The 72,089-nt window shown below is 37.8% G+C and overlaps 1 protein-coding gene across 1 annotated transcript; it reads right to left on the bottom strand.

Annotated features, from left to right (window-relative positions):
* Positions 1 to 10,900: 10,900 nt before the first annotated feature.
* Positions 10,901 to 34,118, bottom strand: LOC128640091 (glutathione S-transferase omega-1). The gene is made up of 6 exons (XM_053692425.1): positions 33,933 to 34,118; positions 32,155 to 32,263; positions 28,113 to 28,335; positions 23,587 to 23,688; positions 22,178 to 22,284; positions 10,901 to 11,461 (listed from the first exon to the last, which is right to left on the bottom strand). The coding sequence occupies exons 1-6, from the start codon at positions 33,961 to 33,963 to the stop codon at positions 11,308 to 11,310; spliced, it is 726 nt and encodes a 241-aa protein (XP_053548400.1). The 5' UTR covers positions 33,964 to 34,118; the 3' UTR covers positions 10,901 to 11,307.
* Between the last annotated feature and the right edge of the window lie 37,971 nt (positions 34,119 to 72,089).

Below are 72,089 nucleotides of genomic sequence, written 5' to 3' on the forward strand. Positions count from 1 at the left end.
ATACTAGCTTTTCGAGGAGCTTTGAGGCAAGAAGGAGTAGGGAAATAGGGCTATAGTTGGATGGGGAGGTTGGATCGAGGGAAGGTTTTTTAAGGATAGGTGTGACCAGTGCATGTTTAAGAGATGAGGGAGAGGTTGAAAATGTGTGTGAGTATGGAGGTGAGGGTAAAAGAGAGGGAGGGGAGTAGCTGTGGGGGGATGGGGTCAAGGGGACAGGTAGTGAGCTGGGAGGACAGTATAAGGGTAGAAACTTCATCCTCATTAACAGGGGCAAAAGAGCTACATATTTGGGTATATGGGTTTTGGATGATTGTGAGCTTTTGAGGGGGTGGGAGATTGGTAGTATGTTGAGAGCTGATTTCACTTCTGATGGAGTCAATTTTGTTATTGAAGTGGCTGGCAAAATCTTGAGCTGAGAGAGAAGTTGTAATAGGAGGTGGGGGTGGACGGAGAAGAGTATTGCACATGGAAAACAAATGTTTTGGGTTAGAGGAAAGAGTAGAGATGAGATTAGAGAAGTATTGTTGCTTATAAAGATTAAGGACGGAATAGTAGGAGTTCAGGATGAACTTGTAGTGAAGAAAGTCAGCTGAACTCCAAGATTTCCTCCAGTGTCACTCAGCAGTACGGGAACATCTGTGTAGGTACCGTGTCAGAGGAGTATGCCAGGGCTGGGGATGAGAATGTGGTTTCTGAGCTATGGTTGGAGGGGACAGATTGTCAATGACCGATGTAAGGGTGGCGTTATAATGGCAGATAGATTGGTCAGGGCAGGAAAAGGAGGTGATGGATGAGAGGAGAGGTTTGGGAGAGCTAGCGAGCTGTTGCAGATCTAATAACTTAGTGCTTCTGTGAAGTTTGGTGTGAGGGGTAGAGGGAGGGGGAGTTGTAGATAGGGAAGTGATGTTGCAAGTTAGGAGATGATGGTCAGAAAGAGGAAAAGGGGAGTTTGTGAAATTTGAGATAGTGCATCGATCGCTGCAAATCAGATCAAGGGAATGGCCATCTTTGTGAGTGGGAGAGTCAGTCCATTGTGACAGACTGAAAGAGGAAGTGAGTTGAAGAAGTTGTTTTGCAGAGGAGGCAGTGGGATTGTCAAAAGGGATGTTGAAGTCACCAAGAATGAGGGCAGGGGTGTCTGAGAAAAGGAAATAAGGAAGCCAGGCAGCAAAGTTATCTAAAAATTGAGATGGGGAGCCAGAGGGACGGTATATGACTCCAACACGTATAGAGAGGGAAGAGAATAAACAAATCATGTGTGCTTCAAATTAAGAAAATGTGATAGGCTAGAAAGTTGTGGGGGACCAGGATTAGGGGAGATGTCGCCAGCAGCTAGTATGAGCAAGAGGGCGAGTGACATAAGATAAGATGCAGATTTGCAGTAGTGAGACTGTTTTTGGGCTGAAGTGCAAGGGGGAGTGAGTGTGTTCAGGAATAGGTAAAGTTCATGAGTACAAAAGTAAGGTGAGTATAAGAGAGATGGGCTAATGAACAGTGCAGGTGGAGAGGGAGAAGGAGCAATTGAGTAATGTAGTTTGTTATGGAGACAAGAGGTAGCAAAAAGAAGTATGAAGATATTGAGCATTATTATAAAAGTGGGAACCAATTAAACACATAAGACACGGTATTACAGCAGCACTTGCAAAAGGATACAATGAGATACATAAAACACAATATTACAAGAGTACTTGCCTTGTGTCTTGCCCCTTGCCCAATCCTTGTTCAATTCTTGTATAATTCTTAAATTAGTGCCTCACTTCTAAAATGTTCACTTAATTCTTGTATAATTCTTAAATTAGTGTCTCACTTCTAAAATGTTCACTTAATTCTTGTATAATTCTTAAATTAGTGCCTCACTTCTAAAATGTTTACTTTAGAAATGTGAACATATGCTATTGTTACAATGTACACTGCCCAGGCAATGCACGCCCTGTGCAATGCACCTCCCAAACTAGTGTGAAATATATACAGGCAGGGCAGTCAGCTGAGTCCACTAAATTTAGTTGATTGCTAATCAAAGACAATTTAAAGGCCAATTGGAATGTTAGATTCTGGTCTGGTAAGGGTGAGATAAGTTAAGTAAACAGACAGTAAAATTTGGAGGAGGTTGAAGCTATGGCATAAGATGACTTATAAATTTAAGAATAATAGCAAGTATTGATAAGGATTGAACATCACATGGCAGTGTTTCATGAGGAAGACGTGATTGACCTATATGCAAATGTACACATTGCATTAAGACTTTTCTTAACATCTCCTGCAACTAATGGTTTTGGTGAAAGGTCGTTTTCTACCTTAAGACGAGTAAAAAATTATCTGCGGGTCCAATGACTCAAGAAAGGTTAAACTAGGCTGACCATATTGCCGCTTTATAAAGGGACACATATGAAAAATACATATGTTAGGGCTGTTTTCAGGGCTGTTTAAAGAAATGTTTTGTATAAGAACCCTGACATGTATTTTTCATATGTGTTCCTTCTTAAAGCGGCAATATGGTCAGCCTAGGTTAAACACACTCTCCCTTTTAGCTATTGAAGGAGAACTTGTGAAAAATCTGGGTTGTGACGATATTATTGATACTTTTGCAGAGCAGAAATCAAGAAGAAAGCATCGGTTGTAACCTTGAACTATTCTCTTCAAAGCTTAAGACTCTGTGCAAGTTTGGGATCTACCTCATTTATTTGACAAATATGAATACTGATCTCCACTATTCTTATTGAAAAGGGGTTTAATCCCTTTAATTTTGGTTCATATGTTTACATTGTATTTTGGTTGATATTTAAAAGGTAGCAGCCAGAGGCGTAACTAGAAACCTCAGGGCCCTGGTGCAAGAGTATATAGTCCTAGTGACAGTTGTACCTCAGTATATAGCCCCAGTGACAGAAATACCTCAGTATATAGCCCAATTAATAGTAATACCTCAGTATATAGCCCCAGTGACAGTTGTACCTTAGTATACAGCCCCAGTGAGAGTAATACCTCAGTATATAGCACCAGTGACAGTTGTACCTCAGTATATAGCCTCAGTGACAGTAATACCTCAGTATATAGCCCCAGTGACAGTTGTACCTCAGTATATAACCCCAGTGACAGTAATACATCAGTATATAGCCCCCGTGACAGTAATACGTCAGTATATAGCCCCAGTGACAGCTATACCTCAGTATATAACCCCAGTGACAGTTATAACTCAGTATATAACCCCAGCAACAGTAATAGCTCAGTATATAACCCCAGTGACAGTAATACATCTTATATAGCCCCAGTGACAGTTATATCTCAGTATATAGCCCCAGTGACAGTTATACCTCAGTATATAACTCCAGTGACAGTAATACCTCTTATATAGCCCCAGTGACAGTTATATCTCAGTATATAGCCCTAGTGAGAGTTATACCTCAGTAAATAGTCCCAGTGACAGTAATACCTCATTATATAAAACCCAGTGACAGTAATACCTCAGTATATAGCCCCAGTGACAGTAATACCTCTGTATATAACCCCAGTGACAAATATACCTCTGTATATAGCCCCAGTGAGAGTTATACCTCAGTAAATAGCCCCAGTGAGAGTTATATCTCAGTATACAGCCCCAGTGACAGTAATACCTCAATATATAACCCCAGTGACAGTAATACCTCAGTATATAGCCCCAGTGATAGTAATACCTCTGTATATAGCCCCAGTGACAGTTATACCTCAGTATATAACCCCCGTGACAGTTATACCTCTGTATATAGCCTCAGTGAGAGTTATATCTCAGTATATAGCCCCAGTGACAATAATACCTCAAAAAATAACCCCAGTGACAATAATACCTCACTATATAACCCCAGTGACAGTAAAAACTCAGTATATAACCCCAATGACAGTAATATCTCTGTATATAGCCCCAGTGATAGTTATACCGTCCTCAGTATATAGCCCCAGTGACAGTTGTGTCAATGCCAGTTATACCTCAGTATATAACCCCGCAGTGACAGTAATACCTCTGTATATATCCCCAAAGTGAGTGACAGTTATACCTTGTATTAGCTTAGCAGCGCAATACCTAGATAATAAATGATACCTTGATGATTGATCATGACGTGTTCTTGTAGATCTGGTCTCCCGGAACTCCCGAGGCGCCTGCTTGTGATCAAAGTTCTACCCCTGCCTGATCCACATCTGCTTCATGAAGACAAGGTGGATTCGCCACTTTCCCCGGCACGAGCAACAGAATGCGGACTGGACGAGCCAGGCCAGCTCACTGCTCTCCTCTCCTGGGCCAGCAGCGCATGCATCTCTTGGCTCCATCTGCAGGCCTCCCGGCCCGCTCCTTGTCTCGGCTCCCTCTGAGGCATAATACCCATAGTGGTATTAATGGTAGGAGGAATTTAAATTATAACGTCACGGTCGTTAGTAAACGGTTAGTGACGGAGGTGGAGCATAACATCATCATTGCTATTCTAATAGAGTAGCAGGCACAGCAATCATATTAAACATCTCCTGCCTGACCTGGAAGTAAAGTTAGGAAACTAAAAAAAAAATTAACAAAACACATCCTGAAGTTGAGCCCCCCTGTAGGAGGGACCTCCTGGGCCCAGTCACAGTCGCGACGGCTGCATCACCGGTAGTTCCACCCCTGGTAGCAGCACTTTAAAGGTTAAATCAAACCATAACCACTAAAATGAGCTGTAGTGATTTTGGTACCAGCTGTCCCACTCCCACCCTGGGAGCTGAACTATAATAATGTGTTCAAATGTTCACAAATTGTTTGACACCTTGCTGTTTTTTGGTAGCCACAGTCCCTTTGTCTGAGTTGCTATGATGAAGTTCATACTTCAAAATGATCATGCCAATTTATACCAGATTTAGGGCTAAATTGAATTCCTTTTGGATATGCTTTTCAACTCATTTAAATCTGTTAGATAAAGTTTTCAAAAGATTTATCTACAAAAACCACCATAAAAGTCTGTGGGGATTTTTGTAACATATTTGAATCAGTTGAAAAGTGTATCCAAAAGAATTAAAATCAAGCCCATATACTGTATTCATTTATGGAGAACTGGACACTTCTGGCATCAAAACCACTACAGCACACTGTAGTGGCAACGCTGCTTAGAATGACCCTTTAATTTATGTTTTAAGTTTACATTTTATTGTAGATGTTTTAAAACTTACAAGACACTGCATTTATTTACTTAGTTCTGTGTTTTATTTGTATTTAAAGGTATTTGATTTAGTTTGATTTTGCACTGATTTCAAAGTATTACAGCACTTTCCTCAGGTGTACTCACTCATACCTCTTTAGCCCATCAGAGCACACTGGAGTGGTTATGTCATTTACAATTACCTGTTAATTTATGTTTGTAAGTTTACATATTTTATTTTCTTTATTGTGATTTTGCACAGATTTAAAAGTAATACTGAACTTACCTCATTACCTTAAGCTTTAATGTTTTACATCTAATATTTATTTTTAATTGTCCAAAAAAAAAAAAAAAAATCCTCAGTTTTTTCACTTGGGGGGGGGGACGCGATTCAAATTTTTGTGCCTACAGGCACCTGAGATGTATATCCGGCCCTGCGTCTGTGTGCCACACTGAGCATGGAGAAGAGAATGAGCAGCAAAGAATTGTCTGAGGATTTTAGAACAAAAATTGTGGAAAGCATGGACGATCTCAAGGTTACAAGTCCATCTCCAGAGATCTTAATGTTCCTGTGTCCACTGTGCATAACATTGTCAAGAAGTCTACAGCCCATGGCACTGTAGCTAATCTCCCTGGACATGGAAGAAAGAGAAAAAAAAAATTGATCTAAGATTGCAATGAAGGATTGTTGGAATGGTGGATAAAGAATCTCGATCAACTTCCAGGCAAATTCAAGCTGGACATCAGGCACAGGGTACAAAATATGTATATATGCTTGCACTATACGTCACCATCTGAATGAAAAGGGATGCTATGGTAGGAGACACAGGAGGACCTCACTGCTGGCACAGAAACATAAAGAAGCCAGATTAGAGTTTGCCAAAACTTACCAAAATCCAAAATCCTTTTGGGAGAATGTGCTGTGGACAAACTAAACAAAAATACAGCTTTTTGGTAAAGCCCGTCATTCTACTGTTTTCAGAAAAAGAAATGTGGCTTTTAAAGAAGAGAATACAGTCCCTACAGTAAAAAATAGGAGGTTCACTGATGTTTTGGGGTTGCTTTGCTGCTTCAAGCACTGGATGTCTTGACTGTGTGCATGGCATTATGAAATCTGAAGACTACCAAGGAATGTTGTGGTGCAATGTAGGGCCCAGTGTCAGAGGTCATGGGTTTTACAGCAGACCAATGACCCAAAGCACATGTCTAAAAGCACCCAGAAATGGTTTAAAGACAAAGCGCTGGAGAGTACTGAACTGGCCAGCAACAAGCCCAGATCTCAGTCCCATAGAGCACCTGTGGAGAGATCTCAAAACAGCAGATTGGAAAAGGGAACCCTTCCAAAATCAGAGACCTGGAGCATATTTGTGTAAAGCCTGAGAGTGCATCATCTTTGCTTCTATTCATCTCAATGCTGTACCCAGGTGGCTGACCCAGGAGGGAGGATTCATTTTTCTACAGAGTGTGTGTGTGTGTGTATATATATACACATATATATATATATATATATACATATACATATATAGAAAGTCAAAGAGGGGTTTGCGCTCGATGAGCCAGAGGAAAGATCAAGGTGAAGAAAGCCCAGGCAGAAGGTTAAATAAAAACCAAACTTTATTAGAAAAATGTTAAAAGGACCAAAGACAAAAGTCCTGTAAAAAAAGCCAGCAGTGACTCAGAGCAGTCAGGTTAGTGAACTGATCCTCCTACAGACATGTTTTGTGCGCTTGTGCACTTGTTCACTGCACACCTGAGGATCAGTTCAGGCTCCTATTTAGAGGCTAAAATTAACACACAATTAGCGATTTCTAAACCTGATTGGCTACCTAAAACCACATGACATAATGGTTATACATCCTGTCTGACATCACATTCGAGAAGAACATTTTCTGCTAGTTCTATGCATAATACATACCAAATAACAGAGGATAATTAAGAGAATAATATGTTACTCTTATATACCAATCTATAAATACAATTAATAGATACCATTTGCAATTACTATAGTTCTATTTAGTGCTATATATTTATCCCTAGACAATGATGGGAAGAAATAGAAGCAACTTATTTGGGACAAGAGACCACATACCTTAGTTATGGCTGTGTATTATATTAGTTGTCTCTACTTTTTTTGAAAAAAGTGAAAGAGACTTCAGGATATTTTTAAAAGCCATAATTAATTAATTTTACTTTCCAATACTTAGACTTAAATCCCCAAAAAATATTTTAGCAATATTTACCAGATATACATCTAAGTTCAAGATTTGCAAAAATATATGATGTCTGTGTATTATCTGTTGCTCATTTAACTAAAGAATCAAGATATTAAAGAAACACTAGGCTAATCAATGTTATAGCCTTTCAATCAAAGATAAAAAAGAGTGAAAGAACACAAACATGTGAAGACTAATAACCTGTTAATATGATCTATAGACTCTAAGCATATGTCCAAATGGCATATTGCTTAGGTAAATACATCAAGATCACGTCTGATGTTTAACCCTTCAGGTTCACTTGTCTGAAGGGTAAACATCAAAAAAATTTCCTTTTTATTGAGTACAGTTTGCCTATTTCCACCTCTCTTCCATTTTGGGATGTGATCAATTCCTTGTATTTTTAGAGATGAAACATCTGACTTATGATTAATTTTAAAATGTCTGGATACAGGGGTATCACTCTCTTCATCATCTATTGACCTCAGATGCTGCAAAAATCTATCTTTCAAAGACCTTTTTGTTTTACCTGTGTATTGTATTTTACAGATATCACAGGTAAGGAGATAAACAACATGAGTTGTTGCACAATTTATGTAGTATCTGATGTCATATTCTTTATCTGTTGTGCTAGAAACAAATTTATTGCCTTCATACACAAAACTACATGTTTTGCAGATAGGGCGTCTACATTTGAAACATCCCTGTCTTTGTTTCAGCCAACATTTGTTAGTTTTAGTTTTAACATCAGATGGAGAAAGATAATTGGCTAGGGTCTTTGCTCTCTTGGGGATAAAATCACATCCTGATTTCAAAATTTCCTTGATGGTAGGGTCAGAGTATAAAATAGGAAGAAATTCTTTAATGATGTCACAGATCTTATTGTATTCAACACTAAAGGTGGTGATAAATTTAATCTTGTCTGATTCTTCACTTTTCATTTTTTTAGGTCTATATTGTAACAATTCTTCTCTCAGAATTAAATCAACACTTGCCTTTGCTTTTAGTAGTAAATTCTCCTTATACCCTCTCTGTTGAAATCTGTCTGTTGCTTCTCTGGCCTGCTTTTGATATTCTTCGTCTATTGTGCAATTTCTTTTAATGCAGGTGTATTCCCCTTTGGGTATACCTCGCAAAACATGCCGTGGATGTCATGAGTCAAACTTTAACAACGTATTGCCTGCTGTTTCTTTCCTATACATTCTGGTTTGGATGAATGATCCTACATCTCCCCCCTGGACAGTTAAGTCCAGAAAGTTAACACTACTAGCACTGTGTGTGCCTGTGAATTCTATGCCTAGTTCATTGCAGTTGAGATATCTACAAAAGCGATCTGCCTGATTTTCATCACATTCCAAGATGAAAAACAGATCATCTATGTAACGGTAATAATGAATTATAATGTCCCTTAGTGGATTCTTATCTCCAAAGACGTGGGACAGCTCCCACCAACCCATAAAAAGGTTGGCGTAGGAGGGGGCAAATTTTGCCCCCATAGCCATCCCACGCCTCTGGAGATAGTAATCCGTCTGAAACATAAAAAAATTGTGATTTAGAAGATACTCAACTGCATTGAGTAAGAAAACTTTGGTTGCTTCCTCGAATATACAGGCAGAGTTAATGAAGAACTCTATGGCATTAAGACCCTTCGAATGGTCTATAGATGTATATAAAGATGTGACATCAACAACCATTAATCTATAATTAGCCTTCCATTCAATTTTGTCAATTTTATTGACAAATGAGGTAGTGTCCTGTATATAGCTTGGCAGCTGGACAACTAAGGGCTGCAAAAAAGTGTCAACAAGCTCGGATAAGCCTTCATTTAGAGACCCTATTCCAGCAATGATAGGTCTGCCGGGAGGAGATTGGGAATTTTTATGCAGTTTTGGAAAATGATGAAAGATAGGTGTAATAGGGTGGGAAACTAACAGTTTTTCCTCAACTGACTGCGAGATGATGTGACGTGCATATTTTATAATGCCGGTAATTTCTCTCTGAAACTTATTAGTTGGATTATCTTTCAACTTAAGATAAACATCTTTTTGATTCAACTGCCTGTATGCCTCAGCAATGTAGTCGCCCTTATTTAGAACGACTACATTGCCGCCCTTGTCTGATGGCCTAACTACAATATTGTCCATTTGAGACAATTCTCGTAGGGCCACTTTTTCCTTTTGTGTTAGGTTAGTGTGTTTTGTTTGTCTTGTTTTGGACACTTGCTGATCTAGATCTCTTAATCTAATTTCTACCGTTTTCTGGAAAATATCTATCACTTTTGATCTTGCTTTATAAGGGTAAAATGTACTTTGTTTTTTATATGTCTTAAAGAGATATCACTTTCTTTTAATCCCTCATTGTAAGTATCATTCCCTTCTTGCAAAAGTTTATTTAGATCCCTTAAGGTGTTTAGTTTGGAGAAATTAAGATCAGATACAGGACCTATATTATGTATTGCTGCGTCATACTCAATACTCAGGTCTGTCTCATTTTCTACCTCACCCTCTTTTCTAAAAAAGTGCTTTTGCAAAGTAATTTTTCTAGTAAACCTATTAATGTCTAGGATAGTCAAAAAAAGACATTAAAATGGTTAGAGGGCACAAAATTAAGACCTTTGGACAATACATTTACTTGACTTGAAGTTAAAATTTCAGAAGACAAATTAACAACACTATTATCTTTTAGGCATATTTCTTTCTGTGATCTCGAGTTAAATAGAAACACTGGCCCAGTACCAGGATATAGATTCATTGTGCTCCTGTCTGTGGAGTTACCTAGGATTCAGCATTGATTGGCTAAGATGCATGTTTGTCAAAATAACTGAAATAAGGGACAAGCAGAGACTTAGATACAAGATAATCAGAGGTAAAAGGTGTATTAATATAACTGTTAATGCAAAACTGGGAAATGGGTAATAAAAGGTATTAGCCCTCTTTTTTAAAGGGACAGTCTACACCAGAAGTTGTATTGTTTTAAAAAGATAGATAATCCCTGTATTACCCATTCCCCAGTTTTGCATAACCAATAGTTATATTAATATACTTTTTATCTCTGATTACCTTGTACCTAAGCATCTTCTGACAGCCCCCTGATCACATGACTATTAGTTATTATCTATTGACTTGCATTTTAGCCAAAATTAGTGCAGTGTCTTCCACAAGCGTGATCACAATGTAATCTATATAGCTCACATGAACTAGCCGTCTCCTGTTGTGAAAATCAAATAAAAAAGCATGTGATAAGAGGCTGTCTTTAATGGCTTAGAAACAGGCAGAAATTAGGTTTCAATGTTATAAAGTATATTATTAATATAACAATGTTGGTTGTGCAAAGCCGGGGAATGGGTAGTAAAGGAGTTACCAATCTTTTTAAACAACAAAAATTTTAGTGTAGACTGTTCCTTTAATGTTGAACATATTCACCTAAAAATCATATTGAAATGTAATTGTGTTCTTTTGCAATACATGGTTTGTATGTCAAAACGTAAACCTCCAAATCTATATTAAAAAAAAAAAAAAAAAAAAAAAAAAACACATCTGCAACCAACTTGGTATATATTGTTCAAATATGAAATTTTAATGGCTCTAATAAAAATAAATCACAATTGTCTGAATATTTTATAGAGAAGCATTACATACACAAGCTAAACATGATTGTTTACTAACCCACACATTTCATACAAACACTAATAATCTTACTATTGTCATTGAAAAGTGTTAGGTTGTAAGACACTGGCATCATGCAATAATTTCAACATCCCTTGGTATTTAGATACACATTGTTCTTTCATAAAGTATTACAGAAAAAATAACCTAAAATTATTTCATAGCTATAAAAATGAGAAAACAAGTGCTCTTTTTCTGATCAGCTTATAAACAACATACCATCAATTACTGCTTTTCACAAGAAAAAAAAAAAAAAAAAAAATTAGTGCAAGACAGGCAAATCGGTGGCTGCTGTGTTTATAGGCCATAATCAGCAGCATCAATATTGTCTTCTGAGTATAATTTGAAGAAACCCAAGAGAACTTCTGGTTCAGTATAAGTTGCTTTGACAGCTGAATCCTTCAGCATGAGTTGATACCATTCGTTGATATGTGGTGTTTTATTTAAAGACCTGTAGAGCAAAAATAAATAAATATATTAAAAAAGGAAGAAAATATAAGTACAGTGAGACTGAAACAAGGATACATATTTTGCTAATAAATTTAAAAGCCATGTAGCTTAAAAAGGACCAGTAAATATATTAGATTTGCATAATCAACAAATGCATAGAGAAAATGCAATAGCACTTATTTATTAAGATGAGGGCAGACATGTCCGCCCAACATCGCTAAATGCTTGTGCAATGCTGACCCCTGCAGATTTGCAGCCAATCGGTCACTAGCAGGGGGTGTCGATCATCCCGATTGGGCTGATTGTTGTCTTAAGACCGCTGCTTCTTAACTTATGTTTCCGGTGAGCCTGACGGTATTCGCAGCATGTTAAATCGGCCCCTGTCTCTGAACTTTAAATTAGTAGATTTTTATTTTTTTTGACGAATTTTAAAGTTATGTCTATTTCCACTGTATCTCCCCCTGTATCATGTGACAGCCAATCACAAATGCATATACGTATATTCTGTGAATTCTTGCACATTCTCTGTAAGACTGTGCATTTTGTTAATTGAAGTAACTTGGAAAGTTGTTTAAAATTGCATGCTATGTCTGAAACATGAAAGTTTAAATTTGACTTGAGTGTCCCTTTAACATGCTAAATTATATCTTACATCAGGGCTCGACAAACCCAGGGAGCCACTGGCTCCTAGAATTCTATGCCTGGCTCCTATGTTTTGGGGTTAATCTCCTTATATCTATATACAAATACCACTACCTGGCTCCTAAAAGTATGTCTGGCTCCTAACTTTTAAACAGATTTGTCGAGCACTGTCTTTACACGTAGGGGCATATTTAACAATGTGCCAGAGAACATAAAATTAAATAACGTATCATGTCCGCTGCACATCGATAAATGCCGACAGCATACGCTGTTGGCTTTTATCATTGCACTAGCAGTTCTTCATAACTTCTGGGCCTAAGTGAAGTATGGTTATACTATGAGAAAGGCTCGCCGGAAACAAGGGGCCTCAAACGCCATACGGAGCTTGATAAATATGCCCCATGGTCTTTTCTCATAGTATAACCATGTATAGAAGTCACTTAGGGCCAGATAACGAGTGGAGCACTAAAAGTTACGTACAAGCGGAACCTCCCCCCCCCAAAAAAAAAAACCCACAAACAAGGGGGGGGGGGTTATCACGGGTGTATTGGGTTTTTCACTCATATTACAAGAAAATACTATTGCTTAAGCGCAACTGAAGTTCATGCTTATCAGCATAGCACATCCTCAGAGCTCTGGTTAATTGTTTTCACAAAAAAAAACAAAAAAAAAAAAAACACACATTAAAGTCCAGCTACACTCATAACATAATAAAAATTTAAAAAAAAAAAAAATTTTTGCACAAAAAAAAAAACTTAAGGATACATAAACACATACAATATCTCGTTAAAGAAAGGCACATCGGAACAACCAGTGGCCCGGCACTTTCAGGAATCCCAAGATAAAGTAACGGACCTCAAATATAAAATCATTGATCATGTCCCTCCCATGAACAGAGGGGGGGGGGAGGGGAAATCGCAACAAAGAGAGGCCAAATGGACTTTTCAGCTTGACACTATTATGCCAAAGGGTCTTAATACCCATTTAGATTGGCAGGTTTTCTTATAATTATATTTACCACCCTTGAGAGCCATGATCCATCTGACACTATCCCATATAGTTTCCAGCTTGGTTAAATATTCCGTTTTGTCTCTTTACATCTATATATTATGTTGATAAATATTCTGATATTTATCAGTTGGAATGCAGATATAACTACGATATACTGTTATCCCCTGGCTTTGTTCAGCATTTATTGCTTTCTTCTCTGATGCCACTATTAACATGATGGTATATTTTCGACAGCAAGTCTGACTCGTAGTTCTCCTCTGTCTCATCTGACTTTAATGACTGGCTGTCTACCCACAGACCTTGACTACTATACTTTGTTTCTGGTAGTTACTAGGGTAATTATATGATAACTACTTTTAAGTATTGTGGCTCCTGTAGGGGGGCTTTAGACCAGCTCAACCAATCTTTGTCAACTTTGTTAATTTAGCTACAATGTCCTCTTGTACGATCACACTTGCTCCACATTCTTAGAATGTATTGTGGTTCTGTTAGTGTTTGTTACTATGGTAACCACTCGTAGTCCGGAAATGGACAGCGTGATCCGACACAAGGGCACTACTTAGCTAACATTTCCACATAATTGTGCTGTCTCACCATGTTCATGCTGTTATTGTATTCAATGTTTTTAATTGTTTTTCACTTAACAGATTATGCTTTGGCAGACGCACGCTGTTTAAGATGACGCCCATGTGGGGGCATGTCTACTAAGGAGAACGTGATGCTCTGCTTTGACACTTATATTCGGGGTGGTGGTAAGTGTAACTGTACACTGTTTGTCTAAGGACGAGTCTGATACTCGAAAACGTTCACAATTAAAGTGACTTTTGGTCTATATTTATTTATGAATAAATAGAACATTCTTCTATGCTAAGAACATTGGAATGTGAAATATTCATATTTTCACGTCGGGATAGCACACTTGAGAATATGCAATAATTTTTGCACAAGACTATGTTTTTTTGTTTCTCCATGGAAGGGAATACGTTATCACATGCACAATATTCTAAGTTTGGCTTTTTACACGTGTTGGGTTAGGGCGAGAGCGAAAACTTTATTTTCAACTTGTAATATGAGCGCTACCCGAGGTGCAAAAAGCTTACTTCTAGCAGAGTTAACACTCGTTAAATACTGCTCCACTTGTAATCTGGCCCTTAAAAAGGGACATTAAACACTAAATAAATGCAAGATAAAATGATGCATTTAAAGAAAAGATTAGTCTGAGAATAACATGTAGATTTTTTTTTTTTAAAGCTTAGTTATTTAAATAGTAACGAAATAAGTGTAAAATGTTAATGTCTATAAAACAATGGGCTGCCATGTTGTAACTTAGGTTACCTTCTCTGCAGTGGCCAATTAGGGACAATAATAAATAGGTCACTAGAGTGCGCAGCCAATGGCTCTTTAGAATATAACAGTGTTCTGCACGTCCATTTCTAACAGGATCTGAAATGTTAACAATTTCAGAATAGAATTACATGAAAGGGAAAAAATAAATAATGAAAGTATATTGCAGTTTGTTGTTTTTTTTTTTATAAATAAGATTTATATTTAATATCTCAAAGTGTTTAATATCCCTTTAATGTTTAAACTGAATAAAAGAGTAAAAGATTTTTGGTATTTCAAAATCAATCTCCCTGGCATTAAAGTGAAGTTAAACTTTCAAAAAGGAGTGCCTGTTTTTTAAAAATACTTTTAAAAAAAGGGGCACTTTCATTCATGAAAGTTTACATTTCACCCGTTTTCTTAAAATATACCTAACTTTTCTTCTTGAAGGTGCTCTAGCGCTTCACCAGCCCGTCGCAAGCCTCTTCATACATCAGAAATGACGATTCCGGGATCCTCCAATCACGGCTTACCCCTCCCGTGATTGGAGGAAGCTGGTTTAGTCATTGCTGGGTAAGTTAACCAGGAAGAAGCAGGAGGGACATTGTTTCAGAATGGCAATCTGGCGTTTCAGAAAAAAAAGGTATTTTTAAAATATGGTGCAATATCAATTTTTATGAATGAAAGTGCCCCTGTTTAATAGTTTTTCTAAAAACCAGGCACTCTCAAATGTAAATTGACCTTCACTTTAAGGGTGGAGTATTTTCAGAAATTCATTGCGGAGTGATTTAAAATTAAAAAAAAGGCAAACTTTGAGCTGTTGCCACACAGGAGGGGGAAGAAAGAGTAGGGGGGGGGCAAGAACTTCCCGTGGCAGCTTTGCCACAGAAATCCACAATCTCCTTGCTCTTTCTTCCCAGTTTCTCCCACCCGAATGTGACAGTAGCATTGCAGCCGACTTCCCCACTGGAGAGCTATTTGACCTGCTGCAACTACCATGTAACTTGCAGGGGACCATGCTATAGTCCACAGGTGGAGAGACGGCACGGCCTTGCTATTCTCCAGCACATATGTGATGGAGACAGGGTAGCAATCTATTCCTAGTCCTGCCTGTGGAGTTGGAAAGAAGGAGAGGCAGCACACATTAACCAAGTAAGTACAGTGCAGCACCTCTGTTCCTGTGAGAGGAGCAGGATGAATCTTGTTACTCTTAATAGTTTATTATAGCATTATAAAGGCTCAGATGGAGAACCTATCAGAGGTGTTTGCCTAATGTGTTAACATAATATATACAGTTAGATTCTCCCTACAGTTGTGTGCTGGATAAATTAAGGGGACCATCTGTAGTGAGAGACTACATAATGTTAACTCATTATGAAGCATTTCATTATTAAAAACTTAAGTGCCACAGTTTACTCAAACCACAGTTTACTCAACCCAAATGCCTTCCTCCTTCTTCTCTCCCATCTTTTTCCTCACTCCCTTCTTTCTTCCCTCGCTCCTTCTCAGGGAGGAAAAGGTATGAGATGCATACAGGTTTAATTTAACCCACCTGAGTGTGTGCAAGTGTTTTGCAAGCCCTGGTTAACATTTACTTGGGAAATGCCATGACGACAAAAAAAAAAAATAAAAAAAAAATGTAATGTTACACACTGACCAAAAAATAATTATGGCCCAAAACCTGGGGGAGGGCATTGTTTGCAGAATATTGAGTAGCTAGTGCAGCATAAAACCTAAATAGCCACAACCAAATAGTTGGCTCCAGGGAGAAAAAAAAAAAAACAAAAAAAAAAAACAAAAAAAAAAAAAACACAAAGTGTTGCTAAGATCAATGCTGGCCATGTTTTGGTCTGGTTCCATGGCCACAAGAATAGAATGGAGCAACATATTTTAGAATTAAAAACGCAGGGTTTTGAAGTATGGAGTTAAAGCAATTTTAAGTGGAATCAGTCTGTAAAAATGTACAGACTCTGACCCGATATAACATCTTAATAAAATACTACTTTATTGAAGTATCTTTACCTTTTTATCTATTTTATGTCCTTATAAAGTATATAAATCTAAAAAGGTAGCCTGAGGATTCTAATGGTGGTGACGAAAATTTCTCATGGTACCATAGAATATTAGTAAGTCTACAATTATTGATATATACACTGAGCATTTACCAAAGCACGGCTAAAATAAACAAAAAAACAAACATAGGTGAAATAACACAAACTGCTACTGAATGCATGACAGTACATAAAGCTGCAATCAGGAATAGGGACATTTCTCAACCTGTCCCAAAACATTTTATAGAATATGGTCATTCTCTGAGTCAACTAAAATTTCAAGTAAAAAAGACCATATACCAAATCTAAAAAAGGAGGGGAAGATAAAGGGCGATAACAAGAGGGGGGTATGGTGAATAAAGAAATTATGAACTATATATCCAAAAGGGTCTCAAGAGATTTTAACTTACATTTGAGATATAGATATAAAAAAAAGCCTTATTTTCATGCTGGCATAAGATGGGGGTTACCAAAGAGGAGTGGGGGAGGCTAATCTCTACAGTAAAGCTAAAATTAACCATTTAAGATACCCAATTAAGTCCTTTCACTGCCGGGAATAGTAGAAGTGTGGTGCGCAGCTGCAATTAGCGGCCTTAGAATTGCAAAAAAGCAATGGCAAAGCTATTTCTGAACATAGGGGATCCCAGAGAAACTTTTACAAACAAACATTTGTGCCATGATTGCACAAGCAGTATGTAAATAATTTCTGTGAGAAACCCAAAGTTTGTGGAAAAAAAAAAAAAAAAATGTTACTTTATTTGATTGCATTTAGCGGTGAAATGGTGGCATGGAATATACTGATAGGCTTAGATCAATACCTTGGGTTGTCTACTTAAAAATATGTGTTTTTTTTTTTTTTTTTTTTTTAAACCTATCAAAACTATAAACAAGGCTCTATTTCTGTTTAAATGGAGTGATCGCAAAAATGCTAAAAATTCTCTATTATTTCAGACAAGTTTTTGTCTGAAAGTACTGGTAGTGAAAGGGTTAAATAGTTTTATTTAACTAAAACTAACATAGGTTTCAATTTCATTTTCAGTTTGCCCCTCTCTCCTCACCCTAAAGTCCTTGTTCAGATCTATTTCACTCCAAGCAATTTTCTGTTCATTGAGCTTGTTGAAACTTAAAAAAGGGACAGTCAACTCAAAATAGGTTTAAACTTAATATGTAGCACTCGGAACCTATTTACCAACGTAGCCCAATTTTCTCCTATAAACAGTTTTAAAGTAAAAAGACTTATGATTTGCTCCGGTGTCATTTTGAAATGTCTGCCTTCCCCCTCCCCTATTTCGTCACCAGTACGTCATCTGCCTGTGATTGCAGTAAACTTTTCTATCCTACACATTCCCATGTTTGGCACATGCGCAATGTGCCGATTTTAGTCAAGGGGTACCTTTGAATCTGGAACTTCATGTAACCGCTCAGTAGCCTAGCGGTTTTCCTATGCGAGATGTGACTAAAATCAGCGCATTGCGCATGCGCCAAACACGGGAATGTGTAGGATAGAAAAGTTTACTGCAATCACAGGCAGATGACGTGCTGGTGACAAAATAGGGCAGGCGGACATTCCAAAATTACACCGGAGCAAATCACAAGTCTTTTTACTTTAAAAATGTTTATAGGAGAAAATTGGGCTACATTGGTAAATAAAAAAAACGGTTTAAACTTAATATGTAGCACTCAGAACCTATTTTGGGTTGACTGTCCCTTTAACTGTAGGGGATCAATAGGATTAAAAGGACAGTAAAGGTTACATTAAACTTTCATGATTCAGATTGAGCATGCAATTTTAAACATTCCAATATGTTAGTATTATCTAATGTGCTTTGCTCTTGGTATCCTTTGTTGAAAAGCATAAATTGGTTGCTTAAGAAGCAGCAATGCACTAATGGTAGCTTGCTTCTGTGCATATCATATGTCTCTTTTCTTTGGCCCACCCAATGTGTTCAGCTTTCTCCCTGTAGCGCCTTCAACAAAGGATATCAAGACAAATTAGCAAATCTAAAAGTGTTTTTTTTAAAAAAAAAAATAAAAAAAAAAAAAAAATTTTTTATATATATATATATATATATATATATATATCTCTATATCTATAAGAAAGAAACAGAGGCGCCACAATGGCCTAGTATCTGTCTATATGGTATTGGGCTATGGTTTTTTGCTTTTTATCCATACACAGATAATGGGACTGTTTGCTCAGATCTACAGACCTGATAAGACTGTCGGTTGGTAACAGTGAGCTGGACTACTGCAAAGTTCCAGTCTGCCTCGCTAGCACCATTGGGTCATCACATTTGTGAGAATATTTCCAACAACGTCATCTGTTTCCGTGGTACTAGGTCATTGTGGCACCTCTTTTTCTTTTAGATTACCAAGTACCAGGATTTGACCATCCTTTGACAGAGAGCTGCCTTCTCCAGGATTATATGGACTTTTTGTTCAGTTTGTATATGCTGTATATATTCAGTTTGTATATGCTGTGTAGTATAGATTTTTGGAGTAAGTGGGAAGCGCCCCCTATGGGATTTTGAGAGAGTTTTGGCACATTTAAATTTTTTTCTTTTATCTGAATCATATAAAAAAAAAAAAAAAGGGGTTATGTCCCTTTAAGGTCTTTTTCTCAACTTTATATGTTTATTTTATAAACTCTTTGCCATGAATTAGAATTTTTATTTTTTTCATTTCTGCAGACACAAATTCACAGTTGTGAAAACTACAAAACCAAGAATTTGTGCCAATATCTTCAACCCCAAAATATCCTAACAGAAACCTCTGGGAGAGCAGTACATTGTAAATGAATTATACAGCTTCCTGCTACACAATTAAAAACTAGCCCTTATTTCAGGGTGAATAACCTTTGGATTAAAAAGTATCTTAAATATAAAATTATCTTTAGATAGAGATGTTGCCTAAAAAAAAAAAAAAAAAAAATCCTAATTTAACCCCTTAAAGACCTGTTCATCACTGGGCATTACGTTTTTTACTGCCTATAATAGCTCAGATCTATTATAGCCTCCCTCCCACAGGCTTCCTAAAACCTTGTGAAACCATGCTATTGAAAAAAGAAGACTCATACAGAGACCAGCAACATACAGGATACATTGCTGGTCTTAAAGCGACACTGAACCCAAAAATTTTCAATTGTGATTCAGAATTTTAAGCAGCTTTCTAATTTACTCCTATTATCACATTTTCTTCATTCTCTTGCTATCTTTATTTGAAATGCAAGAAAGTAAGTTTAGATGCCGGACCATTTTTGGTGAAAAAACCTGGGTTGTTCTTGCTTATTGGTGGATAAATTCATCCACCAATCAGCACAGTTCTGAAAAGCTTAGATACTATCTTTATTTGAAAAAGAAGGCAAGAGAATGAAGAAAATTTGATAATAGGAGTAAATTAGAAAGTTACTTAAAATTGCATGCTCTATCTGAATCACGAAAGAACACATTTGGGTTCAGTGTCCCTTTAAAAAAAAAAATAAAAAAAAAATAATGAAAAACATTGGATATTTATCCATCCGTAACTTAGGACATTTATGAGTAAGAGAGGAAAGGGGGGAGGGCGCAGGTTAGCCATTATAGCAAGTGTGTTTGGTTTATTACTTGAGAAAGGCATATACAAGCACAGTACCAAGTCTCACAGTTGATGCAAGGTGACAGAAGTCAAAGTTATGCAACAAAGGTTCAGGATCAGACAAGTCAGGTGAAGAAACAAGCTTACTCAGGAACAAATGCACAGAAAACAGGAAGTGGGTGGGTTTGAATAGATAACGAATTACAGAATTTAGCACACCTTAGTGAAGAACATGTGCAGAAGAAAAGAGATAGGAGCAAAGACAACACAGGCTAAATCTGACAGAAACCCCAAAGAGCAAATACAGAACAATAGCCCCAGACTTAAACCTGCCCTCAGTCTAAATCTGCCTGTGTCAGACTTCTTTAAGCACCTGGGAGCGACTGACCTACCATAATTACTAAGAAGCATGTTAAAGGGATAGAAAAGTCAAAATTAAACTTGCATGATTCCGAGCATGTAATCTTAAAACACTTTTAAATTCACTTCTCTTTTCAAAAAGGTGCTTTGTTCTCTTGGTATCCCTTGTTGAAAAAGTATATGCACATATCCTACACTAGTAGGAGCTGCTGCTAATTGGTGATGCACACATTTGTCTCTTGTGATTGGCTGACTAGATATGTTCATCTTGCTGCCAATAGTGCAATGTTGTTCCTTCAGCAAAAGGATAACAAGAGAACGAAGCAAATTTGTTAATGAAGTAAATTGGAAAGTTGTTTAAAATTGTACGTTTTATCCAAATTATGAAAGAAAATGTTGGTTTCCTGTCCCTTTAACCCTTTCAGGACAGGGTCATTTTGTCTACATCAGAACAACGTTCCCATGTAGACAAATTGAAATCCCACGATCATGCACGTGATTTCAATGATGGCATCGGGTCAGAGGGGGTGTTCCTATGAATCTAGGCATGCCCTTCAGACCAGGATCCCATCCAGGAAGCGCCATTGGCTTCAGGACAGCCAAACGGCTCAGGCATTCTATTCCATCCTAACGGCACTAAAGCCTGGCGCGGTTAGGACGGAATAGAATGCTGCAACGGTGTTAAAAGGTTAAGATAAGTTGTGATAAATAGGGGAATAAGGACATTGATTTGGGTATTTTGCAGCATGAGGTTTAGGACCACTTAGTTTAGTAATTCCCAGGAGGAGGGGGAAGGCATGCATTTAATTTCAATATGGTGGACAGGTTGAGCGTCAGTTATGGCTAAAGTGAAGTGTAGGCTCAAGGTTAGGTACCAGTGTATCAACGCATTAAACCTATAATATATGTGCCAGGGGTATAGTGACTGGGGTTAGAATCGCCCTGACAGCTGGTCACAGCAATATCCAGTCACTAAAATAGCTACCAGGAAAAATCTTGGTATGTACCTGTAGGTCAGCTCCGTTTTATTGACTTATAGTATAGTATCTAGCCCAATGCATGTGTGAAAGTGGATTAATGGTGCACTGAAAATATGGGTTTTCTAGAGGGGGTTTAGAAAAAATAAATACAAAAACCAAACAGAACAAGAGATGACAGGAGTGCAGGGAAAAGTAAAAAAAAAACAAAAAAAAAAACACACAACTGTATAAAGTGGACGGAAAAGTAAAAGGCCAGTGATCAAACAATATGAAATATTATTAGCAGGAGAGCCAGAGCATTATCAGGTAGAGTGTAACAATTAAACAGTTTACAAGATGCTCAGACTCTTAAAGGGCTATGAAACCAAATTTTCTCTCTCATGATTCAGATACAGCATGCAGTTTTAAACAACTTTCTATTTTACTTCTATTATCAAATGTATTTGTTCTCTTGGTATCTTTGGTTGAAAATCAGGGATATAAGCTTAGGAGCCTACCCCTTTCTGGAGCACTATATGGCAGTAGCTTTGCAAGAATGTTATCCATTTACAAGAGCACTAGAGGGCAGCACTATTTCCTGCCATATAGTGATCCAGACGCCTTCCTAGGTATCTCTTCAACAACGGATATCATTGGAATGAAGCCAATTTGATTATAGAAATACTTTGGATTTTTTAATTTTATGTTCTGTCTGAATCACACAAGAAGAATGTTGTGTTTTTGCATCCCTTTAAGGATATCAGTTGATTCTGCTAAAATAGCCAGGAGGTGACTTACTCTTTCATATCAAAAATTGTGAATCGCTCAAACCAGGGCCAGATCATGTAGTCAACCATCGACACAGAATCTCCTCCAAAGAACAGAGTGTTCAGTTTGCCTAAAAGCTGAAATGCAAAAATATAAATAAGGATTTCATGTTAAACTTTGTTTAAACAACAATGTAATAACCAGTATCGACTAGCTATTAAATAGACAATGGCACTCTATTAAAAAGGGTCATAAAAAAAATAAAATATGTTAGATATAAATGTTGTATTTAACGATTGCAGGTGTGTGTCTGTTTTTTTAATTATATTAGTTATTTGAGGATTGAGTGTAAAAGATTGTTTTTATAAAGTAATGGGTACTGCCATGTTGAAACCCGGGTTTCCCTTTTCAAATCTTTTTTGTGAAGGACAATTAGGGACAAATTAAAAAAAAATTAAAAAAAAAAAAACTAATTTCCAGGGGGGCTGCAGCAGCTGGATACAATTGGGTTGTATAGGGTGCCTATATAACAACAATCTGGCATATAATATAATATATATTAATATAATTCTGAAAAAAATATTAAGGAGTATCCCAGTAATCCCTTTTAGAAAAATGAGGAGTGCGCATTCTACTAACAGAAAAGAGTTAGCCCCTTAAGATGGTGTTGCAGCCTTCTCTGATAAAGTGTTACATTGATAGGCTAGTTAAAAAAAAAAAACAAAAAAAAAAACCACACGCACGATTCGGACAGAGCATGCAATTTTAAGCAACTTTGCTAACTTACTCCTATTATCAATTTCTTTGCTCTCTTGCTATGTTTATTTGAAAAAAAAAAAAAACAGGAATCTAAGCCAGCTCCTAAGCTTATATTCTTGCTTTTCAAATAAAGATAGGAAGAGAATGAAAGAAAATAGGAGTAAATTAGAAAGTTGCATGCTCTATCTAGATTATGATAGACAAAATTTGAGTTTAGTATCCTTTTAAATGGCACCAGTGTTCCAGTGTAAAAGTTCTAGAATCAACAGTTGGTATTTCCTTAAAGGGACACTGAACCTAACTTTTTTTTTTTCTATTGTGATTCACATAGAGCATGCAGTTTTAAGCAACTTTCTAATTTACTCCTATTATCAAATTCTTTTCATTCTCTTGGTATCTTTATTTGAAATGCAAGAATGTAAGTTTAGATGCTGCCCCATTTTTGGTGAAAACACTGTTGTTCTTGCCGATTGGTGGGTAAATTCACCCACCAATAAACAAGCGCTATCCATGGTTCTGAACCAAAAAAATTGCTTTCTTTTTCAAATAAAGAAAGCAAGAGAACGAAGAAAAATTGATAATAGGAGTAAATCATAAAGTTGCATGCTCTATCTGAACCACAAAATAAATTTTGGGTTCAGTGTCCCTTTAATATTATTTAATTATACATAAATTATTACCTCATCAAATTTAATGAACTTCTCCAGACATTCTGCTACTATTGGAGATGCATCTTCTTTATTTTTCTTTGCATTCAGGACTTTATACATCAAAGTAACTAACTGGAAAAAAAAATTAATAATATATTTTGTGACATCAGCTTCTTGACAAGTGTTTCAAGGAGGGTAAAGACCTAGTTTAATAAAAAAAAAAAAAAAAAAAAATTCTCATTGAATATTAAAGCCAAAACTAATATTTCATGATGGTCGGTATATAAATTTATTGAGAAGACATTCAAATATGCTCTCTGGAACATGCAGAAAAAAATAGTTAATGCTCAATTAAGTTGTTCCTTGATTTTCTTTTTAGGGTTTTTATTTCATCATCAAAATTAAAACGTTTATTGATTTGTCCAAGTTTTAAAGTGACGTCGATGTCTAAATAACCCAATAACACTATTAAAAAAACATTTTGGAATCAAAGCACATTAAAAAAGGGATTTGAAACCCAAAAACGTTTCTTTTGCGATTCAGACAGAGCGTATACAATTTTTTTTAAAAAAAGTTTCCAATTTACCGCATCAAATTTGCTTTGTTCCGAATGGTATTTTTTGTTGAAGAGATGCCTAGCTAGGTGTCTGGAGCACTACATGACAGGAACTAGTGCCGTCATCTACTTATCTTGTAAATTGCTAAAATTCTTGCAAAACTGCTGCCATAGTGTGCTCCAGAGCGTACATCCCTGCTTTTCAATGAAAGATACCAAGAGAACAAAGAAAATTTAAGAAGTAAAAATGGGAAAGTTGTTTAAAATTGCATTCTTTGACTCTTTAAAGAAAATTTGGGTTTCACTTTTTAAATTTTCCCTTTTAAAGAATTGAAAATCGGCACATTCATGCATTTTGATTGGCAAGTATGCTCCATGCATACACACAGTGTTCTTCCCAGGACCTTTTTAGTGGGTGCTCCACCCTGGTGATTTTATTTACCACCCAGCTAAAATTGTAGCCAATATTAAAATTTAAATTTTTATTGCACAAATTATCATTAAATACATATATGTGCAATTATGCCATTAATTTGCGCTTTGGATATACAATATTAAAAATTATTACACTGCCTCCACCCAGCTAATTCATAATGCCACCCAGTTGGCAACATTTTCTGTTGAGAACATACACATCTCTCTGAGACAACCATATGTCCTCACCCATGCCCACAAACTGCACACACACACCTATTGACCACCCAGACACACCCATAATCCACTCACTACCACCACATGACCTCGCCCCTCCCAACATGGCTCCACCCAAATACCCGAGTCCCTTACAACCATAAAGTAATTAAATAGATTTTGAAGCATTTATTTTTAATTGAGATACATCTTTTACTTTAACTGAGCCACAACTTGAAGGGACTTAAAAATGCAGAACATACTTATTGGACTATTGCTTGCCTATACCTGTGTGTTCAACACTCATACGTTGAAAGGGACATGAATCAGATTTTTTTTTTTTTTTATTCAGATAGAGTATGCAGTTTTAAACAACTTTCCCAATTTACTTCCATTATCCAAGTTGTTTTGTTCTCTTGGTATTCTTTGTTGAAGAGGACACCTAGGTAGGCCCAGGAGCTGTGGATTGGTGGCTGCACATAAATGCCTCATGTTATTGGTTCAACCAATGCGTTGAGGTAGCTGGTACACTGCTGAGTCTTAAACAAAGGATACCAAGTGAATGAAGCAAATTTGATCAAATTAAATTGAAAAGTTGTTTAAAATTTGTACTCTGAATCATGAAAGAAAAAAAAAAAAAAAAAAAAAAAAAAAAGTGTTTCATGTCCCTTTAAGTATGTGGGTTTTGAACACACCGGTATAGGCAAGCAATAGGGCAATAAGAATGTTCTAATGTATTACAGCAATTTCTTAGTGCATTTTAAATTTGTGACTCAGTTTCATGTCCCTTTAAATTAAGTTCTGGAGCAAAAATTCTGATTACACAAAAACCATGTAAACAAGAATATAATGCCTCCAGTTGGTGTCTGACGGAGAGAATAATGGCAAATCAACATTTTATTTCATCTAAGTATTGACCTTTGAGTAAACTTTAAAAAAAAAAAAAAAAAAAAAAAAAAAAGAGGAGGAGGTTTAATGAGGACAACTGCTCAACAATGAAAAGGTTTCTGACTTGTACTTAGTTTTTCACATGCAGAAATAAATTAGAATAGGACATTTAATTTAAATATGTTAGCTCTAATTTGCAAGCTATAGCCCATTTATGATGATGTAGGGTAAAAGGTGTGGCACTCCTAGCGGCCTAGTAAGGAACCTGGCAAACAAGTACAAGAATTAGGAGTCGCTGTAGGCCTTGTTTTGTTTTTGGTCTCTGTATCGCTTGCATGAAAAGGTGGTTAGTTTTGTTCCTTTCATTGCTTTACGGTAAAAGCCAGGATGCCACCTAAATGTGTTCATGAAGAACTTTTTAAAGGAGATGAACACGATTGAGAAGCGTTTAAGTACCTGAGAGTAAAATTTGCACTGCCGAGTGAGGCTAAAAATTGACCGAAGGAATCTTTGGTCTGCAAATTCGTCATCTTATTACGGATGAATAGTTTGGGCAAGCCCACAAAGTAATGAAAAAGGGCCTTGGGAAACTTTTCAATGTGTTGTGCATGGGTTCTTGGGTAACTGAAAGCTGGAAACTGTTGAGTTTGTGAACTACTTTCTAAAAAGTATCATCAATTAGGCTTCACATGTCACTCAAAATCAATTTTCTTGACTCTCATCTGAACTTCTTCCCTGACAACAGCGGTGCAGTGAGTGAGGAGCACAGTGAGTTGTTTCACCAAGACATTTTAGCAATGGAACAAATATATCAGGGTAGGTGGAACGCTTCTATGCTTGCTGATTAATGTTGGAGTGACAATAGATGCCCCAGAAGAGGAATACAAGCAAAAAACAACAAAAAAAAAAAAGGTGATCTCGTAAATAAGCCACTATTTCAGATAGTATTTTCAATTGTACGTTTTTTGGTTGTGTTATTTGCGATTGATTGAATGAAAATAACTCATTTATGTTGCATCAAGAAAATAGATTGTTGTAATATCGCTTTTCACTATGACTAGATTACTGAAGTGCAAGTAGTGTATCTCAAAAACTAGAGCTAATAAAATAATTCTGAAGTCATTTGTGGGGTTTTTTTTTTACGTAGGATTAGTACATTTTTAGTAAGTGGGAAAAAAAAAAAATGTTGAACAGTGTAATTAGCAGAAAGATAGATAATGAGGTCTGCTTTCCCTGCTAGTTCATCCCACTTCATTGGGTTGTTGCTTTAAGTAGCAGCTATTTCATATACAAAATTATACAGAAAGGTGCAATTCCCATGCATTGTAAAATCTGAAGCTGGTATAGCAAGTCATTGTAAACACATTAATTTTACTGTTCACTGGCCCTTTAAAGTCATCACTGGAGCAGTAATACTCTGCTGTTTTTCACCTCCGGATCAGCAAATAGCAGCTACATACATATTCTGCCCTAATTGGAACAGTGGCCGTGTTCAGCTCCATACTAGTAGTGCATTTCAGCTCCAGAGCTAAGTTTATTAATGTTTTAACTTCTTTGTTGAGGTCACAATATAACAATTAGAAAGTTCTAAAGCATTAGATGATTTTCTTTTAGGTTTCAGATACAGCAGGCAATTTTAAGCAACTTTCTAGTTTACTCCAATTGTCATTTTTAAAGTTGTTCTCTTGGAATCCATTTGAAAATGCATACAGAAAGAAGCGCTCTACCAGGAACGAACAACAGCTCAGTAGCTTGTTCTATAGCAAGTTACCACGCAGGCGCAGACTTTTAGCCACCAATCAGCAAGCTGTACCCAGGTGCTGAACCAAAAATGGGCCAACTTGTAAGCTTACATTTCTGCTTTTATAAATAAAGATAGCAAGAGAATGAAGAAAAATTGATAAGAGAAATAAATTTGTAAGTTGCTTAAAAATTGCATGCTCTATCTGAATCATGAAAGAAAACATTTGGGTTCAGCGTCCCTTGTTATACCAGCTGCAGAGTGTAAAATGTATGAGAAATTGCATTTTCAAATTTGTGTATATGAATAGCTGGTTTTGTGCTTTGAAATCACAACCTATTAAAATGAGTTGAACTTGCAGGACAAAAATGATTTTATCACTGTGTACACACTTCTTTATCAAGAGAGAATATTGAAACATAATAATTTTATATCTCTCTCCAACACCCCACTGGGAGTATAATTTATTTTGTTGGGTGTGTATGCACAGCTTGTCAATAGCCTATACATAAGTACAGAAACGTTTATTATATGTAGGGATACCACAGGCTAAATCAGCTATTTCAAATGCCAAAATAAGAGTAAAGGAGCTACTTGTAAACAATGTAATACACTCCAGCAGTTAAAAATAGATCATTGAGAACAAATTCAAAGATAGATTTTTTTTGGGTAAGCTGTCCGTTTATTTTAAAAGTGAGGGAGAGGAAATACAAAAAAAAAAAAAAAAAATTGGTTTACTACCTTTGAGAAATGTTCTACTATCATCCGCTGTTGTGCTCGTTGAAAGGGATCTTCAGGGTTTAACTTCTTTCCAGGAAAAGCCGCATCCAGGAAGTCACACACTATGGGTGATTCATAAATTAGCTGACCCTTACTTGTCTCCAGAGAAGGTACCAAACCGAGTGGGTTCTTCTCCACATACCACTCAGGCTTGCTCTTTAAGTTGATGTTTACTACTTCATGGCTTAAAAATAAAAAAAAATGGATACACAAAAATATATTAAATTAAACACATACAAAGTCTTGCACTCTAACGGCACAAAGCTAGATTAAAAGTTGCTACAGAAGGAGGGGGGGGGGAAGGGTGGTTTAATACCAGGAATATTCCCAAACTACTGAAATTAAAGCATTAATATATTTGTGATATTTTTTACAATATTCTTTTTGAGCTATACTCAGGGCTCTGGTATTTAGGTCTTTACTAATTAAGTATATATTGCTTTTATTTTTGTTGTTTTGTTTTTTTTATTGAGGGAACAGTGAAAGAAGATAGAAGTCTGTCACTATGTCATTCTGCGCTATCATGCATAAGACAGACAAGCAATTAAAACCGGAAAAAAAACTTGTATGAAAAATGTCCTTTAAAATTAAACTGATTTTGAAACATACAAGTGTGCCTGTTTTTGAGGAGTTCATACCTAGGGACAGATTACTGATTGGCCGGTAAAGACAACACCATCAGCAATATTGGTTCACTGTGACACTCCACAACCACTAAAGTATTTTACCCAGCGAAACATCAGCTTCTTAAAGTTAGAAAAATAAATATCTGATCTAGATCACAGGTGAAATAATCAGCAGAATAATAAAACATGGTTATTTTACCTGCTCTCATCCAAAGTAATCCTGAAAACCTGGCCTGTTGGAGAGGACAGATTTGAAAACCAGGGAGAGAGCATGCAATTTTAAAATTTGACTTAAAAACGTCCCTTTAAAGCAATCACTTTCAACTGCAAATACAGCTCTTACTAATCAACAACAACTCAATCAACATTTACTTTCAGTAAACTGTGAAGGAGAAAACCCAGAAGTAAAAAACAAATACATATTTCATTGTTTTCAAAACAAGAAAAGCAGACAAGATATTATCTAGTATCAGTTTATTGCCAAACATAGTTTTGAGTATATTCAACATTTGTTGTTCTGCAATTTTAGTTAATCACTAAGTTTCTTTGGTAGATACTGAATAGCAAGACTTTGTTAGCTTTATAAAATTATATACATCTATATCCTAAAAACCAAGCAAGATTTGTTAAAGGGCAGTAAACTTAAAATACCAGAGCGGGAGAGCGCTACATTCAGTTCAATAGCGTGATCTGCACTATGTTCTATTTACAGCGTGCCTGAATTATAACATTATCTTAGCAACAGCTTTCAAAATCAAAGGATTTTAGAGATTAAAAAAAAAAAAAAAAAAAAAAAAAAAAAAAAAAAAGTTGACCATACCTGTTCTGCTCTCCATGATCATCTGATTAGGTCTTTTTCAAAAGCGCTTTACGGGTGTGCTGTCTATTTACATTGCACCCGATCACGCTATTGAACCAAATGTAGCGCTCTCCCACTCTGGTAGCGGGAGCTCGCTACATTCAGTTCAATAGCAATATAGAGAAAAAAAAAAAAAAAAAAAAAAAAAAAAAAGAAGACCTAATCAGAAGATCATAGAGTGCAGAACAGAAAAGTTAAACCTTGACAGCTAAAATAATTTGATTGTGAAATCAGTCGCCAAGATAATGTTATATAAAATTCTGCAACATTATAACATTTTTTTTGTAATTTTATTGCCCCTTTAACATTCGTGAACCTGGAATACTATGTGTTTAACTCCCACACAAGGGTTTAAATGATCAGTACTGTTCAGGAACCACATGCAACTGTTAGTCCAGAGAAGACAACCACTGGTCCAATAAGCAGCAAGAGTTGCACAACCCACCTGCAGTAAAGAAAAATTAAACTTTCATGATTCAGATAGAGCAACTTTCCAAATTATGTCTCTCTCATTTGCTTTGTACTCTTGGCATTCTTTTTTGAAAAGCATAAATAGGTAGCCTCAAGAGTGACAATGCACTACTGGAAGCTAGCTGCCGATTGGTGACTGTACATACTGTATATGCCTCTTGTCATTGGCTCACATGTGTTCAGCAAGCTCCCATTAGTACATTGGTGCTCCTTTAACAAAGGATATCAAAAGAAAGAAGCAAATGTTATAATAAGGAAAGTTGCTTACATTTACATGCTCTATCTGAATTATGAAAAAAATAAAAATCTGTGTTTCCTGTCTCTTTAAACACATAGCATTGCAGGCTCACTTAAATTACATGCTGTAATGAAAATTAACGCATTTCAGTCTTCCATTAGAACAGCTATTTAAAGAGAATCTTGTTTGACAAGAAACTATTGACTAATTTATTAAATAGTAATAATTGGATAGTTGTGCTCTCGCCACCAATGGAGCTGTCAACCTTCTCAATAGCCAGTGGACATTAAATAGGAAGTACAGAATTTAAAGAGTGGCATTAGTATAAATTTTAGCTTCAACAGCGGTTAAAAATGTTTAACCAATTAAATAAAGATGTACAATATTTCATAAGTGCTTTAGAGGTACCGTATACTGTAAAATTGGTTTCCCCTTAATGTATTTCTAATGACTGTTATAGCAGCAGTAGAGTGTAAAATGTATGAGTAATCCATGATGTTTATTTTTGTATATGAAATAGCTTGTTAGAGCGCTTGTGATAGGGGCCCTGATTTTTCAATATCTCTCCACTAAAGTGAGATATTCTAAAATGATGCTCCAGCACTGCAAGATCCCTAGTGAAATATTCAAAAGGCAGATTTTGCTTTGCTTCTCCAAGGGGCGTTCCCTGCATTTCTGCATCTTTTGGTATTGAAAAAAAATCAGGGCCCCTATCACAAGTGCTTCGTAACATACAGACGCCAAACGGCGCATTGAAGTTTAACGGTTTTTGCTTCTGGTCAGATTGAATGAGATCCGGTGTGAATCCTATCTAAAAAAAGACTGCCAGTCTGGAATCTAATCTTTAACCAACCCAGAGAGTCGTCAGACACCATCCGGTGTAAGTAATACATTAACACCATATATTTGGAATTGTATTTGCTGGTGACAAGTCCTCTTGTCCCTTTCTCCTATACAGGACATTCAAATTTTAAGAAGATTGAGAGGAGACTTTTGTATAGAGAAAACTCTCCGATATCCGTATTTCTGTAAACGTACAGAGTGGTTTTGTTTGTTTACTACGCTGAACTTATTAACCCTCATTAGGGTACCTACATTGTGTATGCTGCTTTTATGTAATTTCTTTGTGCAAATTTTCTGTGTCAATTGATTTTTATTAAGTTTGGTGTGTAGTGTTTGTTGTGCAAACACCACTACATAGACTGTATATTTATTGTGTAGTATTTTTATACAATCTAGCATGCTTTTTATGTGTATTTCATTTTAGTGCACAATTTGTACTTTAACTAAAAAGACCGATATTAAATTAATTTTAATACCCTTTTATCCCACTTTATAAAATAAATGGAAAATCATCATCTGTAGCCATACTAGTTTATATTAAGCTATCGGAAGCGCCACAGATTTAAGTTGGATTAGCTATGTTAGAACTAATACCCTCTAATTATTTTTATTATCACTTTCTATACACACATATTCTTCCTTATCTCTGTCTGTAGACCAAACCAAATAGCCAGAGATAACTTCTCTCCTACCAACCATTCAAAGTGTAATTAGTATTGCTGGCTATGTTTATATATCTTTTCTATAGCCAACACTTAAGTATAGTTACCAGTATAGGTGGAGATACCACAGACAAAATCAACTTCAAAATGTCAAAATAAAGGTAACAAAGTAATTAATAAACAATGTAATACACTGTCAGGTAAAATGGATAACTGGGAACAAATTAAAGAGTAACATGTTACAGCACTGTCTGTTTAATAATAAATTAAAAACAAACAGACTATCTTATACAACTTTGCTTACTTAATTCCCTTGGCAACTAGAACCAGCCTTGCCCTTTGGGCATAAGGGCAAAATCGCATATTATAAAGGCGAATTGATCCATCAGGCACAGGTCCTGGAGCTGGACTACCTAAATAAAATAAAGATATTAAAGTTTTTAAATAAGTCTATACATAATCATGTTTAACAAATATCTGTGAAACAGATGACTCGTTCATATTTAAAGTGACAAAAGGATATTCAATTTAATAAAACGTGCATAAAAATAGAGCATTGCATAAATATGTTAACCATTAATTCTTGCAAATTATTTAAGCTAAAAGAGAAATTAAAAACCAACTTTTGTTTTATAATTCTAAATGCTGCAGATTGCCTAAATTTGCAGGTTACAGCATATGAGTTTTGAGGTCTTTAAGGAGAGTGGGGCAAGTGTGGTTCGCTTCACAAAAGCAAGGAGGTGTTTAAAATCACATTAAAAATGCGAAAAAAAATTAAAAGCAGCTGTGTGTTTTGTGTTTTAAGTAAAATTAGTTGTTGGTAAAGTAATTCACATTAAAGGGACATGGAACACAAAATGTCTCTTTCGTAATTCAGATAGAGCATGCAATTTTTTAAACAACTTTGTAATTTACTTCTGTTATTAAATTGTCTTCATTCTTTTGGTATCTTTTGATAAAAAGCAGGGCGGCAAGCTCAGAAGCCTGCATGTGTCTTGACACTATAAATTGGAAACTTTTTTTTTTTTAATTGTATGCTCTGTCTGAAATCACAAAACATTTTTTTTTTATTTCATATCCTTTTAAGATTCAACAGCTCTTTCAAACGCAACACTGTGATGCATTAGATGTCCTATAATCTTTACCCCGTTATTTTTTGTGATTATCTTACATATACCAATATACCATCCTTGGTTTCTTAAAAAATACAAAGTATGCACATAATATATTATAATTATGTGGCTCATAATTTAACATAAATTTGTTCTGGCACTCATTCTTACAATGCAATGTTAAACATACAAGATCTGCTCCTCTACAATTAGTCAGATGTTAACCATGTGTATGCTATAAACGGGTTGCAGGTGCATTGCATAACTTTCTTTTACAGCCAATATGACAGCTAAATGTGATATTTATTAACAAGCCAACTAATATTTAAACACTAACAACGGCTAGCTATGCAAATTTGATTTGCTAATAACATAATGCAAATGAAGAAAGCTTTCAACCATCCATGGTATATATAAGCAGCAATTGACAAGTATTTAATTTTGTTTATGTTAAATGCATTATGGAAACAAGCAGATTATTAAACAAAAAATCCAGTGGTCACACCTCCCCTTTTACACAGGATTTGTTAAAAAAAAAAAATGCATTGATTAGAAGCCACACTATGGACAGGTGTATGAATGTATCCTAAGAGATGTAACTATAGCACAAGGTGATACTTCTTTCTCAAGCACCTAACATAAAAGGATAGAAAGGTCACAACTGAAATATGAATGGATATACATACATATGCTGTGACTGTTCATGCACTAGTATTGAAGCACAGAGAGCTGGAGGTGGTGTGCATTGTGCCTGTAAAAGGTTTAAAGTGTCATACAAGCTACTGGTGGCTGAGAAAGTGTAGTGCTTTTATATGGGTCCCTCACAGAATATGTGTGTATGCTGCTGAAACATACATTTTACTAGGAGCATGTTTGCTAATGGAGTTAAATTGAAATACACATATGCACATTTCAAATTGAACCTTTCTATCCTTTAAACCTGTTATTTTTATGACTATCATATATTTACCTTTTCTCAAACTCTTTTCTGATCCAGTCATTTCTTCCGACTAAAGGCTGATACAGGGAGTGATGCAGTCTGCACAAACACACAAGTAATACAGCTTGCTTCTCACAGTGTCTGTGTGGTTGTGAACTACACCAGTCCTTCCCTGTCAAAACCAGTGCTGAAGCAAACTCTGTGAACTAGGAACTGCTCTCTCTGCAGCCTATAATCTTTTGTGGAACTAGCCCCCACCCCCAGCAAACACAATACGCCCAATGACTGGCATTCTAACAACAGAACTGTCATTTGTTTCCAATTAACTGTGCTCACTGCTCACTACCATAAAGAATGTGTTTATCAGGTCATATATTATTATGAGCAGAGTCTCTACGCAACTGGAAGAAAAAAAGGCGGCTGAAAAATAAGTATAGCTTAGCATGACTCATCATATTTTTTTCTTTAATTTTGCAGAAAATGTTCCCTTCTTAAAACAATATGTTAATTGTGTGAACTACTGCAGAGACAAATTACAGAGGTGCTCTGTTATAAATCTTCTGGGCAGGTCACCCACCCAGGGCCCGTGCTTTGGGGCCCCGCACTTTCAGGGGTGAGAGTAGGAGAAGGTGCAATGTATACCCTATATTTTGTTTGTGAATAAGTATTTATGGTATCAGGAGATGCAATATATATTGTTATTCTTATATATATACATACATAGGTAACACTGTTGGGACAGGGGTGGGCCATACAGGATGCAGGGCATACAGGGGGAGGATAAAAAAGCACTGGGCTGTGGGGTCCCTCAAATCTGTCTTGCCCAGGGCCCCGCACATGTTAAAGGGATAGCAAAGTCCATATCATGATTCAGATATGGCATGCAATTTAAAACAACTTTCTAATTTACTTTTATGTAGGCTTACCATAATTTTTAGAGATGAAACTGGGACCACTTGGCACGGTGCCAGTGGGGGTGTGGTCAGGGGTGTGGCCAAGGGGCGGGGCATTTGTCAACCAGAACTAATTTTCCATGCACAATTATATTACTACATTTTTTTGCAGCACAATTGTATTACCATCCATAATTAATGATGATGACCCCAGCAGCACAATTATATTACCATCCATAATTAATGATTATGACCCCAGCAGCACAATTATATTACCATAATTAATGATGATGACCCCAGCAGCACAATTATATTACCATAATTAATGATGATGACCCCAGCAGCACAATTATATTACCATAATTAATGATGATGACCTCAGCAGCACAATTACCATAATTAATAATGATGACCCCAGCAGCACAATTATATTACCATAATAATGATGATGACCCCAGCAGCACAATTATATTACTATAATTAATGATGATGACGCCAGCAGCACAATTATATTACCATAATTAATGATGATGACCCCGGCAACACAATATATTACCATAATTAACGATCATGAGCACAGCAGCACAATTATATTACCATCCATAATTAATGTAATTGTGCTGCTGGGGTCATCATCATCATGTTAATTTAATTGTGCTGCTGGGGTCATCATCATTAATTATGTTAATATAATTGTGCTGCTGGGGTGAGCATCATTAATTATGTTAAGATAATTGTGCTGCTGGGGTCATCATCATTAATTATGTTAATATAATTGTGCTGCTGGGGTCATCCATCATCATCATCATTAATTTAATGATGAGTTGACCCCAGCAGCACAATTATATTGACATAATTAATGATGATGACCCCAGCAGCACAATTAAATTAACATAATGATGATGATGATGACCCCAGCAGCACAATTACATTAATTATGGATGGTAATATAATTGTGCTGCTGTGCTCATGATCGTTAATTATGGTAATATATTGTGTTGCTGGGGTCATCATCATTAATTATGGTAATATAATTGTGCTGCTGGCGTCATCATCATTAATTATAGTAATATAATTGTGCTGCTGGGGTTACTCATCATCATTAATTATAATTGTGCTGCTGGGGTCATCATAATTAATTATGTTAATTTAATTGTGCTGCTGGGGGTCAACATCATCATTAAATTAATTAATGTTATTAATTATGTTAATTTAATTGTGCTGCTGAGGTCATCATCATTAATTATGTTAATATAATTGTGCTGCTGGGGTCATCCATCATCATCATCATTAATTTAATGATGAGTTGACCCCAGCAGCACAATTATATTGACATAATTAGTGACAATAATTTATTTAATGAGGATGACCCCAGCAGCACAATTATATTAACATAATTAGTGACATCAATTAATTTAATGATGACCCCAGCAGCACAATTATATTAACATACTTAATGACATGATGACCCTAGCAGCACAATTATATTAACATACTTAATGATGTGATAACCCTAGCAGCACAATTATATTAACATAATTAATGATAATGACCCCCAGCAGCACAATTATATTAACATAATTAATTACATTAATGAAGGTAATATAAGTGTGCTGCTAGGGTCATCATCATTAATTATGTTAATTTAATTGTGCTGCTGGGGTCATCATCATTAATTATGTTAATTTAATTGTGCTGCTGGGGGTCATCATCATTAATTATGTTAATATAATTGTCCTGCTGGGCATCACTAATTATGTTAATATAATTGTGCTGTTGGGGTCATCAATCATCATCATTAATTTAATGATGATGAGTTGACTCCAGCAGCACAATTATATTGACATAATTAATGACCAGCAGCACAATTATTAGTTTACCATCCATAATTAATGATGATTGATGAGTGACCCCAGAAGCACAATTATTAATGGAGATATCTAATAATATAAATGAATAATAACACCACATAGCAGATAGAGATAGCAGCCTAAGATATGTGGTTGCATATGAAAAAAGGAAAAGATCAAGTAATATTGTATTGTAGTAAGTAACTCACACGTACTTATCATTATCAGCAAGAAGATCTGCAAAAGTCAAGAAATTTGTTGTTGTTGGTATTTGCTTCAGCAACAGGAAGCCACAGTGTGCAGCCCCACGATGCGTTCTCCTAAGTTGAAGGCGCCTAAAACACTGAGTGTGAAGCAGAGGTGGAGCACACGTTATCAGTCGGATTCTGTGACCCGTCTGTTGCAGGAATGTGGTGACGTCACGGTCGCACATTCCGACGGGCAGCAGACAGCTGTAAAAGGCAGTGCATGCTGCATGCGCAACAAAGCTAAATTCACAGATTTGCCGGTGTTCTATCATTCCAGCTAATTCAGCAGACTACGCTAGTCTGATGAATTTGCTGGAATGATTGATAGAACACCGGCGGCCGGGACAAAAATGAAAAACGGGTGGGACACTGGGACAGGGGCTCAAAACAGGGACAATCCCGGTAAAAACGGGACGTATGGTAAGCCTACTTTTATGGTCAATTTTGCTTTGATTTCTTGGTATTCTTAGTTAAAAGATAAACCTATGTAGGCTCATATGCTATTTTCTAAGCCCTTGAAGGTCACCTCTTATCTGAATGCATTTGACAGTTTTTCACAGCTAGATGGCGTTAGTTCATGTGTTTCATATAAATAACACTGTGCTCATGCATGTGGAGTTATTTAAGAGTCAGCTAATTGCCTGAAATGCAAGTCTGTCAAAAGATCTGAGATAAGGAGGCAGTCTGCAGAAGCTCAGATACAAGGTAATCATAGAGGTAAAAAGTACATTACTATAACTGTGTTGGTTATAAAAAACTGGGTAAATAAAAGGATTATCTATCTTTTTAAACAAAAACATTTTTGGTGTTTACTATACCTTTAAGGGTTCCCCTGCATTTAGGGGTGTTCCAAATTAAGTTCACTATGAAAAAAAGAGGTAGAGATTTTTGCTCAATTAAATACATGAGAATAGAGTTTCAGTCAGACCAAGCTTTACTACATTTCAATTTATGCACCCCCCTCCCAAAAAATAATTTTTTTTAAGGGATATGAAACCCTAGAATTTTCATTTGTGATTCAGATAGAGCATGCGATTTTAAAAAAAAACTTTCTATTTTACTTCTATTATCAATTGTTCTTTGTTCTCTTGGTATATTGTTGAAAATCAGGGATGTATGCTTAGGAGCAGGCCCATTTCTAGAGCACTATATGGCAGCAGTTTTGCAAGAATGTTATCCATTTGCAAAAGCACTAGATAGCAGTACTATTTACTGCCATGTAGGGCCCCACGTGCCTACCTAGGTATCTCTTTAGCGTAGAATATCATGGGAACAAAACAAATTTGTAAAGTAAATTGAAAACTTTTTAAAATGGAATGCTCTGTCTGAATTAAAAAAAGAAAATGTTTAGGTTTCATATCCATTTAATTGAACATATTTGTATTGCACATACTTTTTGTATGGTTAAAATCTGTTAAAAAAAAACTGACTTCTCAAATTGGTGCAAAATAAAAAGAAAACTGGACTGAATACTTGCCATAAATGATAGCAACAGAATAAATGCATAAAAAACTGCTGCCAATTGAAGCTTGTGCACAATAACTATTTATCTGAAATTAAAGGGACATTAACCCCTTAAGGACCAAGGACGTACGCCACACGTCCTCAAAAAAAATACAGTTAATGACCGAGGACGTGTGGCGTACGTCCTTGGTCTGGAAAGCAGCTGGAAGCGATCCTGCTCGCTTCCAGCTGCTTTCCGGTTATTGCAGTGATGCCTCGATATGGAGGCATCCTGCAATAACCCCCCTTGGTCATCCGATGCAGAGAGTGCCACTCTGTGGCCCTCTCTGCACCGGACATCGGTGGCCAGTATCGTTGGTGGGTGGGAGCAAGTCTGGGAGGCGGGTGGGCGGCCATCGATGTGCCCAGTGGAGTGGAGGGGGGTGGGATCGGGGGCGGGAGGGGCGGGAGCGCGCACGGGAGCGCGCGCGTGCACGGGGGGCGGCGGGCGGGCGCGTGCACGGGGCGGGAGCGGGAGGGAACCGCTACACTACAGAAAAATAAACTTTCAAAAGTACAACAAAATAAGTTTTTGAAAGCTGTAAATAAACAGCTAAGAGATTTGGAAGGGGTGGGGGGTTGATCTTGGGGGGGGGGGGGAGCTACACTACAGAAAAGGGTTTTTTTTTTAAAAAAAGGCAAATTTTTTCACTAAACTGGGTACTGGCAGACAGCTGCCAGTACCCAACATGGCGCCCATTAAGGCAGAGGGGGAGGGTTAGAGAGCTCTTTGGTGGGGGATCAGTAAGGCTGGGGGCTAAGGGGGGATCCTACACAGCATCATATGTAAATATGCTAAAAAAAAACACAAAAAAAGCCCAAATATAGCTTTTATTTTAGTACTGGCAGAGTTTCTGCCAGTACTTAAGATGGCGGGGACAATTGGGGGGTGGGGGAGGGAAGAGAGCTGTTTGGGAGGGATCAGGGGGTCTCATGTTTCAGGTGGGAGGCTGAGCTCTACACTAAAGCTAAAATTAACCCTGCAAGCTCCCTACAAGCTACATAATTAACCCCTTCACTGCTAGCCATAATACACGTGTGAAATGCAGCGGCATTTGGCGGCCTTCTAATTACCAAAAAGCAACGCCAAAGCCATATATGTCTGCTATTTCTGAACAAAGGGGATCCCAGAGAAGCATTTACAACCATTTGTGCCATAATTGCACAAGCTGTTTGTAAATGATTTCAGTGAGAAACCTAAAATTGTGAAAAATTTAACGTTTTTTTTAATTTGATCGCATTTGGCGGTGAAATGGTGGCATGAAATATACCAAAATGGGCCTAGATCAATACTTGGGGTTGTCTACTACACTACACTAAAGCTAAAATTAACCCTAGAAGCTCCCTACATGCTCCATAATTAACCCCTTCACTGCTGGGCATAATACACGTGTAGTGCGCAGTGGCATTTAGCAGCCTTCTAATTACTAAAAAGCAACGCCAAAGCCATATATGTCTGCTATTTCTGAACAAAGGGGATCCCAGAGAAGAATTTACAACCATTTAAGCCATAATTGCACAAGCTGTTTGTAAATAATTTCAGTGAGAAACCAAAAGTTTGTGAAAAAATTTGTAAAAAAGTGAACGATTTTTTGTATTTAATCGCATTTGGCGGTGAAATGGTGGCATGAAATATACCAAAATGGGCCTAGATCAATACTTTGGGATGTCTACTAAAAAAAAATATATACATGTCAATGGATATTCAGAGATTCCTGAAAGATATTAGTGTTCTAATGTAACTAGCGCTAATTTTGAAAAATAATGGTTTGGAAATAGCAAAGTGCTACTTGTATTTATGGCCCTATAACTTACAAAAAAAGCAAAGAAGATGTAAACATTGGGTATTTCTAAACTCAGGACAAAATTTAGAAACTATTTAGCACGGGTGTTTTTTGGTGGTTGTAGATGTGTAACAGATTTTGGGGGTCAAAGTTAGAAAAAGTGTGTTTTTTTCAATTTTTTCCTCATATTTTATAATTTTTTTTTATAGTAAATTATAAGATATGATGAAAATAATGGTATCTTTAGAAAGTCCATTTAATGGCGAGAAAAACGGTATATAATATGTGTGGGTACAGTAAATGAGTAAGATGAAAATTACAGCTAAACACAAACACCGCAAAAATGTAAAAATAGCCTTGGTCCCAAACGGACAGAAAATGGAAAAGTGCTGTGGTCATTAAGGGGTTAAAGTCAAAATAAAATGTTAATGATTTATAAAAAATCATGCAGTTAAAAACAACTTTCCAATTAACTTCTACTTTCAAACTAAATTTGTACTTGGTAAAGTTTTTTTTGAAGAACATATCTTGGAGGACCTGGAAGCATTCATGTATATTGAGCACTATATTACAGCAGTATTTAACCCCTTAAGGACCAGCGACGTACCCTGTATGTCACTGGCCTTTTTTTGGGACTTGATTGTTTTATAGCGCGGTCTTGCCACCAGTGTTGAGACTGCTCTATTCCACAAAGCCTGCTGGAGGTAGGGTATTAATAGCGTGTTCTTGCTAGACTTGTGCTATTATGTCCTGAAAACCCCCTTAACGACCAGGGACATACAGGGTACATTGTGGTCATTAAGGGGTTAAAACAATATTTGTAACTTGTTTGTAACTTGCTTGCAAACACTGTAGCCATATAGTGCTCAGTATGTGCACACACCTGAGATAACCTAGTTATGCTTTTCATTAAAGCATACAGGGAGAATTAAAGGGACACTGAACCCAAATTTTTTATTTTGTGATTCAGATGGAGCATGCAATTTTAAGCAACTTTCTAATTTACTCCTATTATCACATTTTCTTCATTCTCTTGGTATCTTTATTTGGAAAGCAAGAATGTAAGTTTAGATGCCGGCCCATTTTTGGTGAACAACCTGGGTTGTTCTTGCTGATTGGTGGATAAATTCACCCACCAATAAACAAGTTCTGTCCAGAGTTCTGAACCAAAAAGTAGCTTAGATGCCTTCTTTTTCAAATAAAGATAGCAAGCGAATGAGTACAATTTATAATAGGAGTAAATTTTAAAGTTGCTTAAAATTGCATGCTCTATCTGAATCATGAAAGAAAAAAATTGGGTTCAGTGTCCCTTTAAGTAAATTGCATAACACTAAGGGCTACATTATAAGTGTAACAATAAATTATCACGCACCCACAATAATTAACCAGCCATTACAAGTGGCTGGTTATTGCTACCGTGAGCTGGCGATAGCAATTAGCTGTCTGAAAATTAACCAGAGATTTGATCTCTGGTTAATTTTCTAAAAGTGGCCCACATGCCCTCAAAATAGAGCGCATTATAGATTTTTATTCTTTTAAAAATGTAGCATTTTTTAAAATAAAAAGTAACTGCACTAGGCAGTTTTGGGGCTTTAAAGTTGGTGGGAGTGGGGTGTTAGAAAAAAAAATCTGCACTGAAAAGTGCCTTTACATTGCATTCTATGGGAACTGTCTGTTCCCATAGACCACAATGTAAATATATATGTATATGCTTATATACATATATATTTATGTGTTAATATGTGTACATACACATATTAACACATACATATTGTATATATGTATATTATCATATACATATCCTATATTATAAAAGGCTAAGTGTTTGTCTGAAGCCGTCATGCGCAGTAGAGACAAACACTTGGCCTTGAGGTCTGGGGAGCGCGAGGTAAGCTGATTGAAACAGCCTGTGGCAAGAGATATGGAGAGCGCTCCCCAGACCTCACAGCTGTTTGTGGCCGACGGGAGCGTTGCGATGGGGGCGTGGCCGGGCGTCGCGAGGGGCCTGGCCGGACGTCGCGAGGGGCGAGGCCGGGCGGGTGTTGCCGCGATGGGGCGTGGCCGGGCGGGGTCCCGCAATGGGAAGACAGAGCCAGAGAGGGAGCAGGAGAGGGGGGAGAAGAGCCAAAGAGGGGGGGAGAGAGCCAAAGAGGGGGAGAGAGAGCCAAAGAGAAGGGGGGGGGGGAGAGAGAGCCAAAGAGAAGGGGGGGGGAGAGAGAGCCAAAGAGAAGGGGGGGGAGAGAGAGCCAAAGAGAAGGGGGGGGGGGAGAGCCAAAGAGAAGGGGGGGGGGAGCCAAAGAGAAGGGGGGGGAGAGCCAAAGAGAAGGGGGGGGAGAGCCAAAGAGAAGGGGGGGAGAGCCAAAGAGGGGGGATAGCCAAAGAGGGGGGAGAGAGAGAGCCAAAGAGGAAAAAGAGCCAAAAAGGAGAGAGCCAAAGAGGAAAAAGAGCCAAAGAGGGGGGAGAGAGCCAAAGGGGGGGGAGCCAAAGGGGGGGGGGAGAGCCAAAGAGGGGGGACAGAGAGAGCCAAAAAGGAAAAAGAGCCAAAGAGGGGGGAGAGAGAGCCAAAGAGGGGGGGGAGCCAAAGAGGGGGGAGAGAGAGAGCCAAAGAGGAAAGAGAGCCAAAGAGGAGAGCAAAGAGGGGAGAGAGCCAAAGAGGGGGGAGAGAGAGCCAAAGAGGGGGGGGACAGAGCCAAAGAGGGGGGGGGCAGAGCCAAAGAGGGGGGGCAGAGCCAAAGAGGGGGGAGAGCGCCAAAGAGGGGGGAGAGAACAAAAGAGGGGGGAGAGAACAAAAGAGGGGCGAGAGAACAAAAGAGGGGAGAGAGAGAGCCAAAGAGGGGGGGGAGCCAAAGGGGAGAGCCAAAGAGGGGGGAGAGAGAGAGCCAAAGGGGGGGGGGAGAGAGCCAAAGGGGGGGGGGAGAGCCAAAGGGGGGGAGAGAGAGAGCCAAAGAGGAGAGAGAGCAAAAGAGGGGAGAGAGCCAAAGAGGGGGGAGAGAGAGCAAAAGAGGGGAGAGAGAGAGCAAAAGAGGGGAGAGAGAGAGCAAAAGAGGGGAGACAGAGAACAAAGGAGAGGGGGGAGAGAAAGCAAAAGAGAGGGGGAGAGAAAGCAAAAGAGAGGAAAAGAGAGGGGGGAGAGAGCAAGGGGTGGGACCGCTGTACTGCAAAAAATGGCCCGTGTACACGGGCTTTAGTACTAGTATATTTATATTTGCTGCCCATCACTGCACTACTTACCCCCTTCGCTGTGCGAGGTTCTGATGCTTTCTCTGACAGCATCAGAACGAGGCTCCCATAGGATCCTATGAAAGTGCGCTCTAATGAGCGCAATGTTTCCTAGCAATGCAAACGTGAGCTCGTGTTTACATTGCGATTTGCTTATAATACCAGCGCACATCATTGTGCGCTGGTATTACAAAGTTGAGCACTAATATCACTTGCACGCAAGTGATATTTAGCGCTTAACTTGTAATCACAAGCTTTGTAAGGGGTGTCAGACTGATTAAGGATTCAGTTTCATTTTTATGTAATAGCTCTAAATTGAGTTTTCTGAGGTGGGTTAAACACATAGTTAAAATAATGCCCATCGGAAGCTACAGAAAACTGTTTGTGCTAAGCAAAAACTTCTGCAGATGGATTCAGTGGCAATTTCTTCTTGGAACCAGCAGTTCTGCAGCTCCAGAGTGGTACTTAAACTATGTGTTAAAACCTTTGTGGGGGTTAAACACATAAACTTGCGGCAGTGCTACTATTAAATTGACGTGCACTAACGAATTAGAGAATGTACATATTTTAATGACCATTTTATCTGGTTATTCGCCCCCTGAATATTTCCGATACATCCACAATTTTATTCTACTCCATTCCCCTGTTCCCATATTACTATATAATTTTTAGTCTTTTTTTTTTTTTTTTTAATGTTTTTATTGAGATTCATCAAAAGGCAAACAAACATTAACATGTAGAAAGTGTTACATACAAATGGTTTCCACATATTCAACTAACAGTTGTATAATTTAAGTAAAGTGGAGTGGAGGTATATATCAAAACAAACACAATGCCAAGACAGCTTTGTACCTTCAACAAAACCAACAGGACCACTTTTGGGCCCCTTATACAATCTTAAACATAATCCAGGAAGGTGACTTCTGAAACTAGGGAGACCACTCATGGATCTCTATTAAAGAATCTCCATTTTCTATTTTTATAGGGTTTAGGTCTATTGCGAAAACTGAAAAACTTATATAAGACCCTTGAATTGAGCAATATTGATGTAATAATATATTAATTATGGTAATAATTAGGCTGACCATATTGCCGCTTTAAGAAGGAACACATATGAAAAATACATATGTGAGGGTTCTTATACAAAACCATTTCTTTAAACGGCCCTGAAAACAGCCCTGACATATGTATTTTTCATATGTGTCCCTTTTTAAAGCGGCAATATGGTCAGCCTAGTATTAATAATAGTAGTATTAGTAAGGGAACCATTATTAAGAACATTTCAAGAATAAGCTGTTAGGAGGAGTAGGTATGGTAGGGCCTCATTACAAAAAACAGAGATGACTTCCGGTGGGCGGAGCAAGCGACTGGCAGCAGGGAGTAAGAGCTCCGTGAACTTGGGGCTGCAAACTCCCCTATTCTTGCTGCCAGCCGCCTTCCCACACCTTAGCCTTGTGGGGTAACAGCTTATCCCTACCGGCGACATTCTGTGGAGGGTCACTACATCGCCCTCGCCCCCGGAAAAATACAGTTGCGCAACACCGTGCGAAGACACCATCACTGCCGGACGCCATATTGGACTGGGCCCACAAGTATCAAGCCACGCACCGGAGCTCAGTAGTGGGCTGTGGGCTTACAACCTTAGACCCCTTGACACCGGAAGGCGCAATAGGGACAAGGAGACATAGGAACGGCTGCAATTGGGGCGTAATACGGAGCTTCACTCAGCTGCGCCATACAGAAACAGCCCCCGCCCCACGGACCTCACAATACCGCATGTCAAAGGGCTACTGCTGTCTAAAGTTTGCAGCACCGGAGGGGACGATAAGTCGCAGCCAAGGAACAACCTAAGGAGAGGTATCACACTCAAGGTACTGGGAATAGGCTTATACTAAGGACAGGCATCAACTGAACTCATAGGCTGGGTAAGCAGTGACACTACCATACAGACTGCCTACCTCTATTCAACTATTGCACACTTGCCCAAGCCACCTAAGCCTTTAATTTAATACCACATTGCTGGGGTCATTTACATTATAAAAAAGTTGCAGCATAATCTACCTGGGCCCTGCTGGGGTGGTTGCATCGGGTTCTAAAAGACTGCCTAATCCCTTGCATGGTTTAAACTGGAACCCTGATGAAAGCCTTCTCTTATCTTCCCTTTTAAAAGAAGATAAATAGGGGTGCCTTCTGCAAGCCCCTACATACATTTTTTTCAGTGCTACATCATTTATTAGCTAACAGTGACACCTAGTGGCATAAACATTTTAAGCTCTATTTCCACTTGAATTGTGCTGTTATATTGTCAGAGTCTTCTGCATCTCACATGAAGGTTGATAAGTACTTCAAACCCCTTACCAGCACGCTAGAGGGCAAAATGACGTCCAAATCTAAACAAACTGACAGGAGGCAACGCCATGCTACAGAAACACAGATTGAAAACCCCCCATCCCCAGGCTCCGCTCATCTAGCGAATAATGACTCAGCAAATCTCCTGCAGGAGCTGAAAACTTTCTTTCTGCCTAAGATGGAATCTCTACAGGCAGGTATGGACACTCTAACTAGTGAGGTGCGCCAATTCTCAACGAGAATGAACCAGGCGGAGCAGAGGATTTCGGACATAGAAGATCGTCAGAACAATACTTCCACCTCTCTTAGACAACTGCTACGCCAGAATCAGGCGCTACAGGAAAAGGTTGACGACCTTGAGAACCGTAGCAGGCGCAACAACCTACGCATAATAGGGATACCAGAAAGCATAAAAAACAAAGATTTATTGGAATTTACAGCTCTCACATTCCCTAGGCTCTTGGGCATGGATCCAGACCGTCTTCCACTAGATGTAGAAAGAGCCCACCGCATTGGCCCGGACACTGGCCTCTCTACCACCACAGCTGCCAGACCTCGTCAGGTCATATTTAAATGCTTGAACTATCAAGAAAAGCTTGCACTGTTAAGAGCCTACAGATCACATGTTGGAGATGTTCTCTTTGAGGGGAAAAAACTTTTACTATTTCAAGACTTCTCAGCAGAAGTTACCAAACTGCGCAAGGAATTTGCCCCCTATTGTTCTCAGCTGTATGAGGAAGGCAGGCAGGTGGTGCTCCTCTATCCGGCTAAGCTCAGATTACAGACCCCTAGGGGTGCCAAGTTCTTTTGCTCCCCCAAAGAATTGAAAACCTTTCTAGACGCCGAAAAAATGGCAACCTGACCTGTAGGATAGTTCATGTCCAATATAATCGATGATCCTTCTTTTCCTTCTCCAAATGTTGGCTTATGGACACACGTGTCACTTGACACAGGAAGCCATCATGGCCAATGTCGCTCCCATTACTGCAGTGGCCAATTTTGGGAAAGCTACACTACAGGACATTGGCTTGGTGCATGAGTGGCCTTGGCCGGAAGCCACTTTATTCATTTATGAATCTCCTAACTCCCTAGGGAGACAGTGTTTGCAGGCTGTTATTGCATTGTTTATATGTGTTTATCTTTTTTACTGTTTTTTTCTTGTATACTACTTTACTTTCTTCAGTACCACATACAGTGTTTACATGTTCGACTTGTTTAACATTGGGGCATGCTCCCTAATTCCCAGTTGTCGTGCAAGGGCTTATACCCAAAGTGTACCACACCAAAACTGCCTCTTGCTGATACTTCCAAATCCAGTATATGCTCTAACTATCCTTTTTCTTTCCCCCCTGCTAGAATGTACGGTGGCTGCAATCGGCGGATGGATTGACTGCAAACAGACATCTGGACCACAGCTGAACTCCTTACCTGACCGCCCCTCACCCACACAGCTAGTAAGTCCCCTTTTACACCGCTCCACACTCCAGGTCAAATTAGCAATACCACTGCACCCACTCACTATTTCCCCCTTGACAACATACGAACCTAGGTTGGACCTATTGACCTCGGTGATACCACCCACTTTCACCCTCAATTATGTCCGATGTCATTATTCCCCCACCAACCCTGAGTATGGCTACAAACCTTAATATAGTCTCTTGGAACGTGGGAGGCATAACCTCCCCGGCCAAGAGGAGCAGAATAATACAATACCTCAACTCTGTACACGCAGATGTCGCTTTATTACAGGAGACACACCTCACTGCAGAAGAACATGAGAAACTTAAAATAAGGTGGGTGGGGCAAATCCTCTACTCACCCTCGGGGGGGAGAAGGTGTGGGGTGGCAATCTTAGTAAGGAAAAATCTACCTGTAACTTTCTCCAATACAAAAATAGACAACAAGGGACGCTACATCTTCACTTCTATACACCTCGACAACTATAAATTTCAGATATGCAATGTGTACGGTCCCAATCATTCTGACATGAGGTTTTGGACACATATGCAATCACTTATTGCACAACACTCAGACTCCCCTGTTATAGTAGGGGGAGACTTTAATATGGCGCAGGCGTGCCCACTAGATAGATTCTATGATCAAACTTGCTCCTCTTCAAAGCAAAGACTGCATCCCAAGCACACACAAGAAACACAGATCATATCAGCGTTTAGAGAGGGACTGGGGCTACACGACCTTTGGAGACTAAGACACCCTGACTACAGAGACTATACCTGCGTCTCAAAAACGCACCACACTTTCTCACGCATTGACTACTTCCTCACATCCCCCCAACTTACCCCCAACATACTGAACACCTCCATCCTTCCAATTACTATTTCAGACCACGCTCCCATAAAATTGACACTACAACCTTTTAAAACATCACCTTTCAAAAAACCTTGGAAGTTCCCCTCATATCTGTACACCAATGTTGAATTCCGACAACAACTTAAGGCCTTCTGGCTGGAATACACCTTTGACAATGACAATCATAGAACTAACACTGATCTATTTTGGCATGCATCCAAAGCAGTCAGCAGAATCACAGCCTATACAGCGCATCATTCTAAGTCTCAGAAGAAAACTGCTACACAACTTCTCTCTAACTTGACTTCAGCTTACAACACCTATCTAACTAGCCCTACAGCTCAGAATCGCCAGAAATACTATGACACCAAACAAGAAAGGGACTCACACTTACAAATCTTGGACCATAAATTCAACATACATAGACAGGGCAAGTTCTACCGGCATGGTAACAAGGCAGGTAGACTCCTAGCAAACCTGGTTAAAATTCATACACCTAAATCTTTCATATCCGCAATTAAATCTGGGAAACATCTTAAGACAGACACAAAAGATATCATGAGAGAGTTTACAGCCTACTACAGGTCATTATACACTAGTCAGACCATTAAGGTAGAGGACAAGCATGCTTTCTGGAACAACATACTAATACCCCAACTGTCTGAAACCCAGAGAGAAAGTCTAAACTCCCCCATACAGGTGCAAGAGGTGTTGAGAGCCATTGGCAACTCAAAAATTGGGAAAGCAGCAGGCCCGGACTTCCTCCCTATTGAGTACTACAAAATTCTCAGCACTGACATAGCCCCAGTACTAGCTTCCACGTACACCAACTACCTACAGGGGAAATCCACACCGGACACGAGATTCACTGACGCCAACATATGTATCCTCCCAAAGCCGAATAAAGACCACACATTACCTTCCTCATATAGACCAATCTCGCTGCTTAACAGCGACTATAAGCTATATACCAAGATACTGGCGGACAGGCTGGCGGAGATACTGCCAGATTTAATCCACCCAGACCAGACAGGCTTCGTAAAACGCCGAACTTCAGTAATCAACATCAGGAAAACACTGGCAGTCATATCCCACTTTAGTAACGCACACTATCCAGAACACCAAAAACCCAATATAGACGCATGCTTATTCGCCATCGACGCTGAAAAAGCGTTCGATCGAATAGAATGGGACCACCTTTATACCTCACTAGACAAATATGGCATATCAGGACACTTTCTTACTGCACTTCAACAACTCTACGCTTCACCCTCAGCTTCCATTATTATCAATGGTCAGGTCTCCCCCTCATTCCTTCTAGAGAGAGGAACAAGGCAGGGGTGCCCCCTTTCCCCGCTGCTCTTCAACTTGGCGATGGAGCCTCTAGCATGTTACATTCGCCAACACAGTGAGGGCTTAAAAATCCATAGGCAGACTGTACAACTATCTCTATATGCGGACGACCTTCTCCTTTATGTCTCCAACCCACACACTAACATACCTGTACTTCTCCGCATCTTAGACAAATTCAGTGCTATCTCCGGATACAAAATCAATTTAGATAAATCCGAACTCACATGGTTGCGAAACACTAAAAAAACACAACTGCAAAGTACTGGTCTCAAGGAGACCACAGGCACCTTCACATACTTGGGGATACAACTACATACTGACATGAGCAAGCTGTATCAACTAAATATAAGCAAAACTCTAACTCACATTCAAAGACAGCTGACAGGCTGGAGAAAGCTGCCACTATCCCTTACGGGGAGAATACAACTTTTGAAAATGATCATCCTACCAAAATTGCTTTATCCCCTCCAGATGCTCCCTTTACTATTGACTAAGCACGACTTAAATACCTTGACAACCTTGTTTGGCAACTTTGTCTCGCAGTATAAGAAACCGAGAATTAATAGACTCCATCTCACAATGCCAGTCAACTCAGGGGGACTTAGTCTACCTAATCTCAAGTGGTACAACTGGGCGTCCCTAACAAAGATGGTACTGGGATGGCTGACGCAATCTGATTATTTCTCACCCCCCATAGAGAGGGAACTCTTGGCACCTATACACCCGGCTTTTTTACCACATACATCTCTGGCCTCACTCCCCCAACACATAAAACACAATGTACTATTTAGGGACCCCTTGAGAGCCTGGACCAAACTTTGCAAAACATGGGGGATGGAGTTCAAATTTAGTAAATACTTACCTCTTCAAGGAAATCCTAACTTTCTCCCAGGCTACACCACCGCTGCCTTTAAACAATGGGAACGCCAAGGTCTGACCATGATAGCACAATTGATTAACCCTACGACACAACAGTTGCTTCCCTTCTCTGACCTTCAAACACAATACACTCTCCCGGTCTCCCACAGATTCGCCTATTTTCAGAGCAGACATTACATACAAACTCTTCTGACTGAGGGATTGACCTCGCCAACTACTAACAAAATTGTTGCTCTATGCAATCTGGCCTCTCAGGGAAACCACTCAATCTCTCCCATTTATAAAGCAATAGTCACATACCACGAAACGCAAACACTGCAGGACATCAGCATTAAATGGCAGGGACAAAGGATACCTGAGGTCACAGCAGAACACATCTTGCGTAGTATAGCTACAGTCAGACAAATCACCCTATCTGCGGGTCTACGAGAAACGCAAATAAAATTCTTGCACCACACATACATAACACCCTCAATTAGATCCAAATGGGTCAAGGATGCAGCAAGTGAATGTCCTAAGTGCTCAGGGCCGACCCCGGATTGGACGCATTTAGTTTGGGATTGCCCCAAGCTGCAAAGGTTTTGGGGTAAGGTTAGATTTTGGTTGTCCAAGATACTCAAAACCACTGTAACTTTAAATGCAGCTAGTATATTTTTCTTTCACAACATCCCATTACCGCTAAAACACCAACATTTTTCAAATATAGTAGTGTTGGTGGCCAGGAAACTAATCCTACAATACTGGGCCAAGAATAGAGAACCTCCTTTCAAAAAACTAACCCACGCAACACCCCCAGATCCAAAGACTATGTACTCATGTGATGTTGTTGTAAGGTTATATTTTCAAATGTAATGCATAAGTTGTTTGTGACTTTGACTACCTCAATAAAAATTACTATTTAAAAAAAAAAAAAAGTTATATTTAAATTTTTCTAGTATACCCGCCAGTCGTAACCTAGTCTAATTCCACATTTAGGGAATTTGAGTGCTATTCAGGTGTACATTTTTTTGAAGACTCTGATCTTCTTTTGTTTTCCTATGGTTCAGTACACAGCACTACATTTTTACTATGAAATATTAGGAGAAATACAGATGTTAATCTCCTATGAACTATTATTTGATAATTATTATCAGTAACTATATTCCCTGTAACGTCACAGTAGCGCCATTGGGCCCCTCTTTTTTTCGAACAATGGTGTCAAATGTAAAATAATTATAAAAACAGACTGACTTGTTAAACATAAAACAAGTGTAACATAAAAAAGCTGCTCATTGTATTATTTTTTGACAGGCCCAAAAGGATCCTGTACAGTTCAGGGAAGGAGCAATTACACATGGAGGTTTGTTTTGTGATGTTACTAATATTATGTGTAGTTAAAATATGTATCATCTCATGCTTAGTGTATGTCCAAGAATGTAAAATCTGAGGTGTCTAATATAGTCTTACACTAGTAGGAGACATACATTTTTATATACCAGCTTTGCATTGTAATTGTATGAATTGACACTTGTCAAGTTTATTAACCTTAATAAAAAATATATTGATAAAAAAAAAAAAAACAACTAACCCACGCAATACACCAACAGTTCCTGACAGAACACGCAGACACACAAAGTAACCGCGATGCTAGAATCAAGTCGTTTATGACTAAATGGGACCCATACATCTTACACCTGCCAAAGAGATTAAGGGAAAAACTGCTGCGCCCCTTTCAGCACTCTGTGTATATGCTGAATGAGAACCTGCGGGACGCTGGTGTGTAACTGAGTCTGACTCAGACCCTGACCCCTAACTGACACGCTACTGACCTGGACTGACTATACCACTGGGAGTCCTAGAGGCTACATGAGGAGACCCTTGGACTGTGAGCACACCCATCCGCCGATGCAGCAACCTGAATACTTCCTCCACCTCATATCAAAGGTACCTAAATTGTCTTATGTTACTGTTCTACATTTTGTGTTACATGTTGGCAAGACTGCATCAGCCTATTGTCATAACTAAAGTCTTGCAGCATTAGTACCCATTATGGAAGGCCTGACTGCGCACTAACACTATAAGCACAAGAGGAACCCTACCTGAGTATGTAAATGGACTTCATTATAGTGCAGTTAGCGCCTCAGAACTTACTGCCCCCATACCTGGCACGGTATTACTCTGCAGCACCCTTTAGACTCATTGATGCAGTTTGCCAGTATTTATTTACTTGTGAATTTGTTTTGTTGTGTTTGTATTGTTATGTTTTCTTAAATGTTTTAAAAACGCAGGAAGCCTGACCACTTCACTTGGTTCGAGATAAGATCAGATGGACTTAATTCGAACTTAGATATCTTGAAAAGTCTACATCATACCTCACAATGTTTTTCACCTTATGATGACAACTAATGTATAATGCCATGTGACAGTGTATGGGTTCACCTGTAAGAAAATTTTCAAAAATAAAGTTTAAAAAAAACAACAAAAAAAACAAAAAAACAAAAAAAAAACCAGAGATACAGGAAATATAATCTAACACGCCTATCAAAATTCAGGGTATAAGCAAATTTCAGCATAGAGGCATTAGTGTAGATAATTTCTAATATGAGCCCAAATTATCATAGCTAAATGAGAAAGTATGAGGTTTCAATAGAATACACAACCCTATCAGTAGAGCCATAGCTACAGATGTTTTCAGAATGGGGCTAAAATGCTACAAGGGACTATACTAATCAATCAGGGGTCAATGCATGTACAGAGCTCATTGTTAGCTACCACTTCGGAGTGCAACCCCCTCTACCTCACTCCTGAGAGGATTTAGTAATGGCTATGGGAATGGGTAAATGCTAGGGATGGGCGAATGTGCAAATTTTCGAATTTCGAATGTAGAACGAATGTTATTACCGAAATTCGAATTCAAAATTCGAATGTCGATAAGAACGAATATTCTTAAAAATTCGAAAATCGAATGTTATATACAGTTTTCGAATGTCACTTTCGAATTCGAATGTTTATAATTATATCGAATGTCTACATTCGAAATTCGAATTTTTCGAATTCGAATATAAATTCGAATTTTTCGAATTCGAATATAAATTCGAATTTTTCGAATTCAAATATAAATTCGAATTTTTCGAATTCGAATATTGCATAATTCGAATATTACTTTTAAAAGCATTAGAAATACTATTACAATCTAAATTCGAATTTTTCTAATTCGAATACACGTATTGCATAATTCGAATATTACATTTAAAGAAAAAGCATTAGAAATACTATTACAATCTAAATTCGAATTTTTCGAATTCGAATACACGTATTGCATAGTTTGAATATTACATTTAAAGAAAAAGCATTAGAAATACTATTACAATCTAAATTCGAATTTTTCAAATTCGAATATTGCATAATTCGAATATTACATTTAAAGAAAAAGCATTAGAAATACTATTACAATCTAAATTCGAATTTTTCGAATTCGAATACACGTATTGCATAATTCGAATATTACATTTAAAGAAAAAGCATTAGAAATACTATTACAATCTAAATTCGAATTTTTCGAATTCGAATACACGTTTTGCATAATTCGAATATTACATTTAAAGAAAAAGCATTAGAAATACTATTACAATCTAAATTCGAATTTTTCGAATTCGAATACACGTTTTGCATAATTCGAATATTACATTTAAAGAAAAAGCATTAGAAATACTATTACAATCTAAATTCGAATTTTTCGAATTCGAATATTGCATAATTCGAATATTACATTTAAAGAAAAAGCATTAGAAATACTATTACAATCTAAATTCGAATTTTTCGAATTCGAATATTTTCGAATGTAATCGTAAAATTCGAAACCGAATATTCGAAAATCAAATGTTAGAATGTTATGTAAACATTCGATTCGAACGAACGAATGTGTTAAAATTCTTGCCGTTTTTCGAATGTTGCGAAACATTCGCCCATCCCTAGTAAATGCATCTGTATCCACAATATTTGATAATTAAGAGCCTAATTTATTGGTGGGTTTCCAAACTTCGTTTTCCAGAGGTTTTGGAACTACATTTCCCATGATGCTCAGCTAGATAAAATGCTGGCTGAGCATCATGGGAAATGTAGTTCCAAAACCTCTGAAGGACCAAGTTTGGAAACCCCTGGGGGATCACTGTGCTTTATACTTAGTTGTTCAGGGGCTCTGCCAGGTTTAACTGGTTATTTTTCCCTTTTTTTTAATCAATTGAAGGGACAGTAAATTCAAAATGAAACGTTCATGATTCAGACAGAGCATGCAATTTTAAACAACTTTCCAATTTACTTATATTGTCAAATTCGCTTTGATCTCTAGTTATTCTTTGTTGGAAAGCATAACTAGCTAAGCTTAGGAGCAACAATGTACTACTGGGAGCTAGCTGGATACATTGGATAAGACAATGACAAGAAGCATTTATGGTATTTCCAGAATTCAGTTATAGTTACCGAACAAAAAAGTGATAGTATACAAGCACTCGTGTTAGACCCACCAGAGTAGTATATGTTGTATATGTGTGTACATCATAAGTGAATTAAAACATAAAACTTTATTGAAAAATATTTAAAGAATGAGTAAAATTAAAACTAAAATGCTGGCAGTATATCAGCCAATAACGATCTACAATCAGAATAATAATGTGGTATAAATAATTAGGGAAGATATATAAGACATTGAAATTCATGAGGTTTTACAATAAATGAATATAGCTTGTTGTAATTTAGCTAATAGTATTCAGTTAGAGTGCTATAAGGTAATACTTACAGGGATAGGAAAGTGAAAATTAAACCATGATTCCAATAGAACATGTCAATTTAAGACATTTTTAAATTCAATTCTATTTTCGAATGCGCTTTGTTTTCTTGGTATCCCTTGTTGAAAAATAATATGCACATATCCTACACTAGTAGGAGCTGCTGCTAATTGGTGCTTGCACACATTTGTCTTTGTGATTGGCTGACTAGATGTGTTCACCTTGCTGGCAATAGTGCAATGCTGTTCCGACTGCAAAGAATAAGAGAACAAAGCAAATTCGATAATGGAAGTAAATTGGAAAGTTGTTTAAAATTGTATGTTCTATCCAAATCATGCAAGAAAATGTTGGGGTTTCCTGTCCCTTTAAGTAATAGCCTGCTGCAATATTCTGCAGTTCAGGGCGTTATAGCTAATTGCACAGTAAATGATAACGTTTTTTTCTAGCAGTCTGAAACTGAGTTACATGAAGCAGTGATCTTTCACATAGAGTTAGATATTGTCAGATGCAGGGTCTGCTAAGTTAGGTTGTACCACCATACTTGTACCCTAAGTACTCGATAAAAATAACTCAATAAATTACTGATCATAGCTGCCCACAGATTAATAATGACCGTTCCTCATGGCTATGCCGTGAATATTTTATAAAAAACAGCTTAGAAGCGTTTATGTGCAGCCACCATTACCATCTAGTTCCCAGTAGTAATATAATACAAACTAAGGGGGCTCTTGTAAAAGAGTAAAACTGCTTAATAGTTGGCAGTATACAGTATGTCGGATACAATGTATAATATACAAATAACCATCGGCTAGATTACTAGTTTTGCATTAGGCTTAAAAAGCAGCGTTGGCCGGTCCTAACGCTGCTTTTTAACGCCCGCTGGTATTACGAGTCTTGCAGGTACAGGTATACCGCACACTTTTTTGGCCAGACTTGGAAATACCACAAATCCACTTACGTAAATTGCGTATCCTCTTTTTTCTATGGGACTTGCATAGCGCAGGTATTACGAGTCTGCCAAAAAGTGAGCGGTAGACCCTCTCCTGTCAAGACTGGTACCGCATTTTAAAGTCAGTAGTTAAAAGTTTTACACTACAACGCCGTAGCATAAAACTCTTAACTAAATTGCTAAAAAGTACACTAACACCTATAAACTACCTATTAACCCCTAAACCGAGGCCCTCCGGCATCGCAAACACTAAAACTATTTTTTAACCCCTAATCTGCCGAACCGGACATCGCCGCCACTATAATAAATATATTAACCCCTAAACCGCCAAACTCCCGGCTCACAAACATTAGTTAAATATTATTAACCCCTAATCTGCCGGCCCTAACATCGTCGCCACCTACCTACATTTATTAACCCCTAATCTGCCGTCCCCAACGTCGCCGCCACTATATTAAAGTTATTAACCCCTAAACCTAAGTCTAACCCTAAACCTAACACCCCCTAACTTAAATATAATTAAAAGAAATCTAAATAAAATCACTATTATTACCTAAATAATACCTATTTAAAACTAAATACTTACTTATAAAATAAACCTTAAGCTAGCTACACAATAACTAATAGTTACATTGTAGCTATCTTAGGTTTTATTTTTATTTCACAGCTAAGTTTGTATTTATTTTAACTAGGTAGACTAGTTAGTAAATAGTTAATAACTATTTACTAACTACCTAGTTAAAATAACTACAAATGTACCTGTAAAATAAAACCTAACCTGAGTTACACTAACATTACACTAAAATTAAATAAATTACATTAATTGAATACAATTAACTATTTTTTTAAAAAAATAAACACTAAATTACGCCAAAAAAAAGAAATTATCAAATATTTAAACTAATTACACCTAATCTAATAGCCCTATCAAAATAAAAAATCCCCCCCCCCCAAAAAAAAACCCTAGCCTACACTAAACTGCCAATAGCTCTTAAAAGTGCCTTTTGCAGGGCATTGCCCCAAAGAAATCAGATCTTTTACCTGTAAAAATAAATACAAACAACCCCCAACAGTAAAACCCACCACCCACACAACCAAACCCCCAAATAAAATCCTATTTAAAAAACCTAAGCTCCACATTGCCCTGAAAAGGGCATTTGGATGGGCATTGCCATTAATAAGGGCATTTAGCTCTTTTTCGTTGCCCAAACCCCTAATCTAAAAATAAAACCCACCCAATAAACCCTTAATAAAACCTAACACTAACCGCCGAAGATCCACTTACAGTTTTTGAAGACCGGACATCCATCCTCATCCAGTCGGGAGAAGTCTTCATCCAATCAGGCAGAAGTCCTCAACGAAGCCGGGAGAAGTCTTCATCCAAATGGCAAGACGTTGTCCACCAGGTGGGCAAAATTCTTCATCCAGACAGCATCTTCTATCTTCATCCTTCCAACGCGGAGCGGCTCCATCTTCAAGACATCTGGCTCAGAGCATCCTCTTCTTTCGCTGGATCTTGAAGAATGAAGTTTCCTTTAAATGATGTCATTCAAGATGGCATCCCTTGAATTCTGATAGGAATGATAGAATTCTATCAGCCAATCGGAATTCAAGGGATGCCGTCTTAGATGACGTAATTTAAAGGAAACTTCATTCTTCAAGATCCAGCAAAAAAGAAGAGGATGCTCCGCGCCGGATGTCTTGAAGATGGAGCCGCTCCGCATTGGAAGGATGAAGATAGAAGATGCCGTCTGGATGAAGACTTCTGCCCGCCTAGAGGATGACTTCTTGCTGCTTGGAAGACTTCTCCCGGCTTCGTTGAGGACTTCTGCCCGCTTGAAAGAAGACTTCTCCTGGCTGGATGAGGATGGATGTCCGGTCTTCAAAAACTGTAAGTGGATCTTCGGGGGTTAGTGTTAAGTTTTATTAAGGGTTTACTGGGTGGGTTTTATCTTTAGATTAGGGGTTTGGGCAAACGAAAAAGAGCTAAATGCTCTTTTAAGGGTAATGCCCATCCAAATGCCCTTTTCAGGGCAATGGGGAGCTTAGGTTTTTTAGATAGGAATTTATTTGGGGGGTTTGGTTGTGTGGGTTTTACTGTTGGGGAGTTGTTTGTATTTAATTTTACAGGTAAAAGAGCTTATTTCTTTGGGGCAATGCCCCGCAAAAGGCCCTTTTAAGGGCTATTGACAGTTTAGTGTAGGCTAAGGTTTTTTTATTTTGGGGGAGCTTTTTTATTTTGATAGCGCTATTAGATTAGGTGTAATTAGTTTAAATATTTGATCATTTCTTTTTTATGTGTAATTTAGTGTTTATTTTTTTGCAATTTAGTTAATTGTATTTAATTAATGTAATTTATTTAATTTTAGTGTAATGTTAGGTGTTAGTGTAACTCAAGTTAGGTTTTATTTTACAGGTAAATTTGTAGTTATTTTAACTCTTAGTTAGTAAATAGTTAATAACTATTTACTAACTCGTCTACCTAGTTAAAATAAATACAAACAGCTGTGGAATAAAAATAAAACCTAATATAGCTACAATGTAACTATTAGTTATATTATAGCTATCTTAGGGTTTATTTTATAGGTAAGTATTTAGTTTTAAATAGGAAATTAGCACATCTAGGCAAGAATCCCTGCTTGCTTTTCCCCAGAAATACCTCATATACAATGTTTCCAATGCACAAGAGAATTCTGGGTAAGTTATGCAAATTAGATATGCAAATTCTCAGTTTTCTTTGCTTCAAAAATACTGTTTTAACACAGCTATCCTTTTAACAGAATTATTGCAGCAAATCAAAATTCACTTACTAGACAGCCTGTTTCGTTCTATTTGGAACTCATCAGTAGGAGATAGATTTCTGGTTGCTGCATTGATAAAGCTATTTTCAAGGTAAAAGGGACACTGAACCCAATTTTTTCTTTTGTGATTCAGATAGAGCATGCAATTTTAAGCAACTTTCTAATTTACTCCTATTATCAATTTTTCTTCGTTCTCTTGCTATCTTGTAAAATGATCCCTGCTGTGTATGGAGACAACGTTCTAGGCCTATAAACTAGATAAGCAGGTAAAATTCTAACTACATAGTAATCAGCATAGACTTGTTATTTAGTCCCTGTCTGTGTATTGAGGCAGTAAAAATTTGACCAGCTAAAAACACATGCTCTAAATTATACTGACCATTGTTAAAAGACACCATATAAATGAATACATGTGTATATATACACATGTACATATATTCAGACAACATATTATATATGAATATAGAAATTTGGGAGATTGTCTAATTTTATAATATTACATGAGTATTCGCTAAGCTTGATAGGTGACTATTTTAGTCGGTCTAAAATGTTTAACTGTGTCAGAATAATAACCTCTGTATCTCTTTATTTTTTTTTAGACATATGATAACAAGATGTCCTATGAATATGAACCATAGACAAGATTCATGCATTTAGGATTTATTAGAAATATGAAATATATTATATTCCTGTTGAAATGCAATGCAATGTCACGGCTAGATTAGTAGTTTGGTGTTAGTGTAAGAAAGCAGCGTTAAGGGGGCCTAACGCTGATTTTTACCGCCCGCTGGTATTACGAGTTTCCTTAACGCCACTAAAAAATTTAGTAACGCTGAAATCATTACGACAACCCAGACCCAGTAGTTAACATATACCGTGAAAATAAACATCCACGAATCACACAAAAAACATTACACAAACTACACTTACACTCATACAAACACTACACTATATTTATTTTTAAATTTTAATATTTTCATGTCAAAATAGAACGGATCAAAGTTACGAGATCTCAGGTGTTTGAAAAAAAAAAAGCCACATAAATCCATTTTCCATTGACTTACATTGACAGACGGGAACAGACACTCTTATATCTACATCTAACTACAAATATTATCACATACATACACTAATCGATATATACAAACAATATACACCACATTACATACAAAAATAAGATTTTTATTAGGAAATAAACACGATTTAGCTACTTTTTCACACAAGAACATGGTGTCACTCACTTTACGTTCAAAACCAGTCTTGGATTTTATTTCTACACAATTATTTAGCCTCCATTGACTTCTATGGGGAAGACGTACTCGTGCACGCGACAGCCAGATTTAGCTAATGCACAGAAAAAGCGTAGACAAGAAAACTTGTAATACCAATGTTAGAATTGTGAAAATGACTCATGTTTTCTTGCACTAGTTCCGCTATGACAAATAGATCAAGAAATGGCTATTTCCCTATGGACTTATGGCTTTTACTTCTGTGAAATTCACTACAACATCAAATTGTTTTATACATTTACATTACATCAACTACAAATCACCATCAACAATACGAAATATATTTAATAAATTACATCAGATTTAAACGGACAGAAAAATATTTTGAACATTTCATTACTCACAAACAGTAGACAATTGGAAACACCTCTCATTTACCTCTATTATAGCATTTAATTTATTCAACTCATATGCTTGCATGAACAGCATATCTACATAGGCTTAACACATGATCATTAATGGATGCACATACATTACTTTTAGCATTCACTCATACATATGCATTCATATGATGGGGGGAAAACACATTACATTCTCTCTATGAATCAGGAAACATAAAATAGGGATTTTACTGTCCCTGAAACATCACAATTCACTCACAATATACCATTAGGAATTATGTAGAATAAGAACATCATTAGAACATATTATAGCTGTCACTTTTTGGGAAGGAACAACAATGCTATACTGCTTTATAGAAGTCAGCATATGTGGGAGAGAATCACAATACATAGGTATATATGTACATAAGACGCATCACGGAACCACAAAGCACACATTTATATTTTAATCAGCACACAATAACAATGTAGTAAAATACAACAACACAATGAGGATTTGATAACTACACAGGCAGGTTGATAATATGATGACGTCATTAGAAGCTTCAACCATACACATTACAGCTTTAGGACTGTACCGCCCCTTTCAGAAGTTTAGCATTCAATACTACAATACTACATATACGTAAACGACAGTTTGGAAGATCATTATTATTGCAATTTTAAAGGGATGCGTACAATTTTGACATCTCGCAAATCACTTATATATACAATACTAGAGATGTCAGCCGGAAGATTGTCATTATTAGTGCGATTTTAAAGGGGATGCGTACAATATTGACATTTCGCCAATCATTTATATATACAATACTACAGATGTCAGCCGGAAGATCTTCATTATTATTGCGAATTTAAAGGGACGCGTACAATATTGACATTTCGCCAATCACTTATATATACAATATTATAGATGTCAGCTGTTACTTTATCGTTTACAAACAATATTGCAGCAACATTGATCGATCACATTTTATACCATTATACACAAGTATGCACTTTCATTCATGTTAGCGTGGACGCGTGCTTTTTACTATAAGATCGCGTTTAATAAGTATTTTTTTTAAGCAAACACCTAAAAAAACGCCTACTTTGAAAGCGTTTGCGCCGCTCACATACAAACAAGTGTATACAATCAGCAATCATTAGGAACTCACTACCATTGGACTAATTGCACTATAAATCCCCCAAACAACATGACCAAAGCCTCCCTTGTGATCGACATTGTATCAAATCGCTTCTGTGTTTTTGCATACCTTGTTACTCCTTGTGTTGTGTTTGCTCTGCTGTTTGGCTTTGTGCTGCTTAGCTTGGCAAATATGGATGATGATCTGTTAGGCGTTGCTGCTGGTGCTGCTGCACAAGTAGCGATTAGTAGAATCAGGCGGGCTCGGCGGCTCCGAGAGAGACAAAGGGCTCGTTTGGTTTGAGGTCCTCCTGTACACAGGGTGAGACCCACCTTGGATAACATGAGTGACTTCGAGGTTTATGACAAGTATAGGCTCAATCGCTGTCATGTATATCCCTTTAAATCCTGTATCTGAACCCTATAAAAGTCTCCTCCCCCAACCTCTCTTTGCTTAGTATTGTCTTCTGTTACCTGGATCACATTAACTACTGTCTAAGTAGTTCAGCTAATCCTCCACTTAATTTACCATCTCTCCTTTGTCAGCTGTAACCTGGAAAACAACCACTGCTGCAGCATTAAGCTCTCTCTGCCCTGACAGTCTGAAGTAAGAGCTTCTGTTAAGGTAATCTTTACCTCTCCTTTCACAGGCAAATTCCTGGATACCCTGCTGGAATTGTAAGTTTTACCTTCCTTACTGGCACCTCCTCCTGCTCTCCAGCACTTCCTGACTCAGTCTGCAAGCTGTTACACAGAAACGGATTTCACAGCACCTCTCTCCGTCTCTCATCACACTGTAGCTGCCAAACGAACTGCAACTCCTGGGGTGAGATTACTTTAAACTTGTTTTTTAAAACTCTGCACATTTGCCTTGCAAGACTTGATTTATATATTGCCTGCATTCTCTAGACATTCCTGTAATTAATCCTGAACTTGCTGCATCTGTTTATAAAGAGACTGCACCATTGTTTCTGATATCCATATTAACTGGAATACAAATAATCTGCAATATTGAGTGTGATTTATTCATTTTATCCTGTCTGTTGATAACTTTGCTACACTGGGAGTGTTTGTTATACCTTGCTATTTGGAGTGGCTACAGCTCAAAGCACCAATATTTAAAGAGACAGTTTGCAATCTCTGCAACACATTGCTGCTATTCCCTTTTGGGCCCTCAGTCTATGAGCAGAACAGGGATTATTTTATTAATTCCGCTATTTTGTGAGACTGAGTGGAACTTGAACCTAATTCCCAATTCTTAATAGAGTCCAGGTATTACAAAATACTAAGCCATAAAAGGAATTATAATGGAAATAGCAGACCTTACAAATAAGGTGAATGCTCTCACTCAGAATATGGATCTCTTAATACAGGGGATAAGAGAGATCCAATCTGAGAATCAATATTTACGTACTGTAATCAGAGATCATATTGATAAAAGACCTTCAGTATCTGAGACTCAGCCTGAACCTCAGGTTTGTCCCCCTGAAAGGTTCACAGGTGATAGGAACTCTTTCAGGGAGTTTAAAAACTCCTGTTTGTTATATTTTTCACGCAAACCTAAAACATATCCCACTGATCGTATCAAGGTTCTTACCGTGATATCATATCTTAAAAGGGAACCTAAAACTTGGGCTACTAAATTTTTCGAAACCAACGATCCAGTGTTGGATTCACTTCAGTTGTTCTTTGATAAAATGTCTTTTCTCTATGAAGACAAGAACAAACAGAGCACCGCTGAGATAGCCCTTAAAGCTCTAAAACAGAACAAACGCCCTGCTGAAGATTACATTTCAGATTTTTAAAGATGGGCATCTGACACCCTCTGGAATGAGGCAGCTCTATTTTTCCAGTTTCGCCAAGGGTTATCAGATCTAATAAAGGATGAACTAGCCCGAGGTTCTATGCCAACCACTCTGGATGCCCTTATGACCCAAGTGGTTACTATTGATCGCCGTCTAAGAGAGCGCAGACATGAAAAAGCTCCCACAGAACATACTTGGAAAAGGCCTCCCACATCTGCTTATCCAAACCCCACTCTACGTTTGGATGAACCAATGGAAGTGGCCTTTACTAAAGGACCACTTTCCGCTGAAGAGAAAAATAGAAGAAGGATAAACAATTTATGTTTATATTGTGCAGCAAAGACACATTCTGTCAAAGAATGCCCAAGTCTTCTTAAACAGAAGGGTAAGAGAAATTCTAGTAACATTATCTGTACAAATAGCACATTTTCTAATACTCATTGTAATCTCTCTGTTACTCTACAGTGGGAAACCCAAAGAATACAGACCCAAGCAATTATTGACTCTGGAACTTTTGGTAATTTAATAGATAAGTCTTTCACAGAGTTGTATGATATTCCATTAATAAAAAGAGGTGATTCACTTGCCATCCGTGTTATAGATGGTTCTTTTATTTCATCTGGGCCAATCACTCACCATACCACACCTCTTCTAATGACCACTACTTCAGGTCATAGGGAACATGTTACCTTTGATGGTATAGCCTCTCCTCTTTTTCCTATTGTACTAGGCTTACGGTGGTTACAAACACACGACCCACATATTGTGTGGAATACTTCAGAGGTAAACTTTGTTTCTGAGTATTGCACCAACACTTGTTTTACATCCACACATATTCTTCAGACCACGTCAGAACAACATCTTATTCCTGACTGTTATTCTGACTACTCAGATGTATTTGATAAAGTAGAAGCAGAGAGGTTACCACCTCATAGATCATATGACTGCCCAATAGAGCTCCTACCAGGTTCTGATATTCCTTATGGGCATATATATCCACTGTCAGAACCAGAGCTAGTACATTTAAAACAATACCTTGATGATAACCTAAGAAAGGGCTTTATTAGGCCCTCTACGTCACCCACTGGGGCAGGTATGTTTTTTGTTCGTAATAAAGACGACACCTTAAGACCTATAATTGACTATAGGGAACTGAACAAACGAACCAAGAAAAACAGATACCCGCTACCCCTCATACCTGAAATAATAGAACGACTTCAGGCAGCTACGATATTTACAAAACTTGACCTAAGAGGGGCATACAATTTAATAAGAGTAAAAGCTGGACATGAATGGCTGACCGCGTTTAGAACAAGATATGGATTGTTTGAGTATACGGTCATGCCGTTTGGGCTATATAATGCCCCAGCGACATTTCAGAGTTTCATCAATGACTTGTTTCGTGACCTTTTGGATGTGTATATGATTGTGTACCTTGATGACATACTCATTTACTCTAAAACATTAGACCAACACATATCACATGTTAGAACTGTGTTACAGCGACTGAGACAAAACTCATTGTTTGCCAAACTAGAAAAATGTATCTTTAATACTGATACTATCTCTTTCTTGGGATACCATATATCTCCTCAGGGCATACAGATGGAGAATAAAAAGGTAGAGGCTATAGCATCATGGCCCATTCCCAAAACTAAGAAAAATGTACAGTGTTTTATTGGATTTTCGAACTTTTATAGAAAATTCATAAAAAAATTCTCTCCAATAGCTAAACCCTTAACTGCTCTCACAGGTTCCCATACTCCATTTTTATGGACATCACAGGCTAATACAGCATTTAATAAATTAAAGAAAGCTTTTACTACAGAACCTATCCTTAAATTTCCTGATCCCCAATTACAATATGTCTTGGAAGTGGACGCATCAGATTATGCCTTGGGAGCTATTTTGTCCCAACGTATGTCTCCTAAAGATCCTCTTCACCCAGTTGGATTTTTCTCAAGAATTATGACCAGTTCTGAAGTCAACTATCCGATTGGTGAGAAAGAGCTCTTGGCAATTAAGAGCTCACTAGAATGTTGGAGACACCTACTTGAGGGCACCAAATATCCTATACTAATTTACATGGACCACAAAAACCTAGAGTATCTAAAAACTAATAAGACCTTGTCTGCATGCCAGATTAGATGGAATTTGTTCTTCTCCAGGTTTGATTATAATATCACATTCCGTCCTGGAAGTAAAAACGGAAAGGCCGATTCTCTGTCGAGGAAAGATCCAAGACCCACCTTTGCTGTTCCCGAGTCAACCGTAATACCTCAAGAGAGGTTCATCGCTTTAAGTATCGATTCTTCAACTCAGTTAAGACTAGCCCAACAACAAGATCAAGATCTGCCTACTAGCATCCTTGAGAAAGGTAAAGATGACCTATATTATCACCAAGGAAAGGTATATGTACCTTTACAACTTTGTACTGAAATACTCAATTCAACACATAACTCAATTGTATCTGGACATCCTGGTATACATAAAACAATTGAATTACTTAGACGAGACTTCTGGTGGCCTGCTATGAATTCTGATGTTACTAACTTCATTAAGTCCTGTGATACCTGTGCCAAAGTCAAAAATGACAGAGCACATCCTTATGGTTTCCTCATGCCTCTACCCATACCAAATAAACCATGGAAGGACATTGCAATGGATTTCATTGTAGAATTACCTCCGTCAAACAACCATAGTTGTATAATGGTTGTAGTGGACTTATTTACAAAGATGGCACATTTTCTCCCATCACATTCGCTACCCACTGCTTCAGAAACTGCTGAACTTTTTCTCACACATATTGTCAGATTACATGGTCTTCCGGATACCATCACTTCAGATAGGGGTTCGCAATTTACCTCCAAGTTCTGGACCCAGCTTTGCCACATTCTAAAAATTCAACCTCGGCTCAGCACTTCCTATCATCCCCAGACAAACGGCCAGACCGAGAGAACAAATCAGACTCTCGAACAGTATTTAAGGTGCTATTGCACTCAACTACAAGATAATTGTTTTTCTCTTTTACCCATGGCTGAATTCGCTTCAACAATACATTAAATTCATCAACTAAGATGTCCCCATTCTACGCTAATTATGGTTTTCATCCCCGATTTCATCTATATCCCAGAGAAGAGAGTACTTCCCCATTGGTTAATGACATGTTGAATGAACTAGCTCAACATTTTACTGTGATTCAAGACAATCTCAAGACCGCTCAAGCCCACCAAAAGGTTTATTATGATCTACGAAGGCGTGTCTCTCCATCTTATCAGGTGGGTGATTTTGTTTGGCTTTCCACTAAACATTTAAGACTCAAGTATCCTTCAAGAAAACTCGGAGCCCTCTATATTGGTCCTTTTTCCATTGTTAAAATTATTAATCCTAATGCTGTAACTTTGGATTTGCCTGAAACTCTACCGATACATCCATCATTCCATGTATCCCTTCTCAAACCTTATACTTCTGACAAGCCTCCAGTTACTGGTTCAGCTTTCACACCTACTTATACCATTGAACCTGAGTATGAAATTAATTCCATTTTGGATTCCAGATATCATGGTGACACTCTGCAGTATCTTATTCATTGGAAGGGTTATTCTCATGAGGAGGATTCCTGGGAGCCTTCTTCCAACCTCTCTGCTCCTCGAATGGTTTCTTTATTTCACCGCAGGAACCCCGATCGTCCCAGACCCTGAGCCCCAGAGTGGCTCCTTGCAGGGGGGGTTCTGTCATGTATATCCCTTTAAATCCTGTATCTGAACCCTATAAAAGTCTCCTCCCCCAACCTCTCTTTGCTTAGTATTGTCTTCTGTTACCTGGATCACATTAACTACTGTCTAAGTAGTTCAGCTAAGCCTCCACTTAATTTACCATCTCTCCTTTGTCAGCTGTAACCTGGAAAACAACCACTGCTGCAGCATTAAGCTCTCTCTGCCCTGGCAGTCTGAAGTAAGAGCTTCTGTAAAGGTAATCTTTTCCTCTCCTTTCACAGGCAAATTCCTGGATACCCTGCTGGAATTGTAAGTTTTACCTTCCTTACTGGCACCTCCTCCTGCTCTCCAGCACTTCCTGACTCAGTCTGCAAGCTGTTACACAGAAACGGATTTCACAGCACCTCTCTCTGTCTCTCATCACACTGTAGCTGCCAAACGAACTGCAACTCCTGGGGTGAGATTACTTTAAACTTGTTTTTTAAAACTCTGCACATTTGCCTTGCAAGACTTGATTTATATATTGCCTGCATTCTCTAGACATTCCTGTAATTAATCCTGAACTTGCTGCATCTGTTTATAAAGAGACTGCACCATTGTTTCTGATATCCATATTAACTGGAATACAAATAATCTGCAATATTGAGTGTGATTTATTCATTGTATCCTGTCTGTTGATAACTTTGCTACACTGGGAGTGTTTGTTATACCTTGCTATTTGGAGTGGTTACAGCTCAAAGCACCAATATTTAAAGAGACAGTTTGCAATCTCTGCAACACATTGCTGCTATTCCCTTTTGGGCCCTCAGTCTATGAGCAGAACAGGGATTATTTTATTAATTCTGCTATTTTGTGAGACTGAATGGAACTTGAACCTAATTCCCAATTCTTAATAGAGTCCAGGTATTACAATCGCGAACAGCTCATTGGCCTTTACAATGTTCTTAGACCTCATCTGGAGCCACGTACACGAATGCGGACTGCTGTCCCTGGCATCACCAAGATGCTAAACTGCATACACGACCTGGCCTCCGGGAGTTTTCAATCTGGAGAGGGGTACATGCATGGCCTGGCTCAAGGTACCTTCTCTGTGGTTTTTTACAACTTTCTGGATGCCATGGTACGTGTTAGTAAGTGTTACATAGGATTCCCTCAGAATGATGGTGATTGGAGGCGCCTGAAGAGGGAATTTTTTGCTATCGCTCGATTGCCCAATGTCTTGGGAGCAATAGACTGCACCCACATTTTGCTGCGTGCTCCAGAAGATGACTTGCCCTTCCGAAATCGCAAACATTTCCATAGCCTCAACGTGCAGTATGTTTGTGACGCATGGATGCGGATTATGCACATGTGTGCGAATTTCAGCGGGGCTTGTCATGATGCCCGCATCCTCAGACAGTGGTCCCTGTGGCGGCCGTTTGAGGAAAGAGAGTTTCCACCTGGGTGGCTCGTTGGTGAGTACTTGTGCACAACATGGTTAATTAGGTAGACAATTGCCACTGTAGTCTAAAAAAACAGTTGTTTGGGTAATGTGCAGCTCTAGGGTACAATTTAACCATTTAATTGACTTTCCGCAAATGTCTAGTTTTAGCTCCAAACAGATTTGTAGCATGTCTTAGCTTAAATGGCCAGATAGAGAATGCAATTTAACCATTTAATTGTCTTTCAACAAATGTCTAGTTTTATCTCAAAACAGGTATGTAGCATGTCTTAGCTTAAATGGCCAGATAGAGAATGCAATTTAACCATTTTGTTTTTTTTCTAGCAAATGTATGGTTTATGCGAAATACGCATATGTAGCATGTCTTAGCTTAAATGGGCAGATCGAAAATGCAATTTAACCATTTAATTGTCTTTCAACAAATGTCTAGTTTTAGCTCCAAACAGATATGTAGCATGTCTTAGCTTAAATGGCCAGATAGAGAATGCAATTTAACCATTTAATTGTCTTTCAACAAATGTCTAGTTTTAGCTCAAAACAGATATGTAGCATGTCTTAGCTTAAATGGCCAGATAGAGAATGCAATTTAACCATTTTGTTTTTTTTCTAGCAAATGTATGGTTTATGTGAAATACGCATATGTAGCATGTCTTAGCTTAAATGGGTAGATAGAGAATGCAATTTAACCATTTTATTTTTATTCTAGCAAATGTATGGTTTATGGGAAATACGAATATGTAGCATGTCTTAGCTTAAATGGGCAGATCGAGAATGCAATTTAACCATTTAATTGTCTTTCAACAAATGTCTAGTTTTAGCTCCAAACAGATATGTAGCATGTCTTAGCTTAAATGGCCAGATAGAGAATGCAATTTAAACATATCATTGTCTCTTTCCGCAAATGTCTAGTTTTAGCTCCAAACAGATATGTAGCATGTCTTAGCTTAAATGGCCAGATAGAGAATGCGATTTGAACATATAAATCTTTTTTCAGGAAAATGTTTATTTTAGGGTATTTTCGTGTACACAAATGAAAAGTTTTTTAATATAATAATTATAAATAAATTATTAATATTTGTAATTTTGTTATGTTCATTATTTATAGGTGATTCTGGTTACATGAGCCGGCCTTGGCTCATTACGCCTATACGTAACCCCACTGATGAGGCCCAGGAGCGCTATAATAGGGCGCACAAGCGGACTAGGGCTGTAGTGGAGAGTATGTTTGGGCTCCTCAAAATGAGACTCAGATGCCTGGACAGGTCGGGAGGAGCCCTCCAATACAGCCCTAGTAAGGTGGAGAAGATTGTTATAGCCTGCAGCGTCCTGCATAATATTGCAGAGCGGGCTGGGATGCTGCAGGCCGTCCAGGCGCCCCCGACGCTTCCTCAGAGATGAGGAGGACGACCATATTGTAGAGGGGCCATTCCGGGATGAGGGGCTCAATGTCAGAGCAAACATCATCAACCGCCACTTCAGACGGTAAATAATAGAAGTTAGATAGGATTATTGCCAATATATATGAATTCTAGGGAAATGACAAGTAGAGAATTGTGCAAACATGTTCGGATTGTTCATCAAATAATTAAAATTTTTAAATTTATTATTATAGGTGATGCTCTTGTCATTGGGTCCTGTAACGACTTTGCCACCTGGTTTTTAAAGACAACATCAGCTGGTAGGTATAAATGTATGGACTGTGGCTGGCAGGAATTTGGCACAAACAGACATCATATGGCATACATTTTACAAACTAGTATTTAGTTTACACATTACTAGAATTTTGGATACTCAGAAAGGGATCCTCTAGCAAGACTATATGCTTCAAAGTCAGATTCAAAGTCACACATTAGAGGTTAGGTCTGCTCAATATGACTCATCTTCACACTTGATTGATAGAACATAACACAAGATGCTACACACGCTTAGTAAGCTAGTGAGCGAAATCGTTTTAGAAATGGGGGTGGGAGAGGGGTGCAGAACTAATTCTCACACTTGTATTAATTGTTTTATTCTCATTTTTTCTCACTGACGAGGCCCAAAGGAGGCCAAACGATCATCTGGGGTTGTCATGTTCCTTGTTCAGAGGAGAATTGCCTGGTATTTTGGGGCTGGACTGACCATGTCGGCGGGATCAGACTGATATACTGCAGGAAAGTTTTCCTCTGTGAAAAGCACAATTGGGCAGAAAGAAGCTACTACCAGGTGGCAACCGGGCCATAGAACAAGCTATTGATGCTGCTGTTCATTCCTGGCGGACTGCTTCTCATTCTGTTTTGCATATGTAAATATGAAAACTTGTGGTTTTCTCACAGCGCCTACCCTGTATCCTACTGGCTCCCCAGGAAGACAAGACACCTAGTATATCTTGAAAATGTTTACAGATAACAAGAGAGTCTGGGGAGTGCCTCAAAGTGGGTAGAGGATAACCGTTGCAATAGTTATATTCAACAAATTTATTAATACACAGACAATAGGTAATCTTATAGTGACCAGTTTAAAATGGTATAACAATGTCACATATAAAATCGCATAAATATATTACATAAAGTTGTTACATAAAAAGGTTTTAGAAATCAGATAAAAATACATGGATCCATGTTACATAAAAAATTGTATATATATATATATATATATATATATATATATCTGAGTACACACATATATCCTTTATTAGCATTTATTTTCATACTAGCGTAACAGATTAGTGGGTCTTAGAATATGAGTATGTGAGCTCTAGAAGTAGAAGGAACAACCAGATTTATATGAAGTTTTATTTTTTATCCTCAGTCCCTTGCGCACCTTAATCATCTTACTCCTCCAAATGTGTTAGGTAATGTTGGTTAACTCCCATTAGCCCATGTTTATATAATTCCTTATAAGTTAAGGAATCCATCCTTGAAGAACCATGTCCTTGTTAAGAATGGTCTCCAGGATGGAAGAAAGAACTATATTTTTAACACCTCTATTCACGACTGTGCATCATACTTACTTGAAGTTTCTATACACTTTACCTAAATAACTGATCACATCCCCGTTGTATGACCATCAGTAATACCGAGTCCCTCAAGGCTGTTTGATTGCCACAGTTATAGAGGCACTTAATTTAGAACAGTGATCTCTGACACCTATACACCATGTGAAGCACTCCTCTCACCATTTACCATGTCCCCTTATGGGTGACTCATCGATATCACTTGACGCAATCGATATCCATAGACAATAAGATTTACATAAGACAAGAGGCCTTTTTATTTTTATTATTTTTTATTTCATTGTTTAATTTTTATTATTTATTTTTGCCAACGGTTCTTGGCTAATTATACTTATTCTTACTTATTAAATTAGTCCCTTTGTCAGCAATAAGGCAATCTCACCTAACTTGCTTAATCCTATATAGAATGACCCATTATCAATTTAGATCCAACCAGGGAAAATGGGGTTAGTAATTCCAGTCTTGCGATAGACATATACCACCACACCTAAGCATGTTCAACATGCAAGGAATTCAAACATCTAAAAGTGAGATAGAAACATTGCATAACCGGAAGTAATGTCACTTCCGGTTTTA

Source organism: Bombina bombina, chromosome 9, assembly GCF_027579735.1.
Source record: "Bombina bombina isolate aBomBom1 chromosome 9, aBomBom1.pri, whole genome shotgun sequence".
Lineage (NCBI taxonomy): Eukaryota > Metazoa > Chordata > Amphibia > Anura > Bombinatoridae > Bombina > Bombina bombina.

What these genes read in the sequence shown, in the direction of transcription:
- LOC128640091 (XM_053692425.1), bottom strand. Translation starts at nt 33,963, where the DNA reads ATGACTGGATCAGAAAAGAGTTTGAGAAAAG. An exon ending in AGAAAAGAGTTTGAGAAAAG is followed by an intron (nt 32,264 to 33,932) that starts GTAAATATATGA and finishes TATTTTATTTAG; the next exon opens with GTAGTCCAGCTCCAGGACCT. An exon ending in AGTTCATTAAATTTGATGAG is followed by an intron (nt 22,285 to 23,586) that starts GTAATAATTTAT and finishes TTTGCATTTCAG; the next exon opens with CTTTTAGGCAAACTGAACAC.